We start from the raw sequence: 72089 nt of genomic DNA on the forward strand, positions 1-72089 counted from the left end.
GTAGCCAACAGGAAACCATCTAGGTCCCTGTAGTCATTACTCATCTACTAGCTAGTTACAAAGCATGCAAATTCTAGATTGCTGCTGGAAAGAAGTAATTAAGCAATAGGAGGCATAGACAACAAACACTTTGCCTTTAAAATTGTGAGGCTTGGGGCAACTAGATGGTGCAGTGCATAGAGCACCAGCTCCGGAATCAGAAACACCTAAATTTCAAATCCCACCTCAGACACTAACTAGCTGTGTGACCTTGGGCAAGTCACTTAACCCCAATTACACCCCCCCCAAAAAAATTGTTTTCATCAATTGGGGAATGGCTGAACAAGTTGTGGTATATGAATATAATGGAATACTATGTGCTATAAGAAATGATGAGCAGGCAGACTTCAGAAAAACCTATAAAGGCTCGTATGGACTGATGTTGAATGAAGGGAGCAGAACCAGGAGAACATTATACATAGTAACAGCCACGTTGTATGATGACTAACTTTGATAGACTTAACTCTTCTCAGCAATACAAGTATCTAAGACATCTCCAAAAGTCTCATGATGGAAAATGCTATCCACACCCAGGGAAAGAACTATGGAGTTTGAATGCAGACCGAAGCATATTATTTGCTCTTTTTTTTCCTTCTATTTTGTTTTGTTTCTTCTTTCTTGTGGTTCCTCCTATTGGTTCCAATTTTTCTTTACAACATGACTAATGTGAAAATATATTTAATAGGAATGTATATGTAGAGCCTATATCAGATTGCACGCTGTTTTGGGGAAGGAGGGGGAGAAAATTTAAAACTAAAAAGTTTATGGAAGTGATTGTTGAAAATGAAAAATAAATTAATTAAAAAAATAAAATAAAATAAAGAATTGATAAAATTTGGGGGCTCTTTTGGTCACTTTTGGATGGGAAATTAGACCAGCTGCAGGTCAGTCAATAATAAGAAAACAGCAATCTTTGGTTGCCTAGACTAGAGTACCTTCTTACTGAGCTTCAATTCAACTCAATTTGACATATATTAAGTTTATATGTCAGGCACTGCACACCCCTCTAGTGATGTTTTAGTAGCCTCATGTATATTTCTTTTTCAGGCCTTGTTCCATCAGTTTTTTTGTTTGTTTTCTTTTTAAGTCATGTAAACCTTCAACCCTGCTTTTCCCTCTCTCCCCTAACCAGTCTTCTCCCTATGAGTAAGGGCATGAGCTCTATTGGGTTTTTAAAGTTTTGTATTTGAAAGCCTATTGGATATCATGCTACTTAAGACCTATTTGTTTTAGGACCTAAGCAAGCTAAGTGGCTAATAATAATAATTACTATTATTACTATTAATAATTATTATTGTTACTATTAGTTACTAGTAAGATCACTATTGCTATTAATAATGATTACTATTATGATAATAGTAATTATATGATTGCTATTATTATTCAGAGTAATTACTGTTATTATAATTACTATTATATTATGTGTTTAATAGATTTTGCACATTTTTATTTATTATATATCATATGAATATTATGTGGATTATATTTGTCAAGTATATTTATTATATATTCTCATATTATTTGTTGCTGATGTTACCATAAACATTTACATGGCACCTACTATGTGCTGAGAACTATGCTGAGCATTTTACAAATATTATCTCATTTGATCCTCACAACAACCCTGGCAGTTACGTGCTGTTATCATCCCCATTTTAAAGTTGAAAAAACTGAGACAAATAGAAGTGACTTGCCCAGGGTCACACAACTAGTAAATGTCTGAGGCCATATTTGAATGCAGGTTTTCCTGATTCCAGGCTGGTACTCTGTCCATTGTGCCACCTAGCTGCCATCATCATCATCACCCACTTTACAGAAGCAAAACTCAAGCCCTGAGAAATGTTCACATTAAATTGTTGCTGAGTTTTATAGCAGGGAACATTCCATTCTCATTCTCTGAGGAAAAAAATAATGGGGATCATTTAGTGTCATTTACTGATGCAAGGTGTCCCAAAGCTGTGCAGTTTTAATCCTTAAATCCTCACTAAGAATTTTGGGACACCCTGTGGGACTTAACAAATAGTAACTCCTATGATCCTATGATCCTCCCAAATGTTCCTGTGATGGTAGATGGTACAAATATAATTATCTCCATTTGATAGATGAGTCAACTCCTTCCAGTTGAGGAAAAGGAGATTCAGCGCAATAATGCTCTGCGGGTGCACCAAAAATTAAAAAAAAAAAATTCTAACTCCTTAATTCAATGTCCTTTTGCCTAATCCAGGACACCTTTGTTTTGGAATTTACACTCCATTTTTCTCTATGAATATGTATACTGCCAAAATAATGTGAAGACCTCATTTAGCCATTAGATTTGATCAATGGAGACAGTCCATCTGGACCAAATAGGTCCCTAGACCCTCTTTTTCCTCAGAAGTTAAATTTTCACCTGAATTACCAGGCAATTGCTCCAATTTTCTCCTTCAATGCAGGAGATTTTTGTGGGTATAAAGTGAGGTGGTGGCTATGTGGGAGGCAATGAGGGGATACAGAAAAGAGCCTTGAATTCAGAAGACCTAGGTTCCAGTCCCACATCTAACACAAGATCACAGTTAAAAGTTTGAAGAACACACTACTATTATAACTTTGGGCCAAGTCATCTCAGTCTTCTGAGCATCAGTATATTCTTTGTGTAAAATGGTGATAACAATATTTGTGTAATTTACCAAGAGAGGTGGTCATAAGGTATTATATGAAGTTTAGTTATTATTGTTATACAAAGATCTAATTCAAGTTAATGGACAATTGAAGATATTATTATAGCCATCATCATTGTTATTCTTTTGGTGGTGTTAATGATTTTCCTGCAGCTAGGTTGTGCTGCAGTGGATAGAGGGCAAGGCCTAGGGTCAGGAAAACTCAACTTCCTGAGTTCAGATCTGGCCTCAGACACTTACTGGTAGTATGACCCTGAGCAAGTCACTTAACCCTGTTTGCCTCAGTTTTCTCATCTGTAAAATGAGCTGGAGAAGAAAATGGCAACTCGCTCCAGTATCTTTTCCAAGAAAACCTCAAATACGGTCACAAAGAGTTGGCCACAACTGAGAACAAGTGAATGATAGAATGCATTTATTATGCAGTTGAGTTCAATTGCACATTTATTAAGCACCTACTATATACCAGGCACTAAATAAGATTGAGAATTTTAGGGAAGAAGAGAGATAGAGTGGGTCTGACTTGTGGTTTGTTTGTTGTTGTTTTTAAAAGGGAACTACTATCAATGAAACTCTACAGATGCAGAACTGAAACTGTCCTGCAATTTATCACATTAGAGCATTATCTGGGAGCACTGAGAAGTAAAATGACCTAGTCAAGATAACACAGCTAGACATGTCACAGGTCGGTTTGGAGCCCAGGTCTATTTGATTCTAGTTGATCTCCATTTGATTTGATTTGATTCTATTTGATCTCTAGTTCCTACTTTTAAGGAGTTTACATTCTGCTAGAGGAGGACCGACATATATACAGAAAAATAAATACCAACTACTTACAAAATAAATACAAGATAGCTAGGGGGTGGGGGACTGGTAGTGACCCTAATAAACAGGGACTTCAGAAATGCTTCATGGAGGATGTAAGAACATATAATTTAAGTTTCTTGAGAGCAGGACTGTCTTATTCTTTGTCTTTGTGCCCCCACTGCCTAGTACAGGACTTGCACGCAGTAGTACCTTAATAGATACTTGTCGAACTGGAATTACGTTATCATGTCATATTGCATACTTTACTTAACTGTCTAATCTTTGAAAGTTTCATGAGAGCAGAGATTAGGCCTCATGTAAAATGCTCCATTTCCCCCAGTGCCCAACATAGAGTTCTGTAAGAAGAGACACCTTAAATGTTTGATGAATGTTATTACGTAGACTTGGACAGAGTAGACTGGATGATCGTATTATCATTGACTAAGTAACCTCAGGGGAGATACTTCAGGGGCTCTAGCATTTTAAAATAACGATGTTTAAAGATATTTGGATATACTTTCCTCTTATAGTTATCAGTCCCTTATTTCCCAAATTCCAAGGGTGGTACTGGATTTCTGATATTCCTTCCAGATATGAGTCTGACTAGTGCATATGTCAACAGGAAATGAAGCATTTCCTCAAGCCTTGTGTAGATATGTGCCTACAAACCCAAGGCCTATCGAGGGACCAATTTAGATGGTAAAGAATACAGCAAGGATCTGCTCAGTAAGTAAGTAATTTACAAACCTGCCCAGAGTAAGGAGGACAAGAGGGCCAAAGAAGAATGAAATTTCTCTGAATCTCTCCTCTTGCCTGAGAAGGTCCACAAAGGCTTTTTCCAGTTCTCTGATTAGAAAGTAGGTTTCCCAGGTGTCTTCTTGAGGCACGTTGGTTTCTGGCTTTGTAAGTTTGTTTCCAAGCTCTTCAGCCGTGAGTTTTGAAAAGAGTACGAGTAGTCGAAACAACTATCTCCCATCTTAAGGGTTTATTATTATTATTGAAAACAATGTAGGGAATCTAAATGTCTGTGCCCACAGCCAGGATAAAAAATGCAAAGCCTGGGCCACCTCGCCTTTAATTTTCTAACTGCTGTTTTGTAAGGCTGTGTCATGCTTCTCAGTTCAAACACGCTTTGGCTCTTTATTATTCATGGACCTTTTTCTCAGTCAGTGGTGTTGAATAATAAAACAGCCTGGGATCAAATGGGCCAATTCTCCACGCCTGACACCAACTGCTACTGTTCGCTGGGCTCTGCCAAGCGTTGCCTCTGATAATGAGTGGGATTTGGTTAAACAGTAAATTAATGAATAATGAAATATCCAGGTTGATCAGTTAGAGAGCACGCTTGCTTTGCCCCGGGCTAAATGCTTGGGGCAGAAATTACTCTCAAAAGGCACTTGCCTGTCTGCTGGTCTGGATAACTATTTTACAGCCTATTGCTTGACAGAATGTGAGGGAGGGGGGAAACAGTGGGGGAGGGTCGGGGAAGATGGTCAGAGGTATTAACAAAAATAGGGAGAGCAGGAAGTTCAACCTAGTTATCACTCTGTAGGTTACTGAATAGCATATGGAAGAAAAAAAGTCAAAGGGATGCGGGGGAGGGAGCGTCCTAAAGTTCTACATCTATGTTTAATATTAAGAGAAAGTAAGGAACATAGTACTTACACATGTGTCCACATAGCCAATTGCTATTGAGAATAGTTCAAACAAGTCACCATGAATGTAACATGTATATGTTTTGGCAGGGATAAAACTTTAGATTTGGAAAGGACCTTAGCCTTCATCTAGCTCAAGTGGCTTGTTTTACAGATAAGGAAACTGAGACACAAAGGTCAAGTGACTTGCACAAAGTCACATAGGTAGTCACTGACAGAGCCAAGATTTGAATTCTAGTTCTCTGACTCCAAATTCATTGCTCTTTCCACTTGCTCCAGAGGTAGTCAACCTTTCAAGAAAGTCATTTGATTCACAGAACTGTACCTTTAACCAAGGTTCCTTTCTGGTTGTCATCCAATTCTAGGGCACTAAAAACGAAACAAAACCCAAAAAACAAAGAAAAAATAATTGTTTTCAATGTCTTTAGTTTTTTTTGTACTATAACAGAGCTTTCTATGGGCTGATATAGACATGCGTTTGTACATATAGGCATATATGTTTCAGCTGAAGGCCATCTTTCTGCCTCAAAATAACCCAAGGATATAAAACTATTATATGTATATAAATATATATGTGTGTGAGACAGTCTATCACATGTATTTATATAAACCACTACTTGCATATATATGCATGTGTATATACACATACATATATGTGTATGTGTGTGTATATATATATATATATACACATATATATGGAGGCATACAAAGTGTGTGACCACACCCATCTATGTGGAAGCCAGTATTATTTTCCTGCCAATAAAAAAAAGTTTCCATACCTAAAAGCTCTGCAGTCTAAGTGTAACATGGGTGAAAATGCAACTAGGCTAAGTACTCCTCAGCTATACATCTCCTATTTGTTTTGGACACTTTCTCTAATTGAATATCCCTGGAACAGGATGTTCTTTTCGGGGTTTTAACCTATTCAGCTGAAGAGATGTGAATGTGTTATTGTACCTGCCTTGCATCTTGCCAGGATGGGCCCTACAGTCTTTCAGATTACTGAGCCTGTGATGGGAAAGGGGAGGAGGGGTACTCAGAGTAACTGGAGGGACAGAAGAGGGTTGGTCTTCAAAACACTAGTTAGACATCAGTAGGAATATATCCTCTTGACAGTTGGAAGCGAACATAGTAGAGCTAGGCTGGGGAGAGGCAAGATCTATCTTCTGTCACTGATGAGGAGGTAACAAACAGAGATGGAATTGTTAAGAATTTACTCACAGGTTGATGGGGAATGGTAAGGGAAAGAGCAATATTAATTACCTGGGGCTTCAATGTACAGAAATACCAAAGGAATTTTTTTTTCAAATTCTGAAAGACTGAGGGCCCAAGAAGGAACAGTGGCTATTATTCTCCCCACCTCCAATTTTATTATGAAGAGTATTTTTATAACCAGATAACAAAGCTATACCTCTTCCCTTCCTCCTTGCAAAAAAAAAAAAAATCTCCCCTGATCTTTATCACTCCAATTTTAGCCACCAAGACACATGTTCAGGATTTAGTATCAAAGGAAGGGTACAGATAAAGTACAGATAAAGGAGATTCAATCCTTATTTTGGTTACTTGACCCCCTTGTCTTGGGCCATTATCCCCCAAGAAAGCACAAGGCACTATTTAATTGAACTTTTTTTCAAGGGAAGACTTAAACTTCAGGCTTCCCCGTGCTCCTTTTTCTAGGTTGCTTGGAATGGATTTCTGATTCTCCATGACCTTTTCCCCCCCTTTTTCTTTCCCCACAAAAGGAAAGGAAATATGCATATTCAAAGAACAGTCTTTATTTTCTCTCCACCCCTTTCCAAGATCTCAGAGCTCTTTGAGTTAAGGAATATTTCATCAGATTTTACTGAACTCGTCCAATGAAGAGAATTCAAGTTCTTTCCTTTTCCTGGTTTGAGGGGCCTCACAGATAAAGAGAAGATCTGAATTCACAAGATCAATGATTCTCTGCAGCAATGAGTGGCATAATAATAATAATAATAATAATGATAATAATAATAATGAAGCCCTGGATTTTCAGTCCAAGGACTTGGGTTCAAATTTAGTCTCTAATACCTACTATCTGGGTGACTTTGTACAAGTTACTTAACTTCCCTGGGCCTCAGTTTCTTCATCTGTAAAATGAGTGGGTTGAATTAGACTGCCTCTGCCATCTCTTCTAGTTCTGGATCTAGGTTCCTGTGGTGGTGGGTACGTAATTCTTCAATATGGCTATGGAAATCTGACCCTATTTGTTTTATTTTCCACATAAACCTAGGCTAAACTGGTTAGTCACTCTACTAAAGCAGGTGTCAGGTAAATTGCTCTTGACTCTTATCTGAAAGATTTGTTTTCCTAGAGACTCATCTCAACAGAGATGACAAGATTTAAGGTCCTGGGGATCAGGAGACAACCAAGTTTAATTGATGTATCTTGCTATGGTTGGCAAGTGCACCTCCTAATCTTTGCCAAAGCACAGCCCCTCCATTCATTAACAGATGATTCTTAATAAGCTGATGTGAGGAAACAAACAAACAAACAAACAAACAGAAAATCATCCCCTGATGGTTATCTTCCAGGGACTGAGGAGGTTCTCTCGAACTTGGCTTGGTTCTTGGATGATATTACCTCATCTTTCCAGCTGGCTAAGACCTGACTGAACTGACTGATGCTCCAGCAGAAGTCACCCTGCGATGAAGAATCAGAAAAGTTCTTTGGGAGATCTTGCTCTCTGGTTTATTATTACATTTGAAGTACTCTAGGAAGGAATCCAATAGGGGAATGGGGAAAGAATAGGGTAAATGACTGAGAAGGCCTGTGTATGTATGTTTCTAAAAAGTTTCTTAGATGTGTTACTCCCTCTGTTTCTTAACCTGACTCAAATTGATGTTTTTTTCTGGGTCTGTAACAAGAACTTGACATTGAGATTATTCTGAAAAGTTCTCTGAACTTTACAATTCCCAGAGGACAGACTGCTCTCCCTCCCTCCCTGGTCAGGCAGCACAGTTAAGAGATCCTCACAAGTCATCACCAGCTTCTTTGAAGACCTTCCATGCTGAGTGGCTGCATCAGCTGTAACTGCACTTCAGAGCTCAGTCTGATCTTAGATGAATATGTGTGTGAGCTTCCAGAGGGAGACAGACCCCTATTGGATTTGGGTTAGTTCTTCCAGTGCCACTTAACCCCTGGGATGCACTAAGGAGAAAGCCATCTTTCCCTCCCTTTCCACCTCTTCATACTCTATGGCCCATGTGTCAAACTCCAGCCTGACCGTTCCTGAAACACCCCTAACGCGCGTGACATTTTCCTGTGACATTTAACAGAACAAATTTAGCCTACCTAAGTGCACTTGGCGGTTATCTGCATCTCAGATCCCTACCAGGCTCCCTGGTAAGCAAAAAAGCTTGTTAATGACAACTGACAGCAATGTCCTTAGAACGTTTGCAAGTATCTTCAGGGATGGGCTCAGGACGTGTTAACTACTTGAACCACAGATAATTACCAGGGCTGCATGCCACCAAGGCGCTCCTAATTTTTTCAGTGTAATTATGCTTGGCTTTGCAACCGCCCCTCTTCTCATGTTGAAAAGACCCAGGTCTCTCTCAGCGGCAGGTGTGATTGTTATCTTACCCAGGTCACTTCTACGTTGGGGTCAATCCCCAACTAATTTAGACAAGTACCAATGATTAGGGCCGCAAACTATTTCATGGGGATGCGATGCTTGCCTTGCGCAACTCGGGGCGACTGTGTCAAAGGTGCTGAACTTAACTGGCCAAAATGCAGCTGTTAGGCCCCTGCAAAACCAAGTTTTCCCCCAGCAGGCTCAATCAGCTAGGGGCAGACCTCTGCTCTGGAGAAGAAGCGAGCTCCAGGAGCTAGCGAGACAGATTGCGTGGGAGCCTGGGCGAGAAGCCCGAATGGGTCCCCTCTGCTGGGTTGTGCAGCGTACATGTACGTGGGTACGCACGCGCTCCCACGTTGTTCATGTGGACACCTCCTCAGAGGGAGGTGCTCTTGTGGCGGTGTGCGTTTGCAAAGCTCTCGTGGCCCGAGTCGGACGCACGCGAATGGCACGAGTGTGGGGGAGAAAACAGACCTGAGACCCAACAGGGTCAATACAGATCTATGTCAATATGTACCCTTAGAGAAGTGTGGGGCACGTTAGAGCGAGATGGGGAGACCTCAACCAGGAACAAGAAGCGGAGAACAAATAAATGGGGATCGGGAATGTATTTGACTGACCTAATCAGAGGGCAGCTGGGGCGATTATTTATGAGTCCTAGTACAGAAGCAGCGGCTGCCACACCGGCAAGCGAGGGAGCTCACCCCAAGCTATGAGAAAGCCCGCGGCCAGGAGAAGGCTGTTTATGACGATATAAATCAATGTGAAGTTTGTGATGGAAAAATAGGAAGAGCTGAATTTGGGACAGAAACGTGGAAACAAAGTGAAGAAGAAAAAAATGAGCTGTGGTCCTCGACCCCTCCCCATTCCCACCCCTTCCCCAGATAGCCTCGCACCGAGGTGGGGGAGACAGCAGCGAACGTTCGCGCCTGGACCCAGGCGGCGGGGCCTTAATGAAGTTTACCAGGGGATCGTTAGGAAGTGTGGGGCCTCCATGTAAATAAACAACTGGGAAGATTTATGGGCGGGAGGTGCGTTTTATAGGACCGTATTTATAGAGCCAGCGCGGGATCACTTATAAATAGATTAATGAGAAGCTAAAATTAATGGACTTGGGAACGGCGCGTTTAATTTCACCGGTTGAAACATGACAGGCTATCCGCCCTCGAAGCCTCGGTGCGCGAATGAGGAAGGTGGGCCGGCGTCTAGGAGGGAGAAGAGACCGGTTGCTCCTTGGGCACGAGGCGCGTAGATGCCTCAGGGAACTTGAGGAAGGTCGCCAATCTCCCCAGCTAAAGGCTGTGAATCACTCCCTTTGATTTTCAAGTTCGTAAAAGAATTCCGTTTATCTATTCATTCATTACTTCTTTTCAGCACCGCCCTTCCCTTAACGTTTTCAAGCAAGTGCTTTTTGGCGCAGGAAGCTCAAACTCTCTCAATTGGGGCTTAGTATTTGCACCGGGTATTCTGGTCAAGACCTAACAGGGTTTGGGGAAATGTGGGTGGGTTGGGGGTGAGAGTATTGAAACTTGGACTGAGCGGTTGAGAAAGATTTTTATTGACCGCGAGAGTAGAGAGCAGGCAAGGAGAAAGTCTGGCGGTCAGGCCAAAAGACGCCAGTCACCCTGAGGCTGAAAGCCCATTCATCATCACCCTCAACGTTCTGCACCTAACTGTTTCATTAATCCCTAACTACATTGCAGAACCCCCTCTCCTCTGCCTCCAGGGTATATCAATAGACCCAGGAGAGTAGAAATCAACCCAAAGATTCGGAGCTCCAAGAGAATGGCTATTAGTTCATGAAGCTTCCTCGTTCCGGGTTAGTTTGGAGAGTTATCCGCCAGTTAGTCTTCAGTTATCCATCAAGCTCTCCCTTACACACGTCTTCACATGTTTCTCTTTCTCTTTCTTTTCCCCCTCTGCTCCACCCTCCACCCTCTTTGCCGTATTTTCTTCCAGATGTTGTCCTTCATCTCTTTACTGCCTCCGGATTTCCTAAAAAGACTGATTCTTCAGACCCGGGAAGCGTTGAATAGCTGAGAGTTCCCTTTGTCATCAAGCTCTATAAATCTGGGATATCTGAAGCCTTGTCTACTAGCTAATGGATTGCCCGAGTGGTCCCTTGAAGCTGAGGTCGGTCATCTCCAATTCAATTGTGTGTGTGTGTGTGCGTGTGTACATATCTTATCACCCCTGCTAGACTATAAACTTCTTGAGGGCAGAAACTTGTTTGATTCTTCTTATCCGCAGAGCACCAATCCCAGCCACCTCCTAATAGTAGGTACTTAAAAAATGTTTGTCGGATAGATGAATGAATGAATGGATAGATGGATAGAGGAATGGGTGGGTGGGGGGGGAAGAAGAAAAAATAATGTGGTCATTACTTTGTCTTCCTACTGTGACAAAGTGTTTACCAAGGCAAATGAAAATGAAACTAAATGTGATTCATCCATTCGCCTGAACCTGAGACAAACACTATTTTGCTTTCTGCATACCTTAATTACAACCTTTTCAATCCCATATTCCTAGGTTTTCTTGCCTGCCTGCCCCTCTTCCTCCTCCCTTAATTCCTTATTTCCTTTCTTTCTTCTTCTCTCCTTTCTTCCTCCATTTCTCTCTCTATTTTCCTCATTCCTTTCTTCCTTTACTCCTCTCCTCCTTCCCCGTCACCTTATTCCCTTTCTTGTTTTTTTCTCCTTCCCTTCCTCTAGCCTTTCTTTCCCTTCCTCCCTTTCATTACTTTTTCATTCCTTCTTTTCTCTTCCAATTTATCTCCCTCTTTCCTTCCTTTTCCCTCTTTCTTTCCTGCCTCTTTTCTTCTTCCCTCTTTACATCCTTCTCTCCCTCTTTTCTTTACTTTCTTCCTCTCTCCCTTCCTTGCTTCCTTCCTTTGTTCCATCCATTTTTTCCTTTCTTCCTTCTTTCCTTCTTTCCTCCCTCCCTCTCAGATTTCATTCCTGATTAATATAGTAACATAAGACAGATAATCTTACTGTGTAAATAATTAACAAGAAAACCCAACAATCATTTTGGAAGAAAAAAGAGTGGAGTCTTTTTCATTAACCTTTCCATGATTCTACACAATTCTGTGAGATGAGCTGTCCTCTCTCGCCTCCAACATCAGAAATGAAGCTGTACGACAACTTTGACTCCCGTCTGAAGAAGCTGTTTTCCTAATGCTTCCCTGGCATAGAGGAAGGTACCCAATTTTCCTGGTGATAGATTGATCATAAATACATTTCACATAGAAGTCATTTAATAAAGAGTTATTGAATAAACAGGCTTGCCTGTTAACTGTGAGAAGAAGGGTCGCCAAAGGCACTTGATATGCATCGAAAGCCTTGGGTACATGGTACTTGCCTTCCCAAAATATGGATTCCCTTTCTCTACCCTACCATAATCCTTTTGATCTTCAGTTCAGAGTCTTTATTTAGTTCGTTCGGGACCGTGGGGCTGCTTCCTAAGACCAAGGTCGTGGTTTCGATCCCGAATGGGCCAATTAACTTTGTTCAGTTCCAAGGCCACAAATCACATCTAACTCCCTCACCATCCCCCATCATGCTCCACTTCTCACCCTCCCTCCTCCGCTTCCAACCAACCCTTGAAAGGCTCGAACACAAATCCACCTCCATTCAAGAAAAAGTAACGCAAAGGTCCAGGCTCTTACGGGTGCGGAGCTTTATTTAGAGAAAGGATCCCACTTTTTAAAGGAGACATGGGGAAAGGATTTGACACTTCAAACTTCAAAAGGCAAAAAGAAACCAAAGGATATAGTTAATATGAATTTTATTGTAAATCTGCTTAGAAATAGGAGAGAAGGGTATCAATTTGGAATAAAAAATTATTAACACTTCCTAGTCAGACAAAAAGTGCCAGTATTTCTGAGAAGCAATATTTACTGTATTTCTTTTGTAACGAAAACATGTCCTGTGTTTTCCAATTCCCATACGATAGGAGGGAAAAGAAACAGCAAAAACTTCTTAGCTATACTTTGTCTGCAGAACGAAGCAGGACCCACATTCAAAAAACTGAGGATAAAAACACAACCAAAACACAACAATCTTTTTTTTATTTATATAAATCAGATCAACACTGGACAATAAACCAATTTCTACCCATTACCGTAACAGCTTGTCTATAAAGAACAGAAAAATTCAGATAGGATACTATCTAGAGTCAAGCGGTTTTTTCCACCCATTCACAGAGGTATAGATTCACAGATAAATAATCCCAAACTACTTGCTCGCCATATTTACACATTCCCATTAAATTAAGCATAAATAAATATATACAAACTTAACATCGTTACACTTCCAGGTTTCTTCTCATGAAGAGTCAGTAAACTGATATTTCTCGAGTGTGGTCAGATTCTTAGTGAATAAGACAAATCCAAGAAAGGAGTATATTTTGGCATATAAAGACGGATGGTATTCATTTCATCCTTTTAAAAAAAATTTTATTTTTGTCTGTCTTTTTTGTTTATTTTCAGATAGTTTAGCATACGTTGGCACACGAGGGAAAACGTTATTTAGGCTCTGGAGGAACATCAGATTTTGTTTTAGTATATTTTCTTTTCACATAATATATTAAAATTTACAAAGTATCTGATGTGATGACATTCACCAAAAAAAAAAAAAATGGTTAAGAACGCACTGCCTTTTTCCTTTGAGACTTCGATAAAGGGAGTCAACAGTCCCTAGGTAAATTCAGACTTTCCTTTTTCATTCCACCAAGTCTGTAAGAGAATGTGACCTAACTGGTGGCGACAAATCTGTTTCTTAAGAAAAAATAATAATAAATAAAGCAAGGTGTTCAAAATCCTACATAGGTTCTTTCCGTAAATGCAAGGAAATTGGGGAGCTGCAGACCAGAAAGGGAAAAAAAGGTTCGCTAGGGCAGAGGAGGTGAGCTGGAAGGTAGGGGAGTGGGGTGTCGCCAAATAGGGAGGGAAGGAGACAGTAGAAGGAAAAGATGTAGGAGTCTTAAAAGAAGGATACTTTTTAGAAGTAGCAATCTGGTGTTGAAGTCATTGATCAGGGGCGCGAGCACAGTGCCTGGTACATCCATAGTAGGTCTTCCGTAAAGACTCGTTGCATGAATATCAGATAGAGCCCAAGTATACTAACTTTAGTCCCTTCCAAAGAACTTTCCTAGGCTAGTTTTGTGACTTTGGTGCCCTTAGTCTTTTTCTAACTTCAGTTTTGGATGGGGTGGGGCGAGGGGACGAGAAAATCAAATGAAATAATTGAAGAAGGTGCCCATGTTGAGTGATTGTGTTTAAAAAGAGAAAGGAGAAGAAAGAAAGAAAAGAAAAAAAACCCACCGTGATCCACCTGTTTGGTTTGAAAACAAGGCTAAAAGGGGCTTGCCTGAGTTAAAAGTCAAATTTTCGCGTTAATTCTTCTGTTTATTGATTTATGGGCCCACGGAAACCAAATCTTTTAATAACTCAATTATCAGATAAACGTCAGAGCTGCCTGGCCAGCAAGAAGTGTGTCTAAGTGCAAAGGAATGGGTATGGATGGGGGTTTCCTTGGAGAGAGGTGGCGGAAGAAGCCTCCTGGAATTTGTCAGAAGTTGAAGGAATGATTAGAGGTGGGGGAACACACAAATATTGCAGCAATGGGCAATCTAGTGGGTTTTCATTTATGACACATTTTGGTTTTTAAATATCCAGACAACGATATGTCTGCTTTGACGTAAGAGCTCTCTGATCTGTTGTTGTTGTTGTTATTGAGTTTTGGAGGGGTGGGGTGGGGTAGGAGGCGGAGTGGGGCGACGTGATCTAAGAGGGGGTAAATCCCTTAATATAGCCAAACTAAATCTCAAGGAGGATGCTCCAAATGTGGACATCTTGTCCAAACGGGACTCAAAAGACCCAGGAGCCCTACTCCCCTTGATAACCTGTCGTGCTTTTCGGCCTGTTACCTAGTTGAAAGAGATTTGGGTTTTCAGTCCGGTTTAGCCCTTGGGGTGAGTCTGAGAGTGGGGAGGGCGAGCTCGACCTGATTCTATTTCCTCAACAGAGCCCGGCCAGAATCGGAGACACGCTTTCAAAGGGCAGTACTGGACAGTAAGTGCAATGCGTGTCCATTACGTTTCCCTCACGTCACGCACGTGGGACAGGTTGTCCTGCAAGGAAAGGAGATGATGGTTTTTCAGTGCGGTTTATCCGGGCCAAGAGTAATCAGAACACACCTGCTTTAGCTTGCTGTCGCTACCTGACCAAAGATGCTTCTTAGCTCCTGGAATAATAAGGCTGGAGCTCCATATGCTTTATAACGCCCATCCTAAGGCATTGGCATTCTCCTCAAGATATAAGCGCCATGGGCTTTATGAGTGGAACTCCTCCAGCGCAGCTCTGCCTTTTTTTTTTTTTTTTAAACCCATCAAATTTGGCTCTGAAAGACTAAGAGAAAAGCCAGGAGGAAATGTCCTTGAAGCCAGGCATCCCCGTGAAATGAAAATGCCAATCATTTTGCATCCTATGGAGATGCCAGCTTTGGCTGCTTGAGAGGCACCTAACTGAGGGATTCTGCATGGGAGGTGGAGGAGAGCAGCGGAAAGGGGAGGGGGGAGTGTCTGAGAAAATAACTCAGCATTAATGTGTATGCGGTCTACTGTAAATATTCAGAAGTCAAAAACTCAAGGCCAATAACATCTGGATTTTTATCTTAGAGGAATGTTGGAAGGTAGAGGGGGAAGATGGGGAGGGGGTGCATAATAGAGTAATAAAATTGCACGGGGATGTTCTCCTTGGCCTTGCTTAGGAAAGTGCGTGCGAGTGTGTTTACACTGAATTCTGAGACATACCCCCCACAGGCATTTTCTTCACTCTGCTTTTTGGGTGTGCCTGGATTCTATATCTTATTTCAAGATAATGCTTGAAATAAGACAGAGAAAGTAGCTGTTCTGCCATAAGTGAGGGATCTTAAATGCATAAAACTCTACCCACTGGGAATAGTCAAAATGTATCCAGACGGCAAAAATCAAAGCTGAAACGCATCTCCTTTCACTTTGCATTATTTTACCATCTATATGCCAAAACAAGTGCATGCCTGGGAAAAAAAAAGACCCTCATTCATAAAGCATCCTGTAATATAGCAAGTAACGCAGAGACACTGGGGCCTGCTTCCCCCCCTCCTGCTGCTTTTCGTGGAAAAACAAGAATCCCAGACCATCTCAATAATTTCGTCTAGAGAAGTGGAATCTACTAGAGGGAAGAATATGCCAAGAATACTAGGCTCCCCTCCCCTTCTTGCCTTCCCCCAATTTCCTGTAGACTCTCCTCTTTCTCCCCTTTAATTTGGTCTCTGCATAGAATCCCAGGGCTCAGGTCACTGTTAGCAACAACCATTTTGACAGCTGTTTCCACCTCGATATCGGGTGCTTCCTAAATTATTCCCTTTGAGCTTCTTTAAAGAAGTGCACCTGCAGAATCCTGAAACACCGGCTTTGATTAAAAAAGTATCAGAACTTTGCTTGTCTCTGTACCTTATAGATTGTGTAGAAAGCCCAAGTCCTCTTTGAAGAAGCTCATAAACCATGCAGGCACAGCTTTGGAAAACAGAAGAGAATGAAATGGTACATACCCCTCCGAAGGAAAACATACTAATTAACTTATTCGTATTTTTGTTTTGTTTTCTTTTGCTACAGTTCTGAAAACCGGTACCTCACACAGATATTAGAACAAATGGGAGGTTCCTGTGCAGACGCTGGCATTGCTGGGAAATAGAAACACTTCTTTAAGGAAATGAGGAAGCTGAAGCAGATGACTAATACAGCTTATGCATCCTTATGTTCCAGATTCCCAGGCTCTCTCCCTAGCCTCTGCCAAAGATCGCAGCGACCTCCTCTAGCGCTGTTGGCCTTCCCCTTCCAACCCCATCAACTTCCACCTCCCCTTCACTAATTCTTACCATCAAAGCTATGGGAGGAGAAAATGGTACCAGTAACTTAAAAACGAAGCGTCAAGTGAAAACAAAAGGTTTTAAACACAACGCCTAAGTGCCAGATACAATCATTTCATCCCGGGAGATTTTCGTAATGGAGACAGGGAGGAAGGGAGGGAGAAGAAGAGAGAATGAATTGGGAATGAGGGAGGAGGAAAGTTAGAAGGGAGGAGAAAGGGAAAGAATTGTCTAAAAACAGTTCGTGCGTCTCAGTCAACCAGATTTCAAAGCACTGACACCACCAATGTTTATCCGATTTTCTTCCAATAAGTTACTGTTTCTCATGTTTTGTCTTATGTTTATTTTTCCAAAGAAAAAAAATCAGGGTTGTTTTTTATTATCAGCATTACTAAAATCGAGAGAACCGATGTGGAAAATCCGAGAGGTTGTCTCCAAGTGTATCTTGAATAGACACCGAGAACCGGTATTGTTGCTCCGTTGTGCGCCTCTGATTTTTAAAAAGTTATTTTCTTTTCTTTTTTGTTAACTTTTGTTTGTGTGTGCTCTACCTAATATAATTCTTCCAAAGCCAATCCAATATTTTAAAGCTAAAATTAAAATGTTTCTTTTTTTTCTTTTTTTATTTAAAAGATTTTTCCCTTTTCCTTTAAAAAAATCATTTTCTGTGTTTTTCCTCCTTGTCTCCAGTTTTACTACCTGGTCCTTCCCCAGATGTGTGCCTGTTAGTGGTGCTGTTGTTCAAAAACATCTTGTCCATGCCTTTGAGAGCCTCTGTCAGGTAGTTCTGCAGTGCTGTGAGGGCAGCGCAGATAGCTGGAGCCCCAAAGCCGTGGGTGATGAGGCTGAAGTGGGTCAAGCAGCTCTGAATCCCGGGTTCCAAAATGGGGCTGGGCCTACTGTTTCCAATAGGTGTCCTGTCCTGGGCGAGCAGGTCTGTAAATTCTTTACACAGTTGCCTAGATGGGGAGGAACAAGAACAACAGCAAAAATGATACTTTCCATCAACATCTTTTTTCCCTCTTCCTTATTGTCAAAAAAAAAAAAAAAAGGAAAGACTCAAACAAACCCAGAGACACTTCTAGCCATGATAGAGGTAACTTAGGTGATTGTATTGTTTCTCTTTCCAATTGCTTCTGTTACTAAGCAGCTGGAGGTGAAAAAGAAAGAGCATAGAGGTGGAAATTCCCTAACTGGAAGAGAGAGCATTTCAACACCAAGTTTCACTTGTCTTCTATGAGTTCTTTCTATAGTTTTTGTTTTTCTGTTTGACTCTATGGGCTCCACTTCTGGACAGTTGCATATCACCCTGACACTATTTTCAAGATTTCTTTCCTTTTCTTTTTCTTTTCTTTTCTTTTCTTTGTTAATGTAGCACACAGAAAGACTTACAATGGGAAACAATCTTTAAGGACATCTAATTCAAGTACCTCATTTTACAGATGAAGAAACTGAGGCTGAAAAAGGTTAAGTGACAAATTCAAGGTCATACAGAAACTAAGTGGCAAAACTGAGTTGCAAGTTGATCCCCTTTTTCCAAATCCCAACTTTCTTTCCTGCTGTTCCTCAAAAGTGATAACCCCTTTGAGTTTTGCCTGACTTCTTTCTTTATGAGGCCACTTTCCCCAAGCTTTCTTCTCTTTTTAACCACCTTCCCAGCAAAGGCAAAAGACCCTTAAGCACTTAGTCCTTCATCCACAAGTTTGACTGAGGTATAATATCGCTTACTGCAGCTCTATGAATTGCCAAGATTCTGACTTGCCTCAGGCCAGTCACTGTTTATGCCAGGAGACCAGTAAGGAATGCTGATGCCATTTTAAAAAGTTTATTTGGAGAAAGTGGGAAAGAGGAGGATACTATTTTAAAGATCTTTTATACTGTTTCTAGTTTAGAATTCTAATTGGGTCTTCACTGGAAAATAAGGATTATAGCAGTAATTCAAAACCTGAACAAGGGAAGGTTAGGAGAACAAGTGGGGAATAAGTGGATATAAAAAGAATAACACCCAAAATATTTATGATTAAGAGAAAACATCTAGCTTGGAATTATTGTATGCATAACTATTTATGAATTATTTTGGGTTTAGTTCCTATAACAGGAAAATATAATGAAGCAACAATCCATATCCACTATGTCAGCCTAAAAAAAAGTATATCTTATTCTATGCCCTGAAGAAAAAAAAAACAAAACCCCACACAACTTTACTTTGATTGGTTGGGCAAGGGCACAGAATTCCAGGGATGCCATACCTTCAGGAGAAACAAATGTCTTCTCTTTTTTAAAGTATTTCAATGGGGAATACCCCATCTGACAGTAAAGAATCTTGAGGGTGCAGTGGGATAAGAAGGCCTATCTTCTGTATCAGAATCTCAAATCTTAGCAGACTTTGTAGACTTAAATCAACACTTCATTTACATTGGGCAGGAAAGAGAGACCCAGTGCAGATTTCAAAAAGAAAATGCTAAAATGCAATATGGCTTTTGCCTTTATAACATCTCTACTATACACTTGTTCCTTCAGGGTGGCTGGCCAGGAAAAAGTGCTTGCCTTTGGGGCATTTTCCCGAAGGGGAAAATGCATTAGCACTCTCCCTCTTCCCTTTTCTTTTTCCATTTACCCCAATTTTCAGAGACCCTTTCTACCATAACTGTGAGTGAGAAATAGGCACTGTATTAAATCTAAGATACCCCCCCCCTCCACTACCTCCAAGGGGTGAGGAAGATCATTAGCACAGAAATGCTGCATAAAAAGAGAAATCAAGGCAGCCCCAATCCTTTGCCGGGACAAAGACCAAAAAAAAAATAATAAAATAAAATAGAAGACGTTGGGAGAGCCCAAGGACCCTACTCTGTTTAAAATGATGTCATTAAAAACATCAGTTTTACTACATTAGAAAAACAATGTATTTCATAGTTTCCTGACATCCATTTCCCTTTTCAATGCTGACCCCTTTTCTCATCTCCGAGGACCTTTCTCTTTTCCTACAAAGCACCAAATTCAAGAGGTCCACAGTCTTAGGATTCTAAAAAAAAGAAGTCCCTTCCCCCAGTGAAACAGGGGAAGATCTACTTGGTAAAGAGAATGAGAAAGATGTCTACAATTTCATAGGTGATTGTCCCTTCAGAGGCAAAACTGGCCCAAAGTTGTGGGGAATCCCTGACAAGCTTTGATGGGGGAAATGGTTACAGTCTTTCCTTGAGTTCTGTTACATTACCAAAGTGCCAAAAAGGAAACTTTGAATTTGGAAAAACAAATGGTAGAGTCAAACATTTTAAATCTTCAAAGCCCAAACCAGGGTCTGTAAGCAATTAAAGTTCTGGGACATTAATATCTTTTGACCCTGCGGAAAGGGGCAATCAAATTCAAATCACGTCTAGAAAACATCTGGACAAATTTGAGCAAATGATTTTTCAGCCTTCCATATATTTCTTTAAATTACGCTGTCAACGGAGCAAACCGCGTCCTAGAGCACTAAATAAATGATCGCTGTTTGGGCCGTGCCTGCAAGATAAACGTGCGAGAACATGCAGAGCTGCACCACTGAAGGCCTAAGCCGACCATAAAACACCAAACAATATGACACAGAAGCCAAAGACAGGAGTAAATCAAATAAATAGAAAACCCACTGTAAAAGTTCAAATGAGCTATAGACCTAAATTTAGCAATAGATTTACTATTTTCCCCTCTGGAGTTGTAGTAAATTTTACAAGTCTGTGGAAGATGACAAACAGTAACATTGGAAACATAGTAATTATAGATGGGTGTATGTCTAGATACACATGTATATCATATACATATCATGCATATATCCACATGTATTTATTTGTATGTTATAGTGTAGTGTAGAGAGAACTACAGATAAAAAGGCATGCAGAAATCTACATATAGAAATCTGAGGAAGACCATGGAACCAAGCAAGCACATATTCAGTCTTTCTTAAAACCCCAGTGATGCTTGGGAGATGAATTCAGGGTACTCTAAGTCAGTCTCACATACACCAGAGATATACATTGAAAAGGGAGAGGGATTGGGAAGGAAGGAAGGAGGGAAAGAAAGAAAGAAGGAAGGAAGGAAAGAAGGAAGGAAGGAAGGAAGGAAGGAAGGAAGGAAGGAAGGAAGGAAGGAAGGAAGGAAGGAAGGAAGGAAAAAGGGGTGAGAGAGAAAGGGAAAGAATGTTAATAAAACAACCAATATTTATATATTGCTTAAAAGTTTGCAAAACACTTTCCAGAAATTATCTCATTGTCTCACAACAATCCTTTGAAATAGGTACTATAAATATTTTGTGCAAAAAATCCTAGATATGGGTTTGAATTCTGGCTCTTTTTTTGTACTCTATAACATTGAGCAAGTCACTTATCCGCTCGGAACCTCAGTTTCTACATCTGTCAAATGAGAAGGCTGGGCTGGATGAAGGTTGAGGTCCCTTCCAGCTCTTGATCCATGATCTTATCACCACCACCAGGCTCGGAGAGGATAAGTGTCTTTTCCATATCTACACAGTTAGAGAGGGAAGGAAGGAAGGAAGGAAGGAAGGAAGGAAGGAAGGAAGGAAGGAAGGAAGGGAGGGAGGGAGGGAGGGAGGGAGGGAAGGAGGAAAAAAAGATCCCATGGGGCTGGTACCGTTAGTTATTTTCACCTTGTCCCACCTCCAAACCCAGGGAGACACGAAGATACAAGGCCTACATGCAAAGAGGTGGAACTAGAGAGAGCTTTCCAGGAGAAAATTCCCCCACTGACTGCTCTGAGATTAAGTGAGTCAAAAAGGCAGAACCTCCAGGTCCCCTATGGCTTCAGCTGAAAAAGCCAAAGGGTAGGAGGCTGCGACCAGAGAAGACTGGGGAACAGTGACACTCACTTTGTAGCCAGGAGCATATTCTTTCGGGAGTGCAGATCACTGGGATCGGTGTGCTGCCGGTTTAGATATTCCGAAACAGCTTTGGCGGGAAATTCAGTTTCACAAATGTACCCAAAATCCCGAGCTAAATGAACAGCTTCTCCTGAAAAGACAACCATAGAGGCCATGATCAACACGGGATCCTAAACGTGCCCAAGGGGATAGCAGAGATAAGCCATTTCCCCTCCCTAGGGGACATAGGAGAGGGAAGAGGCTAGCTGCGGTTTTGGGGGGAGAAAGTAGCGAATGAAAGGCTAGCACCTCTTTTCTTAAAGCAAAGGGGAAAGATCAGTGTTTCTGCCCCCACCCACCCTAAGGCCAGCTTCTGAACGTCTTTTCAGCCGGATCTTGAGCCTGGTCTTGTGTAAATAGTCAGTGAGGGTCCCTGGTATCCCAATTTCTGTCTTAAGGAGGTAGTAAGTTATATTCAGAAACTGCCTCTACAAGAGGGCTAAAAAGCCTGACTGCCCAACCAGACTCTCTCTCCCCCTTGTTTCTTCAGTCCCTTTCCCTCCCCGTTTCCAAAGCATCACCAATCCCCCTTTTAAAAATCCAAGTGTCACTACATTCCTCACCCTCTCACCACACTGGAAAAACCCCAAGTGGCCAAAGATAATACATACATACATACATACATACATGCATGCATGCATACATTCATGAAAGAAATAATTATTCCAAATTTGATTCTAATTGTCACTTCCCCTGCTAGTCAGGTTTCAGGTTTCTACACTCCAGAGGTATGTGTCATCAAACTCCTACTGATGTACTCTCTGCCACCAGAAGACTGGGAGCTGGAGAAAACTAAGGCTCTAGGGGGGATTCCAGTAGCTTTTTTTTTTTTTTTTTTTTTGCAGCCCCTTTAGAATAAAGCATTAAAAAATCTCTTTAAACACTGCCCCAGGGGCTCTGGGAGAAGATTCAGAACATGCAAAACAGATATGTCTAATAATTTCACAACCACATTATTTTGAATGAGAGTGACTTACTTTTAAACGTCACTTAAAGGGACTATTAAAGGGAGTTCCAGAAATAGACTAACAGATTAATCAACTTGAAAACTGCTAAACAGGTAGTGGTATTTCAACAGACTTCCGGTTCCTCTCCACTGGGGACCTCACTTCTAAATGATACATTGATGCCACCTTGATCTTTTCTTCCTTCCTTCCTTCCTTCCTTCCTTCCTCCCTCCCTCCCTTCCTCCTTCATTTCTTTCCTTCTTTCCTTCCTTTCTTCCTCCCTCCCTCCCTGTTTTCTTTCCTTCCTTCCTTCCTTCCTTCCTTCCTTCCTTCCTTCCTTCCTTCCAACAGTGGATGTACTAAGTCATGCCTGAACTTGAATGAAATATCTTGCTTATTCAGAATCCATAATATTATTGAGATAGGTTCATAAATACTCTGGCAATTGTCCAAATGCAGCCTTTGGCACAGGTAACACTTTCAATGAGACGTTAAAATGCACCCTGCTTTCAACATCTGTGTGAGCAGTTCTTAATTATTGCAGATATAATGTCATAATAGCTCAAACCCCATTTTTGTTCCATTCATCCAAACCCCCAAATTGGTGTGACTATAAAGTAATGAGACTGAATCTACGGGGAACAGTTTAAGGCCATCAAGCTTATCATTTTGCTATTGCAAAGCCTGTATAACAAAGCGTGTTTCAGACTCAACAACTGCTTTCTGCTAGAACCATTTCCTATGTAACTATTCTTTGTTCACAGATTGAATTTTATATTTACTTCACTCCTTTGGACCGTGAAGACAGTCTTACTTATTGCACAACATAAGCAGGCTACAGCCAAACTAAGGAGTGAATCAGAATGCATATAATTATGGCTAGTGAATAAGCAGCGGATGGCTCCTCATAGAGTATTATTGGCCCCTTCTTCATTTTCCTCTGGATGCAAAAGGAATCGTGAATCAGATTGTTGTATTTTAGGAGTAATATGCTCAAGGTCATCTGCATGTGCAACGACAGCAGGAGTGACATAATAATTCTTAAACTTCCCATTTTATAAGTAAATAATAAGTTTTGTTTTGTTTTCCTCAAATTCTGAAGTGTGTTCCAAAGGCTGCTTGGTTACTACATCAAATAGAGGTTACATATGGCTACATATTGAGATTCCTTCATGGGATAGGACATAGAACTGGATGACCTCCAAGGTCTCTTTCGGATCTAAATTCTCTGATTATTCTACTCGAAAAGTACTATTTCAGTCGCTTCTATGAAAAACTGCCTGCACCCTCTCGGCCATTATTAAAGTGTCTTTGCAGTTTCATCTAATCTGATGCTTGATTTACAGAGGCATAAAAATTGCAATGATTTCCAGTTAATCAAGAAACATGTAAAATGTCAGCCTACAACCTAAATAGTTAAGATCAGCCAGTCTGTAAAACGAACTGCAATTCTCTGCTTACCTTCCACCAGGGAGGTGAGTAAAGTGACATTTGCGGCTTTGCGCCTGCCCGCGGGTAAATTCAAACCGATTTTTTCTAGCCTTTCTCGCAAAGATCTCCCCCCATTTTTCGATTTGGCTCTGAAATTGCAAGAATTAACATTCTGATTAACCTCAGAGTGTTCCTGAAACAAAGTTTAGACTTAGCAATCTAAAGACCACTGGAGCTTGAAGAGGTTTTAACTTGAGGTTAGCACATTTTTTCCCCTTTCCTTTTGGTTGGTTGTTGATAGTTTGCTGAGGTTTGCTTAATTTCTGCAATACAGGACATTTTAAAAATTGAGTAGTTTTCTTTTATCTCCGGAGAACAAATGATACCAGATGGGAATCATTAGTGTGTAGGTACTAATATAAGTCCAGAGAAGGTAAAACTTGCACTCGCACACACAGAGACACACACAGAGATATTTTCTTTTAGATAAGTCGCTGAAGCGGGAAATATACAGATAGTATTTAAGGCAGAGCTTCTGAGCTTTTACCACCTACCTGTCCATTCCCTTTCATTATAAAGTCCCATTCCCCTGTGAAGGAAGAAAGGGAGATATAATGTCTAGATAAAGTAGTGCATTTACTGTAGTAACAAGTGACCAAATCAAGGAAAAGGAGAAGGGGCAAGTTTACTAGGGAATGAAGAGAGTAAATGGCAGGCTTATCATTATATCTATCTATACACACACATGTTATACATGTATATACATGTGTTGGTTGGGTGGATGAAGGATTGAGAAACTAAAACTTTTAAAGGAATTCCTAAACTCAGTTCCTGGGGAGATCTCCATATTCCTATTACACTTGAATCAAAGAGAACTGAGGGTAAAAGGGACAAGAAAGCGTTCACCAATAGGAAGACCATGGTACTGTGCCTAGTCATTGAGAGAGCCCTAAGAAACCAAATCTATCCAATTCTCTCTTCTCTTCATTATGGACAGAAATGGACAGAGCCTCCTTTGCCCCCAAGGTTGTTAGTGGAAGGTTTTTTTCATTAAATCTTTCTTCACAGGGGAACTCTGATGATCTGACTGTGAAATAAGCCACCAGAGAAAAAGTCTCATTTGTCACTGTTGAGGAACAATGGATGTGTAAGCAATCCTCCTTAGGATTCTTTAAAACTTAAGTTAAATGACATCTCTACACCCAATTTTCAGTGAGACTCCTCGAGGTTGTTCCACTTCTTTCTAAGTAAGAAGTGAACCAAAGGACACCAGGAAGTAACTTACAGAGAGGAACAGTTAACTCCTCCTCCGCCCCAGAAAAAAAGCACATTGAGTTTATGCGGGAGAGTCATGGGTGAAAGGGAAGAAACAGGATATTGTCCAGGCACCTGCTAAAGAGGACAGAATAAGAAAGGCAGAGAAAAAAAAACCAGTCATAGAGAAAGCGAAGGGAAAAAAAGAGCACCCTTGCAGTGCTGTGGCCTGGTTGCTTTAATTTGAGCACATTTCATTGTTCTGTGCTCTCTCTCTCTCTCTCTCTCTCTCTCTCTGTGTGTGTGTGTGTTTGGGTGCCCTGAGCACGTGCTTGCTTTGGGTTCACCAGTTACATCCTGGTACCTAGAATTCATTTCCATGTTTACGGAAGACATCACTTAGTCTTTGCCTTCAGTGCCCCCCTCCCCAACCCGAAGCAAAAATAACAGATTGTCAATTTCTTCTGGAAGATAATGGCACAAAGGGAGGTGCGTGTGGGGAGAACACATTGGTTGTTGAGGAGTTTTACCTTCGCAGGACTCCTCCAAGGAGAGAAGCGTTCAGGCATTCAGGAGGGGAGAGTCGTCTTTGAACTTCCCCTACTGTCACTTTGTACTTTGAGGTTGAACTGAGTAGGGACAAACGGCCAGGAACAGAACAAAACACCTCGCCTGTATTAACTGACATCCCTCCCAGGAAGCCATCTTTATTCATCATCAGAGAAGTCACAGATTTGGGAGGAACCGGAACTGGAAAAAAAATAATAAAGCACATAATAAAGGTGGCCAAGAAATTGAAATCTATCTTTGTGATATTGTGTCCAGGTTACAGGATAACATCCCTCCCCTCTAGCAAACTAGGTGAAGGGAGTAGAAAATTGTAGTCTTGTTTGTTGATTTGGCACAGTAGCTCTGAAGAGTAAAAATCAAATGGGCAGACAACAGTCTACATAAAAGTCACCAAAATCCAAATGGGCTAAGGTATTATTTTGCATTGATTCTGCTAATTTCATCTCCACTCTGACCTTATTTATTAAGGAAACAGTTACTGGAGGCAATTTTCCATGAGAATGAAATAAAAAGGATGGACTAATTCTCTTCGAGAGAATTTACATGTAGAGACAATTCGATTATTCTTTACTACAGTCTGAACTAGAATAGAGAGAGAAGGGACTGTGGCTATGGGGTCCATCAACTCAGGATGCAAGCACCCTTGTTACAAAGTTTATTTGGGGATTTGTGTTTGGATAAAAAGAACTTTAAAGATTATTTAAAGTAAGGATAAGAAAAATGGCAGCTCCAGAAACAAATACAAATGATTTAAATTCTAAGTGAAAACAGTTCCCTGGTGACATGAATTATATTTAAAAATTAGTCTAAATGACTAGCTCATAATTGTTTCGAAGAGTTAGGATTTACAACAGGTGTTCCAATCAGCCAATTAATGTCCTTTTATACATTGTTAGGGGGTGGCCTTTCTGAGGTTGCTTCCTTGTGGAAAGAAATTGATAACAAATCATACTCCAGGTATGGTTTTTGTAGAAGTTAATGTGACCTGACAGCTATTTGCCACTGCAGCTGAAGTGTATTCCACCTCTCCGGGCTGATTTTTTAATCGCATTTTTATTTTCTTGCTTTCTAAGCAAGATTGGTGGGAAGTAATAGGGAAGGGAAAGGAAGAGAAAATAAGAAGAACTTTAAGTCGTAACGATCAAGCAAGCAACATAATCAGACTTCCTACTCCCAGAAACTTATATTGACTGATTCCCATTCTTTTTTGCATGCTGTTAAGGTGACTAGGTAGGCATCTTCTCTCAGGTGATGTCTTTAGGTAATGCTCAATTTAGGGTGACCCCAACACTTCCAATCTAGGTGGAGAAGTACTCTTCTCCTCCTGAAATTTAGGAGCTGAGTAATACCCTAACCTCACTCTGTTGTTCCACATTGTCGATCTCTTTATGCCACCTGGATCTAAGAATCTTAATATGTTATGCCATCTTACAATTTCCAAATTTCAGTTTCACAGACTAGGTACAGCAGAACTTTACCATTGTTATAGCTTATTGCTCACTACCACAGAACTTCACAATCAGAGCCTTGTGACAGCCTAGAATCTCCTTAAAAGACATCCCAAATTACAAGTATATTGCTTCCTGCAAATCTATTTAGTCTCTGCTCTAGAGAGTCCAGACCAACTATGAGGATGGGCTTTGAAAGTCAAAAACTAGTTGTAAGAACCACACAGACTTTTCAGGGCTCCAAGTCTTACATATATTTTAAGAGAAGTTTTTCTCCTTTCTCTTCTCCACTCCCACCCCCATCTACACTAAAATTAGTCCAGAGCACAGAATACTCTATCCCAATTGTTTGAAAGAGAGAAAAAAAAAAGAAAGAAAGAAAAAGAAAAAAGAGAGAGCAGATATGATTCACCAATGTTTGACTTTCTAAGTGGATTCTGAAAAACTGTCTTCACTCCAGGGTCCCTCACCTTTCTCTCAGCAGTGAATATTTTCATCTGAGAAAGGCCCAATGAAAACACTCATGGAGTTGAAAATGAAATTTGGAATTTAAAGAGACCCAAGTTAAAGTCACTCTGTTTATCTAAAGACTCTGTTAGGCATGGCCTGTCTTTCTATTCTTCCACCTAACAAACCCAACCAACTTTAATATACTTCTATTTGGACAGCAGCACCTATTTGGATACATCAGAGAGACATTTGGCCTGTGAATTCCCCAAGGTAACACAAACAAGTGCTCTAGAATATTTGAAAGGTGCATTAGATAAGGCTGGAAGAAGTATTCAATCTCATAATTTATCAGCATTGTTTTCTCTGTCCTTTGGTACACTCAATATTTTTGAAATTTCTAAATACAACTTTTGAAATTTACAAACTTAACATGATGTAACAAATAAGTGGAATGACGTCTTATTTGTGGCCCAATGCAATTTTCCATCATCTTCAACTGAAATAAAATTGGAGAAATGTGGGCTTTTAATATTCCACCTCCCCTGTTATGGTACTTCCCCCCCCCCCCCCCCCGCCAAGTTCATGTCTTGCTTTCCACTGGTCATGAACTATAATCCATTGGGATATCTTAAAATCCCCTGAGACATATGATATCATCATATTTGGGAAGTTCCAGAGACACAGTCTCTTGAAACACCATAGCTCTGGAGACATTTATAAGCTTCCCTCTAATTTAGCTATTGTTAGTTACCTGATTTACCTGACAAGAGCTAGTTCCTTTGGGGAATATATTTCACTACCTCCCACGTGTGCACAAGAAGGTATGTGTGCATCTATGCATGTATATTAGCATTTAAATACTACTGATCTAATCAGCCATCAAAAGTGTCTTAAGAATGGAGTGGCTTCATTTACCTGGAAACATACATGTCTGTACTTACGCAGTCCGTACGTATATTTTATTGTGTATTTTTTTGTTCTGCTTCTAGTTTCTAATTTGTTTCAAGTGTCAAAATAATTTCCTCTAACCCTCACACAGATCCCCAAACTTCTTTCTCGATTTTAACCCTTTCTGTTGAATATGACTTCTCTTCCATTTCCCTAGAGCATTCTTTCCTATTCCAAACTGTCTGCTCCATTATCACCTGCTTACACCCCAGCCCACTTTGCTTAAGCCTGGTTAACCTAATATTTTATTCTCTTTGTCTTTCTCCTTCCGTTTCCTCTCAGCTTATCAATAAACCGACAGAGCAACAGTGCCCGGTTGATTTGTTAGTAATTATGAGCATACTGTTCTAGTGCACGAATCTCTAGATGAGTGAGATAGGTTTAAAACGACAGCAGGAAATGGTAAAGAAATGGAGCATAGCAAAACTCAGCGTGAAGCTTTCAATTCTTTACATGTTTACAATTTTCTGTGCATACATTAAAGCTGAGTGGTTTCCCCGCCCCTAGCTCTCTATTGAGTTGAACAGGCAACTTCAAGATTAAGAAAATACAAAAACTCATTTAATCTAACCCTTTCTCTCCAATAAGAAGGGGGTGGGGAGAAACGGTCATTAAACAATCAATATTTCATTACAGTGACCAAAACTTTATTTAAGAGGAAGAGGGGGAAATCAAAGGAAAATATTACTTTAATGAACTACATAAAACATTATTAATATTATAACTGTTACTTTTCATAAGCTTAGCACAGTGCCTGGTACATAGTGGGCGCTTAATAAGTGTTTGCTGATTACTTGGAATTTCCACTTTGGGTTTCTCTGGGTGACAGAGAAGTCTGAACTCATTCTAATTGTTCCTTGTATTCGTTTAATACTGGCGGTGGACGAGTAAGATGTATTAGAATGGAATGTTATAAGGCCCCCTGGCAAGAGAAAAGTCACCTGAAAGAAGTCTTCGCTACTAAAAATAAAATAGACATGGCTCTTTGGAGGTTTCCCAAAGATTCAGCCCCCCTCTCTGAAATGGTTACTCAAATCCTAGGTCCCTCCTTTTCCTACACCCTAACCACTTCCTATTCCACCCTAGGACAAAACTGTATTTTGATTCTATGGAACTTGAAAGGATCTTTGCCCAAGGGGGACAGCTTACTTTCAAGAGAAAATCCCCAGAAGGAAACCTGATGCATAAGTCACATTTCACACTACAGGTATCTGTGATTTTATTACTTGGGTGGCTGTAATACGATCTTTTTTTTGCACTTCGAATGTGGTTATTGCGGTCCATTTTAGCGATGAAAAAAACTATGGGGTTGGGATGTGTGTGGTATCTTTCGAAGTGATTGGACACTTGCAAAAGCATCGACGGACTTCTGGTGCTTTCACCTTTATGTAAAATAAAGTGCTTTCCCATAATTATGCAAAAATACGTTGGGCTTCTTCAGTGTTTTACATTTTGCTAATCGCTTTCACACCATATCTCATTTGCTGTCTACCACACCACCCCATGAAGCAGGCTGGGAAAATGGAACTTGATCCCTTACTCTAGAAGAAATATAACTTCAGAGAATATTAAGTGACTTGCCCAAGGTCACACAACTAGTCAGAGGAAGTGGCAGAATTAGAACGTAGGTCTTCATCGTTATAAACCCAATTCAGTGCGCTTCTACCACACTTTGGGTTTTTCTGCTAAAGAAAAAGACAGAACAGCAATTTTATGGGGGCGGGGGGGGGGAGAAAGTATGGATGCTTTTCAACGGGAAAGAGAAAGGTTGAAAAGAAACCAAGAAAATAAAAACCGAAACGGATAGGTGACTATGAACCATTGTAACAATATATAAACTTTGGACTTAAACCACGTCAGAATTTCCAGGCTGTCATATGACAGGTTTCTGTGGTCCGGGGTGTCAAACAAATTGTCTTTTGGGTTCTGAATACTGACAATATTTTAAAAGGAGAGTTGAGCTTTTTGGGAACGTGTTATGAAAATGGTGATTATTTCCATAAGCAGGGCTCCCCCCACCTTCCTGATCTTAATGGAACTAAGAGTTAAGAATGATTTTTTAATGTCTCGTTGGATTTTTAGACTGTTAATGTACCGCATCCTTCTCATTATTACTTTATTGATTGCTCATTGACCAGCCCCCTTCAAATCGTATTAACCACCCTCTGCCAGTTTAGATTAGGAGAGTTTAAAAAGCACCTTTCATTATTGCCCCCCCCCACCCCCACCCCACAATGGAGTTCAGACTTGGCAGCTTAATGTTAGCTCTAATGGGGCAGCTCAGAGATGAGGGGCCACGGTCCCTGCCTATTGCATTAATAGCTCAAAGGGGGCTAATACAGAAAATTAGCCTTAAACGAGCTCTGGAGATCTTCAAATGAAAGAGCCATTTATCACGCTGGCTACCTTCACTCCACTCGTTTGCTCTCTCTACTGGGAACAACTCATTTCCTCTTAACTAAATTACTTCAGAAATGTCAACTAAGCCCAGATAGCAAACATAACAAGAAAGCAAGCCTAGAATCTATGTTAGGATATCAACAGAAATGATAGATTGGATAGGTTAATTTTCCCCAAAAGGTTTTTTTTTTTTTAAATTACCATTATTCTAGGAAGAAAGAATGTGTGCAAAATACCCAGGTTCAGTAGGGTCCAAACTCCTGTGATTTCCTAAACATAGAATCCTCAAAGATACGCAGTCTTGGATAAGCTCTTTACCTTCTGTTTCATGAGCTAAACTGTAACCTCCATGAATTAGAAAACACATTAAACAACTCTGACCCCTGCCAATTATTGAAATGTAGTCTACCCAATTCAGAAACCCACCTTTCTTACCCCCTGTATTGCGCAATTAACCTGGTGGATACATTCCTGTTAAAGGTTATAGTGTGGGGAGTCAGAGATGTGGGAGAGAAGAAAGGAATGGAGGAAGAATGGAGTGAAGAGTAATAATATCTTAAACTGAGTGTTAAGTGGTTGTTTAATTCTTTTACTGTGAATGTAAGATTAAAAAAAACTTAGCTTTTCTTCATGGAATCTTCTCTGCACTTAGTATGATGCAGGATTTATTAAATAATGTAAACAATAGACTTGACAGAAATTTATGTGCACTTTTTCACAAATAAATTTAAATTTTAACTTTTGGAATGTGATGACATACGATTGTTCTGTTTTCTGTCAGAAAGTTAAACACAAAACTTTTTAGTATAAAAATTGTGCCAGTTTAAAAGAGCCAGCAACTGTAAAGCAATATTTTAAAAGGTATCCTTAATTCTCCCTATTCATTAAGGCATTTATATTTACACACATGCTTTATTAATGTATACATACATACATAGACGAAAACACAATATGTTACGATATATAGCTTCTGCTACATTCAACTGTAAACTTTAATTCTAAATATTTTCAAAGACTGTATATTATTACCATTTCTTATTATTCATGTTTTATATGCCCTTGGTAGATTCCACACGCTATAATTCTGCTAGAGTAATGCCAAACGTGCTTGTAGCCAAAGTACATAGAAAGTGTTCTTTCCTTACACACACACACACACACACACACACACACACACACACACACACACATATCCTAGCCCAAATCAAACAAAAGCAAATCTATGAGAAAGACTGTACCCTTGCTACCATAGATATGAGTTTCAAACGAAGAAAACTCCCTCCACAAATCACTCAGCAATTAACCAAAGGGAAAACCCCAGAGACAACGATGTAGATTCGCTATCAAAGAAGAGGGCATGCTTTACAAAAACTGCAACATCCCAAGTCCGAGCAACCAGGCTGAAAAACATGCAGACTTAAAAGCAAGCCAGCCAAAAGAAAACCCAAGTAACTAAATAGGGGCAAGAAGCAAAATTTAACCAGCACTTCACGTATACAGTTTTCTACCCAATTCTGATATTCCACATCAAGATTCTAAAACCAAATGCCAACATGTCCTCATTTCAACATTTCCTCATTTCATTCTAGAGCAGTTGTTTTTCCCCAAAGCTAGGAGATATGTTATCTCTGCCATCCTAAAAGAGAAAGAAAATTTGGAATACATCACTCCATCTTGAATCTGTATTCCACAACCCTTTGAATGTTCTGGTCTTTTGGAACATTTTATAGCTTCCCAGAGAATCCTTTCTTGTAAAGACTGTGAATTTCATTTGGATCAAATGAATATTAAACTACTGAGACAAGGCGTTGTTGACATTAAGCATAAGTATAGATATTCTTCAGGCACTGCTAAAGAACATCCTACAGTATTTAACACTGTATCTTGGAATAGCAGTCCTTTTGATAATTAAAGATCTCACTGTTTACACATTTGGGTTTCTAAATTTGTGGTGAGTGGCATTAGAATATTTCTGCAGCATGCTAATCACCATGCATTCTCCCAGTGACTGTCAGAGAGGGGAGAGATAGATAGATAGATAGATAGATAGATAGATAGATAGATAGATAGAGAGAGAGAGAGAGAGAGAGAGAAAGAGAGAGAGAAAGAGAGAGAGAGAGAAAAGCAGCTGCAATACGCCCGAAATGAGTTATTGTAATTACATTTAATTAGTTTAATTAGTTAATTATTTTGCTTACAGCTGTATGAGAGACTGCAAACATTTGTTAATATCACATGCCCTTTAACAGTATGGGGTGATTCTGCAGTCACATTAAATCAAGTATGCATATGTATGTATAAAGATTTTAAAATATGCATTGACTGCTTCTTGGGATATGTGTGTTTAGCAAAAAAAAAAAAATGGCACAATAGAAAAATAACAACCCATAATGGAATCTTCACCTCCCTAAAATTCTAAGTTGAAATAAAAAATTACAAAGGAGTAAAAAGAGAAAATATAAACTATTTCAGTGCTGCTTCTGCAAACTCCAATTATTGCATATTTTTTAAATAAGGATTTCCTAGCTAGTCACAAATCCTAATCGTGAGCTCAGTTGCAAGAACAAATTTAAGGTCCTTTTCATTCTCTTTAGATGAATATATGACCAGGAAAATGACAACAGTATCTCTTCCTTTCCCCTCCCTTTTTCTTCCTTCCCTCCCTTCTAACTTCTCCCCCTTCCAACCCAATTCCCACTTCCACACAGTCAGTCGAGTCAATCACTAGGGCCATATCACTTTTGACTTAGGTTTATATCTCATAGGATAAAGAATTTTCTCAAAGTGAAAACATATTATAAAGTCATTAATACACAATATAAGTTGGTCTGCTTTGGGGAGATAATCCATACCTTTTTTAATGACAGACTGGTCCAATAGATTCATGCCGCTGTTATTGGCATCTTCAACTGACTGTGAATATAAAAATATCACTATTCAAATTGACTGGATATTAAAGAATCACACACATAAATCATGTCATTCCAAACTGGAGTTTCTGTTATTTCCATTTATATTAATTCACAAAGGGAGGTGGTTTATTATTATTATTATTATTACCCCCAAATTGACATGGAAATGAAATTCACCCAAATGATACAATCTTGCAGTGGAAGAAGAAAAAAGGTGAGAGCCATCTGGGGTGCAATATTGAGTTTTGTTATCATATAACACATAGATAATCCATAGATGTTTTTTTCATCCAATAAACCTTTCTATCATTTGCTTTTAAGGATTACAGCAATTTGACAACAGCTGTAAGATCTATATGATTTTAAGAAGATTATAAAGGACGATTTTTCTTTTTGCTTTTATCCCCCTGTGTCGTAATAACTCAAGGACAATTTCTTTTTTATACATAGTAGTTTACATTATGGGATTTTAATTAAAGTCTGAGCAATTTGGAATGGAATGCAAACAGCAACACATAGGAACACGTTTGTAAGCAAACAGGACCTCACAACTATTGTAGTTAGTACATGTTCTCTGTGCGTGTGTGAGCGTCTCATTGCGCAATGAGAAAAATATGAGCCTGAATAATTTACTTGCTTTATTCCCAACAAGGGTGTTCTTTCCCCAGCAAGGCACACCTGTTAGGAAGGTGTTCATTCTAAATTACATAAACCAACAGCTCTCTTCCTCCCCATCCCCAAATAAAACCCTAACCAAGCTAAACTCAAGTAATTGCAAATAAGAGTATTCTATCTTACCTATTAAAATGTCTCAGAAAATCAAGGTTAGATACAACTACTTGTAGCAATTTCTATGGAAAATAACTTATTGAGGAGTCCATTTGTCAATTTTGATTCCAGTACAAATACGGTTACAGAAATACTACCCTTAAATGTAGTATATACTTAAAATGTGTTTCTTATATTAACTGAAAGGAATATGAATGTGGTCATTTATATGATTACCTGAATACAGACATGACCTTTGAATTTTATTTTCTATAGGGGGAACCCCTAAATATATTTCTTTAACTTACAGATACTTTGTCTGGTCCCTGAATTCTCCTGTTTTGACTCTTTTCCCCTTAGAGTGATTTAAGTAGAAAGCAAACTACTTTAGAGTAAGATTATATATATATTTTTAAGTGTCTCTGTGTCACCATAAAACAATATATAACTGGGGTTCCATCCCTTTCTCCTGCAATTCCCTGTGTGTGTGTGTGTGTGTATTTAATACAGATAAACAAGTGTATGTGTGTGTAGTCAGGAACCCACTTAAAAAATAAAAGAAATATCTAAGCAAATGGTGTGGTGTTGTGTAAGGTGGCTTTTAAAAAAGTCACTTTTCATCATAGGAAAAATGAGCAAAGTTGATATTCCTTAGAAAACAAATTCCAGTGTTGCAATTACTTTATCATTATCTCCCTTTTCTTATGAAATATAAATTGATTTTAATACTTGTAGTGACACACACATACATGACATATCTATATATGTCTGTGAGAAGATTTATAAATGGGAAGAAACACATTTCTGGGTGTAAATATGCACACATACATACTTGTAGATCTACACACATGTGTGCATATTTATATGCATATATATGTCTTATATATACATATATATTACGCTTCATCAGCAACGTGGGTTAGTTGTTGTAGTTAATGAGAAGACTCTTGTCTGATTTTCTATCTAATTACGGCCGCCTGCTGGGTTTTTGTACAGGATATTCACGCAGCATGCTGGCACTTAATAGTCACAGAGAGGATCGTAAAGATTTAATTAGGACTGCATGCGGAAACATGGAAAAACAACTCAGACTTTTAATTACTAGACTTCTTTAGTTAAAAGTGATACCAGGGGTTGCTTTAAGAGACTAGGATCCTTTCTATCCAGCCCTACCCCCACTCCACCTCCAAGTTAACTTCCTCTTATGCTTAGGTAGTAGTGGTGAGGAGAGAGGGACAGGAAAATAAGAGTTGCCTACAAAGTCAACAAATTTTTTAAAAATACTGTTATCCTCTCTCTCTCTCTCTCTCTCTCTCTCTCTCTCACACACACACACACACAATGAGTGAAATGTAGCACACACAGAACTCAAACAACGATTTGCTGGTTTAATAGCCCCTGAGAGTAAATTGAAATAGATATTGACAGGGTTTTATAGTTGCATTTAAAAAAAAATATTAGAAGCATTTGGTTAATTAGTTCCCCTCTCCCAGTCTGGGCGGTTGCCCTTCGTGTGAGTCAATGTGTCTTTTCACTGAAACAGTCCCATGCTTCCATCAGGTATGAAAGCTGGGAGAGGCGGGAATGGGAAGTCCGTGTCTTCATTTTTTGTGTCTACCGCAGAAGACAGATCTGTGCACAATGAATGATCCGATTTTCTGTTGCGTTTTTCCCCCGCTAAGGCAGATGCTCAGCCTCCGGGCTAAGGCCCTGACCTTACAGACCCCGTAATTAACCCTTTTTCAAAGAGAACAAACGCCTACACCCTAATTCTCGGTGGTAGTTGGTTGTTAGAAGGACACACATACACATAAGAATACTTAACCCTAGTTGCTATCTTTGAGTTTCTCTTTGCTTCAAACTCCATTCACAACTACTTAATAGGACCTTGAACCATTCGCTAGAGAAGCATTAGGTTTGTTCACCTACAGCAACTATGTTTTGCCTTCTCTTAGCTTTGCTTCCCTTTCTTTTGGTCTCTGTCAAGTGAACGGCCTCTTCCTTCCCATCCACTTATAGCACACCTTAGGAAACCTAACTCATCACAGCTGAGTAAGTGAAACCATTTTCCCCTGCCATTCTCTCACTTCTAAAAGGGGGTGGGAGTGGCAGAGGGTGGGAATTTGGGGCGGAGGGAGGCAACAGAGAGTGGGAAGAAGGAGGGGGTGACTCCTTTATGGAGCAAATCGTTTTACAGTACTGGTATGTCTCGGGCTAGCCGTGGAAAAGAGTTCCCACGAGCTGTTTTGCAATATGAAAACTCTTCATTTAAAATCCTCGAGGAGCTGGGGAGGGAGTCAATATAGGGATGGAAATCATTTCCAAATTCGATAATCGTCCAGACAGCTCGATGGAAGGAGCTCTCCTTTTGCGAAAGTGTTTGTCTATTGACTGCTTTCCACCAAGTGGAACCCTCAGCTTTGCTTCGATTTGAGAATGTTGATACCATTTTCCCAAGCAATTTTACTAACCCTGACTCTATCACCCCACAAATTCGTTCAAAGAGTCAAATTTATATACTACTCTGACCAAGGCAAAAGGAAAAACAAAACAAACAACAAAATTAATCTCTCAACCCCCACCCCAACCCCCAGACAAAAAAAAAGGTGGAATGAAAGTGACTGCAAGATCTTAAAGTATTCCATAGAAATATTAATAATACAACTTAAGTACAACATTCCTTTCCGTGGCCCAGATTGTGATAGTAACTATTATCATTATCAATAATAAGTTGGTATATATTTATTATTCAACACTTTGAACTTTATTCTCTCAAAAAGATTCATTTTAAAAATATTTTGTTTTACATGACATGTTGACAGATTCACTATAAAATTAAATATATCCTTTATTCTAACACACTTAATTTAACTGGAAACATATAGTCAAACTAGGTTAAATCAGTAAAACTGTATGATTCTTTTCTACCCACAAAATCCTTTAGGCATCACAATCTGAGAGTCTGTACCTTCTTCAGGAATAATAAACAAATGACTGTGAAATTCCTTGAAAAAAAAAAAAACCCCAACACCCAATAAACTCAATAGTATGGACCACACATATAGCCTGCGATGTCTTCCCAATATGTTAAGTGTTTAAATATACACAGATTAAACAAGATATGGGAAAATCATCTCACTCTCCTTTTAATTTCATTTGCCTTTAGGAGTTTTAATAAAAGTATGTATTCTATGTAAAACTAAGCTTAAGTGTCTAGGTTCTAATGTGACAATTAAATATAGGGCAAATTCATATTATCCTGAGACATTTTAAATGAAGGAAAAGCGAGTCCTGGGTAGAATCCCCCAGATTGTTTATAATGCATCACTTCTTGCCTCTTTCTTTGTTTGGTTTCACAAATTAATCTCCACAAACCCAGACCCTATTGTGTAGGTTTGCAGATGGGAGAGAAATTGTTCTGAGGCTTTTGTTTTAAACACTAAAACACGTGATGCCTTTTCACATGGGGGTAATGGGATGTGGGGGGGGGGGCGCGGTGTATTGGTCCTAGAGGTTGGAAATAGTGCTCCGAAAATTGTTGGTATATTAAAAAAAGAGAGAGAGAGAATAAAAGACAACCCACGTGCTACCCAGGACTCCCCCAAATGAACTGACACTTTCTGGCCCTCCCATAATGCCTTAAACGTTTGCTTGCCCACCCAGTTCTCCTCCCCAGAAATTGGTCTTTAATTTGTCATCTCAAATTACCTGAAAGAGTCACTCTATACCCTACAAGACAGGAGAATCCCGGCTTGGACATAGGTGGACTTTTCACAAGACTCCCTAAAGGGAATGTGTTTGGCATCAAAGCATCGTTAACCGCGTTCTAAAGACAGGTATCAACTAGAGGAAAGTCTCTCATCTTCTTCCACTCTGGAAGTCTGGTTTTTTACTTACTAATTTTAGTGGGAAAGTTATTTGTTTCTGGGTGTGTTTGGAAGAAAGACTGCCATTCTCTGCTCAAAGCACTATAGAAATACTCAGAAAGGGGGTGTTGAGGGAGAAAAAAAATTTTTCCCCTAGTTCTGGACATTATATCCTAAAAAGAGAATCTTCCCTATGTCAAATTTCTGAAGACTTTTGGTGCCCATAACTGAACCCTCAGAGTTTACCACCTATATATTACAGGCCTCCGTGTATAACTTCTTTCTGTAAAGATTCCAAACTCAGCACCTTGGCAAAAGTGATGGAGATGGAGCAAACTCGCGTCTCTCCCTCCTTCAGCCCTGCCCCTCTTTCCTTCCTATGCACCCTCCCACCTCCCCCTCCCATAAGACTCTTCTTACCTGAACGTCTTCCATTCCTGGGTGTCCGATGCCATGCAAGGAGAGACTGTCGCCCATGCCAGAGTCCAGTCCGTGGTGGGCCGAGTGTAACAGCACATCAGGCCGCCTGACTGAGTGGTAGTCCCTCCTAGGGTCCAGTCCCGAGAGCTGAGGCAAGGCGGCCCGAGGCTGTGGCAGGAGAGAGCCGGCTTCTGACCCCACTTCTTGCCTCTGCCTCTGCCCCCAAGGATGCTGCTGGGGTTGGTGCAAGGGATTCAGGGAGTAGGGATCATTAACGTGGGAGTAAGGATCCTGGCTCTGGTGATAGGGAAGCGGCTGGTAAGGGGGTGGGAAATAGGGCGGCTGGAAATCCGAGGACGGAGTGTGAGACAACGGAGGGGCGCTTGAGTAGGGTCCCTGGGACACTGAACCCAACTGGGACAGCCTAGAACTGTGGCTGGGGACTCCATCATGCCGGTCCTGAAAGTAAAACAAACAAACAAAAATACAGACAACAAACGAGAAAACCTGATTAAATACACTAATCACGAAAGAGAAAGGCTGAAAGAAAACAAATCAAAACCAGAAACTTAGACCCAAAGTTCACTCAAATTGCACAAACATGTTGAAAATTTCCTAAAGGCAGAGCACTGAGGGGGAGAAAAGAAAAATGAGAAGGAAAAGGGGGTGGGGTGGGGGGACGTGGAGATGGTGGTGGAAAAGGGACCAAAACAAAACCCAACATGTGAGCCTCCGAGTAGCAAACCAAGGATGGAGGGTGAGAAGGAGTGGTGATAGGGGTGGAGAAGGGGAAGCTACTAAATGCCATAATTAAAAATGTAGGAGTGCTATATATGGTATGTGCTCTCTACGAGGTTTTGAATCATTTCTCCTAACTATTCAAGGAGCCCAAAGCGTGACAAAATAGAATGTGAGATGTACATACATTCCGGCTCACCTTCTGTTTAAAATCTCCAACTTAGTCCCTCATTGGAAGTTCAGTTCGAATGACGATAGAACACAATAATTCTATATTCGCATATTAAAAAGGATCTGATCGGATTCTCCACTCTCCCCTCTCCCGATGGAATTAAACAACTTAAATAGTGTCTGATTTAAATTGATTCCCTTTGAAATAATATCCCCAACTAGTGTTAAATTAAGTTGAACTGTGGTTTCTAGGAGTTATTCCTAAGACCGCTTTTCCATTTCAAACAAAATACTCGAGGGTGTGAAAATGGAGGACTTGGAGTTGGGAAGGGATGGGGGTTGGGGAGGGGGGGGCAGTCCAACACAGCTTAGTGTGGGTCATAAACTAAACAGAAAGACCAGGGAAAAGAGGGAATTAGTAAATCTAACTTTCTTCTGTAAATATGCCATGCTAAAGTAAACCAGTTTTCCTTTGTAGAAACAGTAGTTCAAATCTCTGACAGCAATGGCAAAAAAGTTTTTTCTCCCCTGCCCCCCCACCCCAGCTGACTTGTCCAGCTCAAACCGAGAACACACAATGCGAAAGAGAGAAGCAGCTGCAGCCTCCTCCAATTATTGTGCTAAATTACCAAGCCAAAGGCGAGAGAGAGAGAGAGAGAGAGAGAGAGAGAGAGAGAGAGAGAGAGAGAGAGAGAGAGAGAGAGAGAGAGAGAGAGAGAATGAGAGAGAGAGAGAATGAGAGAGAGCATGCAATTCTTGTACAACGTGGATCCGAACTCACCATGGCTGAATAGGTGTGGACTAACATCTGGAAAAAAAAGTCTGGTTACTGCTAAAAATAAAACAATGATAAAAAAAAAAATCAAGGAGAACGGCAGAGAAACGTTCTGGACACAGGAGCAGAGCTTGAGGTATTTCCAGGACTATCCATCAAAAAATCACCCCGAAATCAGACTGGCAGTGTACAGCACACACAGAGAGATCTGCTAATCTATCTCTCTTTCTATTTTTCTCTTTTTTTTCCTCCTTCTTTGGGTTTCCAGATACAATCCTCTTCCACCCAAAGCTAGGCTCAGACTGCTTTGGTGCCCTTTCCTCCCTCCGCTTGCCTACACCGCCTCATAATAATTGATATTCATGACTATTAATATTACACGACTACTTTAAAGGGAGAATGGAGGACAAATGGAGCGTGAAGCTGCAGCTAGCTCGAGAGCTCCCCTACTATTGTAAATGACGTTCATTCAGTGGAGAATTACTAGATGTAATCAGACGAGGGGGGCTGGCAAAAGCAGAGTTGGGGAAAAAGTTTAGCAGGGAAGAAGCATAACTTCAATTAACTGAGCCGAAGAGATGTGTAAACCAGACACTGCTTATTTGGAACAAGGAAGTCCGAGAGAGCAGCGCTAGAGGCGAAAAACGAAAACAAAAACAAAAACATATTTCCTTCTTTTACATCTAATTATACATTCCTAATACCAGAAATTGATTGCCCTTGATGCTTTGTAATGATTTAAAAAATAAAACGCCCTTCTCAATCTTTTCTAAGAAAAAAAAATAACCGCTTTGTCTGTTTACACTGGATAGTAAGGATTTTTGCTAACCGTTGGACATTACATTTATGTACTAAATTAAAGAGGAGAGGAGAAAAGTGCGTAGTTGTCTTTCATTTCATTCCCATGTTCTAGAAGGCTGAGAAAGCCCCACATTTTCACCCAGATTTAAAATTTATGCAATGATTTTGAAAGGATACTAAATTTATCCTTTCGAGGCAAAGCCAGGGGCAACATAAAACCTTTTTGGATGTTTCAGGAACCCGTTCAACTGGCCTGACTGCCATTTCTGTTAAAGTTCAACCTTCCTACCTTCTTAAATAGGCTCATTCCAGAACTGAGGTTGTTCTCTTGTTTTCTGAACAGAGAATTTAGACAGACAGAGGAATACCTGTATCTCTCTCTCTCTCTCTCTCTCACAGACACACAGAAACACACACACACACAACACACACAATTCAAGCATAGTAGTTATCCATTCCTGCCTTATATTCGAAGGATAGATATTTTGATCTCTATTTTTAAAATTCAAAGACACAAAGGTATTTACACTAATCCAACCCCTCCTATAACATATATAAACATATATGCACATATACATATATGTTTATATGTGTGTGTATATGTATAAAATCGTTTTGACTATTCGGCTCTCAGCTCTCTCCTGCTAAAGACAGAAAAAGGAGGTACAGTTGACAGAAACACAACTCTTGAAGAGCCATTGGTCTTAGTCATGGTATGTGCATGACCAGAAAAAAAAAAGGAAAAAAAAAACTGGGAACAACATTCTAGAAAAGACCTAGGCAATAGTTCTCTGTCCTTCGCTTTTTACCTCTTTCTTTTCCCCGTTACCCAGCCCCTTCACTCTTAAAAACTTAGGAGCTGGCTGCTCGTAAGCTAGAGCAAGACTAGGTATTTTTCAACTTCTGCACCAGGGAGAGACTAGGGTTCAGCCTATGGGACATGGGCAAGGGAAAATGTTGCTTGTCAGGACCTACCCTTCCACTCTTAGGAACGGAACAGAGAAATGGTCAAAGGCGGGGAAAGCTCAGTTAGCTCCATCAATACTAATTCTGCCTCTGTCGGATTTTGCCCGTGTTCAGTTGATAATTAGCCTGACGGGAGCTTTTGTGAGTTGAATCATTCCTAGTATCTGGAAGGCGGCTTCCCGCCGGGCTTACAGAAGTCGTCCCAGGGCTGGCGGAATCGTATTTTCTTTCCGTCCCCCACCCCCACCCCTCGCTGCTTATGGGAAGCTTTGATGGCCTTTGTACTTTAGATCACGATCACTTAATTTTATTAAATGCTTCCTGAGGATCTCGAGGACTTGCCAAAAAGATCCCTTCTCTCCCCTTTGCCTTCTAACTTTCCCGCTTTGCTTCTATTTTCCCCTTTTATGCCTTGCGCCCCTCTTATCAATCTCTTCAGTGTTTCCTTTTCTCTTTCTTCTACCCCAACCTTTCTTTCTTTTTTTCCCTCCTATATACTTGATTCTTCTCCCTTTCTCTAAGGGCTTTCCAAACGCGACAATTCTTAGCGGATCACTAGAATCAACTTCTGACATTACCTTTGTGCCAGTTCAGAGAGCAGCAGTCTCCCTCCGTTCACCGCACTGATTCGATCTTTCCTCTTCCCTTCAAAGTTCCTTAATCGCCTATCCCGGGTTTCTCACTAGCTCCACAACCGATAATAAATATATTCTGTGTTGGGTCAGGAACTAAGCGCTCTCAGCTATCTCAGCGGAACTGCACCGCTCCTATCCTAGACGGTTGGTTGTATAGCGTTTCTCCGCAAAAAGCTCTTTACGTGAAAACTAAGTACTCTGGTGGGGGACATAAAGGCATCATTTTTTATTTTTCCTTTTTTTGGTTGTTATTTTGTTTCATATTTTGTTTCTCAACTTTTTCATTCCGATGAGAGGTTGTTGGCTTCAGTTACGGGGAAAAAAGCATTGCGTGTGGGAAGAAAATAAAATTCCCTCAAAGGGAAAATAAAGGAGTAAGTTTTTATTATTAGTGATACAAAATGTAAAGCCCGGGGAAAACACCAAATAAGAAATTGACTTCTATTGAAACTTGCCTCGCTGCCTGATCTATTTCTTTCTTTATCTATTTCTATCTATCTACCTATCTATCCATCCATCTACATACCTACCTATCTTCTTCGGTCTCTATCTCCTTATAATGTGTCTTTCCTCTACATCCATGTCTTTCAGAAATAATTTTCAAAATAAAATTTAAAAATCTTAGTGCCATTCGAATGAGGCTCAAAATTCAAGTAATTTCCATCATTCTCTGGCACAAAGCATAGCAAGCCTTCCTTTCCAAGCGTTCTCTGACATTCTGTCTATATTCAGTCACACTAGATTCCATCCTAGAGCCCCAAAATATTGGGGTTTTTTTTAAACAAGAAGAAAATAAAAAGAAGTCTTCTACGCTTAATCTTCCCCATTCCAACATTACAAGTCTCTCCTCCGACGGTTGAAGTCTTCCCAAGCAAGCTTTGCCAAAAGTTCAGGGACTTCGAGGAAACCAAACAGATATCTGCAAGTAAATCTCTGTTTAAATTTATCTATTTGGCTTCCAAGAATTTCTAATTCTATATCTACAGATATAATGTGTATATGAGGATGTCTGCTTACCTCATAGATGTCTTCGTACTTGACATTTTCAACCAGTTTCCAGAGCATGATGGCAGCCTGTTCTCTAGGAGGTGAGTGCATTCATGTGAAGAGCAGATGTCTGGATTCTCAGTACTTCTCTGTCTGAAATGATCCATCTATAATTGGAAATGGGGGATAGACACCAAATCCGGCGCTCCTCTCCCATCGCAACTTATATCTGTTGTCTGAAACAATAGGCTGGAGAAGTAAACCTCAGTCGGATAGTAAAACATTATCTGTTACACACAGAGGACTTATATGCAACATATATATTTTAAATATGATATACATGTATTTACACCCATGCACACACACTCTTAGTTATATTTGCACTTCTGGGTCATACATAGAATAGAGGCTCTAAATATTCATTTAATGAATAGATATCTACTCCAGGTGATAAATATTTTTAAAAACCTCCATATTCAAAATGATGAATCATCCAAGTCTGTGCCTGGTTTCCTCATCTATCAGGAAGAAAGAGGGGGCCATTAGTCCCCTATTTCTATGTAGATTTTTGGGGAAAGGGACCCTCACCAGGGTATTTAAACACAAAAGCTTCTATTCATAGGGAGGGGAAAACTGGTTTTTGTAAGATGGATCTTGGGGTTTTTAAAGACGGTCTCTCTATATTTATGGCTCCCACTTATGTAACTTGGCTCCCCTTTCATTGCAAAACACACACACACACACACATACAAAAGCTCACCAAGGAAGCCAGTTTTAATGCTTCCTGGCCATCTTTCTAAAGACATTTGGAAACTTAAACATTGTATTGAGCTCTTGAATCTGTATTACTTGTATCTTTTTTGATATGTGTGATTTCAGCAGACGATGTCTCATTCATGCCTTTGGATTCTCCATTTTATGAAACTTTATTATAGAATTGGGCCATTAAAATATATTTTATCTTGCAGCCTTCAGAATGCTTGCAAAGACACAGAAGACAATATGCTGACATATGCTCATAGTAGATACTTAATACATGTTTGTTGAACTAAATTGTTTATAATCTGAAAGCTTCATAACTCCAGATCAGGGTTCTAAAATACTTACATTTCTGGAAGCTTTTAGTAGAGGGACTATATAAAAAGAACTATAAATATTCTCTCCCTTCTCACCCACCTATTTTATCCCACAATGAAGCAAGTAGTTGCCTTTCAAATTTAACAAAACCACAGAAATGGGAACCTTTAAGAAACAGAATCTCTCACTTTGGCACCCCAAAATTGATGAGAGTGAAATTTCACCCCCTTTGCTCCCCTCAGCCTGCCCAAATTCCCCCCTGACTGCATCAGAGCATGCAAATGTCACAGCAGCCAGTGGGTGAGCCCACAGGGGGCTCTTCACCCTTGGGGAAGAAAATAAATGACAGGCAGGAATCATAAGGGAAACAGGGCAATTTGGGGTGGAAGTTATTAAAACTGATAAGAGGGAATCGCTGTAAAGGCGGATTGCCTTTAAATCCACTGCTGCTGTGTTGTGTTGTCAGTGAGGAAGGTTATAAAGATCTTTAGCTGGCGGAAAGAGCTTCTTGTAACTAGGGGTGTGGTGTGATGGGGGTGTGGTGGTGGTTATCGATTCAACTGAAAAAGGCTACGCAGGAGGGGAGGACTTTAGTGGTGGAATAAAAGAAGTGGTAGAACAGATTTCTTTCTTTTTGTTTTGTTCTTAGTAGATCAGTCATATGAAAAAGAACACACGGGTAACATTATTAAAGGAAATCTAGAAATAAATACTTCCTTCACAAGCATGCCTCTTGATTTTTATGACTTCCTTAACTTTTCCCTTGAAACACAACGGCCTTATAACAGGTTTACAAGCCTGTGTTCTCTGCGGATTTTCCCTTCCTTACGGGAAGGCTTTTTTTTTTTCTTTTTGCTCCCAGAAGATAACCTAAGAAAGGATGAGGGCTTAGTATTTCTCTTTCCTAATCTTATTGTAATGTAAGCACAGGATATCAATTCCCCCAGGAAAAGTAAAATCAGTCCCTCATCAGTTTTTTGCTAGATAAATATTTTAGGGTCATAAATTCAGATTCACCAGCTCCATATTTATTAATGGGATTTTGGTCCTCTTGCCCCATTCAAATCAATACTTCTATCTCCTTTGTTTGCAGATAATTCCAAACAAATGTAGAAGACGTCGGAATTTTTTAAAATGTTTTTTTACAGCTTTCAAATGTATAGCTTTATGATATCATTTGATTGAATAATTTAACATATCTCCAAAGCAAATAAAATATAAAGGCTGTTGAAGGCAAAGATATGAGATGGAATGGTTTCTAGACTACACATTTCTCTCTAGAACCACTAACAAAAACCCCAATGTATCTATTTTTTAAAACTCATACATACATAATATTTAAAACCTTGTAGGAGATCCACAGTTAATTTTAGTTCATTTTAATATTCATTTTTTTTCAAAATTCCAAACTTCTTGGGATTCCTTGCAATTGATTTCAATCTAAATACTTAAGTCAGGTTTTGTTAAAAACAGAGGAGATAAAAAAATTAAAATATGCATAGCTACTCAGAAATATAAGGAAACATATTGTGATAATTAAAATCTAAGTACTTATCCTTCATTGCCTCTCTTTTAAAGATTTTAGAAACCTTTAAGGTAAAAAAAGAATTTTGAAATTAGCCTTGGAATGTCATTGAACAGGACAATAGCGCCCTCTGTTGGGCTTTTGTATAAGCTATTTTGTACCACTTGGATTTCACTTACACTCTTAAGACCTTTTTGGGTTTCAATCAGTTAGGCCTAATGGAAGCTTCTAAGTTTGAAGTGTGATATTCCTACTGATCTTAGCACAGGAGTTTCTATACATATACACTTCAAAACCAAACAAATCAAAGTCTAAAATGTGTTGAATAATCTCCACAACTTCATTTGCTCTTTTAAAAAATTTTTTAAGCTGTTATTGTTTTCAATTTATATTTTCCCTATTATTCTGCATAAAAAGGTGCTCCTGAAAGAACCCAATACATGAAACTCAATACAAAGCAAAATAATAGATTTTGACTTCACCAAGAAAGTAGGAAACAATTTCAAATGTCTATTTAACCCATTATTTAGCAATTCTTTCTGGTTTCATGGAAAAACTTTGTATCAAGCTATAGCTTCTCACATGTATATTTATATTAACAGGCTATATCCTTATGGGGGTTATTTTTTGTTTTTTGGGGTTTTTTTGGCATCCAGGCGTCTTTAGGTTTATAAACCCATCTAGAGAGGAGCCCTCTGCTGGTAGTTGTTAGCTTAGTAGAAATCAGTGAGTTTGTGTTGTTTTGCTTTGTTTTGTTTTTACAAATTTCCTTAAAATTAAAAAGAAAAGAAAAGAAGAGAAAAGAAAAAAACTTAATTAGCCCTAGTAACTTGCCTGCCCATTTCTCTTTTGTCCTTAAACTGAGCTAAGAATCATCCACTTTGGACTTTCCTTCAGTCTTCCCTTGTTACTTACTGAGGTTAAAAAAAAACAACAAAAAACAACAAAAAACAACAAAAAACAAAACTCTTAAATTTTTGCTTCTCTCATCTCACCCATAGGCCCCAAGCTTTAAGGGTCCTTCAAGTCGAGACGATCTGAGGAGTGGTCTCCATGTTTTCCTGATTTTTTTTTCTTTTCTAGTCACAAACTACTCATTCTTTTAGTTTTTCGTTCCTTTCTGGAGAAGAGCAAATTTTCTTTCATCAAAAAGAAAACTAGAATTCTGAAATGTTGTCCAATCTCTTTGAATACATTATAGAATCATTTTTGCTCTAAAAGCTCTTACAGATACGATTTTTTTAACTTATCACCTAACCGTGACTTCCCTTCCTTTTTCCTACTTCCTTGAGCTTAGTATTTGTACCCAGGATACTAATAGTGGCACAATAGATGAGCTTCTTACTATGGTTATAAGTCTTTTCATTGATCTTTAATTTAAACACATTACAGGAGTGTCCTGGAACTAGCTTCCTACCAGTTCCTGTGAGCCAGTTCTTAAATTTTCAGCATGAGCCTTTACACTTTGGAAATTGGCAAGTGCTAGAAACCAGGGCTTGATTTATTGTTTTATTGATTTCTAGACTTGAGAAAGTGATGGAGAAAATGTTAATGATTCAGATTAAACTTAAAAGTGTGTCATATGTATATTCTTGGGGGGTAGGGTAAGAGCTGATTATTATACATTTGCCAGTATACTCCTGAATAAATATTTCTGATTCATCTGAATGCATTCACTATTTTGATACTAATTAGATATTCAGGAAGACTGTAGCCCACCGGAGTTTCTGTGACAGAATCACAGACTACATCCAAAATATGTAAGAAAGAGACATTAGTCAATGTTGAAAGTTTACTACACCAACTACACACAACTTTTACCTGTGTTTACAAATGACATTATCTTGAATTAACCTGAAAAAACTGCAATTAACTCGAATTGAAGAAAAATCCTCCCGATGTCCTCATTTTTCAATAAAAAGAATTATCCCACTGTCCTATTTTGCTAGAATGAAGTCAATCAATCAATCAACACACATTCATTAAGAGCTGTCAGGTACTGAGAAAAATGAAACAGGCCTTTTCCTCAGGAAGTTGATTCAAGTTCTTTATGCATTTTTGCCTTATTTTGGTGTGTAAGAAGATCAGGTAAAATCTGAAGCTGTGATGAAATACTTGTACTATGCTATGGCAGAATAAGGGAAGGGAATAAGCATTTATACAGTATCCACTGTTTACCAGGCACTGTGCTAAGTTTTTTAGAAATATTATCTCACCACAACTCTGGGAGGTAGATACTGTTCTTATCCCCATTTTAAAGCTGAGGAAACAGAATAAAAGTTTAAATGACTTGTCCAGGGTCTCACATAGCTAGTAAGCATCAAAGGCTAGATTTGAACTCTAGTGTTTCTGACCCTAGGCCCTTCACTCCATCCACTGTACCACTATCCTCTGTCTCTAGTGTTGATAGTAGTGTCTATGTATAGAAATTATTTATGGCACATTTCCAATATATGTGAATGTTCTCTTTGTCATAAAAACAAAAGTGGAATTTCTTCAAATATGATAGGACATATCTTTATGAATAGTATTCTATAGAAGAGAATATGTATCTTTTAGTAGAATTATGACTAGATTATATATTGCTTTTCTTTTGGGGATGATATGGGGAAAGAATGAAGGAAGCAAAAAAATGGATAGAGACAGAAATAGGCAGAGGAAGAAGAGAAAGAAAAAGAAAAAGGAAAGAAAAAGGAAGAGGAGAAAGTATAGGTCATAGAATATAAGAGTTAGATCTCAAGGTCCAACCTATAGCTGAACAAGAAACTTCCATACAACATACCCATTAAGTTAGAGCTGGATGGGACCTTCAAGCTGCTTCCTTTTCTAGGTGAGAAAACTGAGGCCCAAAGAAATTAAGAGATCTATTCAAGGTCAAACAAGTAGTAAATTGTAAAGACAAAAACTGAACCTAAGTTCTTTGCTTCTAAATCCATTGCTAGGGCAACAGTCTTTTTTCCAAGACCTCTAGTAGAGGAGTATCCAGTACCTCCAAAGACAGACCCCTTCCACTTTTAGATAGCTTTAGCTACTAGTAAGTTTTCCTTGACATCAAGCTTAACTACTTCTTTGCCACTTCCACCAAGTGCTCCTAGCTCTGCTCTTTGGGGCTAAGCTGAGCATTTCTTTTTTTCTCTTTTCTTTTTTGCTAGGCAGTGGGGTTAAGTGACTTGCCCAGGGTCACACAGCTACCATATGTGTCAAATGTCTGAGACTGGATTTGAACTCAGGTCTTCCTGACTCCAAGGCTGGAGCTCTATCCACTTCGCCACCTAGCTGGCTCTAAGCTGAGCATTTCTAAACCCTCTTCTACAAAGAAGGCCTTCATATACTTGAATATGGCTATCAGAGGCTACCTAGGTCTTCTCCAGGATAATAATCTTCAGTTCCTTCAACTGATCCTTGTGTCATGAAACCCTTTACTATCTTGGTAACTCTCCCTTGGACATACTCCAATTTATCAATATGTTTCCTAAAATGTGTCACAAGATCAGTGGACCCAGGATTAAAGGTAAATAAACCTCATAAGCACAATTGCCAGGAAACTCCAAGGAAGAACATATTGTATATAACTTTTTAATAAATGTGCATGTTTTAAGACCAGAAAAATTATTTTCTTGTTGACAGGTAGATACTTTTTTCTCATATAGTGGGAAAATGTTGCATTTGTAGCACCTGGGCTCAATCCCTGGTTCAGTCAATTACTACCTGTGTGACCTTGAGTAAATCATTTAATCTTTTTGGGCCTCAATTTATTCATCTGTTAAATGAAAGGGTTAGATTAGATGATGTCTAAGGTGACTCTTAACCTATGATCCTAAGTTCCACGTACTTGTAGTAGATAGTAATCCACAGTGAACAACATTTTCAAACCTAGCCTAAAATCTGCAAATGTTCTGCTTTAGCTTTGGATTTGATAGGTTCATTGTCCAAAGCAAACTCATCTTGTGAAATTCTCCTAGCCATTGTTTTCAGGGGGCAAAATCTGAAAATGGCGAGACATTATCCAAAATATGGCATAAGAAATATAGTATAATAAAATAGGACAATAGTTCTGGAGTCAGAGGATCTCAATTCATTTCTTGTCTCTGATACCTCCTATCTGAGTAAAGTTAGTCAATTCACTTACTAGGCTTCAGTTTTCTCCTCTCTCAAATGAGAAGATTGGGGATTAGAAGGCTTTTGAGGTCTCTGACAGGACTTGATCTATGATTCTATGAATAGACCAACAACAATCTTCAAAAAACAATAGCAACAAAAGGGAAATGAACTCTTAGAAGAATGTAGGGCTGAAATATAACCTTTAAAGCGTGATTAAACACACATGATACATGTATATATATACATAATCAAAATAGAATTTCTTCTTAAGTGATTCTTTGTGAGTTTACATGGAGTGTATAGTATATAGAAAATTATCTAAGATAATAGGTAATTCACTAACATTCTCTGCATGTGCATTCTCACATTAATAACTCTAATACTTTGATGGATCTGTGTTGTAACTTAAATGGGTACTGCCTCTGGCAATAAAAATTGAAGCCCATCCATCCCTCCTCATTCTAGGCAACTTTTGTCTACATCCTTTTTTGATTCCTTCACAGGGTGTCACCCAATATGTTGGAGGCCTTCCTCTATATCTCTCAACATTGTATGGATTTCAATGGAGTATTAATTCCTTGCTTTTACTACATGATCAAGCCACTCTTCCTTTGTGTATTCTTGGTCATTTTCAGCTGCTCTTCCCATCTTTATTTTTTTTCCTTGTATGTGTGCCCCTTCTTACTCATGTAGCAGGCTGGGAGAAATGATGTAAGGGAGTAAAATATGATGGCCACACCATTGGTGGAGGCTAGTTTGTTAGAAAAACCTCAACTTTTTTTTTTTACATTTTTTTGTCATCCTGCATTTACTTTCAACTTTAAAATGTTCACAGGATGATTTAGTTTAATTGGATCTCTTTCCAAACTTCCTATAAATTTATTTTTCAATCTACCATTTCTCATCAACTTATGAGATAATACAGTTAATAATCTTCATATTTTAGGAATAAATTAATTCTACAAATTAATATTCTTAGTTGCCATATTTCTTTGGTCAGAAAGGAGGCCAAGTGTTTACTGGTTAAGGGGGACCCTGGACTCTTTTGATTCCTTCATCACAGTGATTAATTTATATCAGTTACATTATATCAGTGGTCAATTTATATCAGTCATTGATCCTCTCTGAAAAACAAAACAAAACAAAAACCAAACACTGATCTCCCTCTTCCCTTCACCTATCCCTGCTTCAATGATTTTTTTTTTTTTGCTTCAAGTTTTATTCAAGATTATATAGAAAACGTTTCCAGACTCAAGAGGGTTTAACCCTCCTCCTCTCCCTCCTCTTCGCCCTGGTGATGCCTAACTCTCCTTGCTGCTGGCCAGCACCCGCAGCCAATCCGCGGATCGCTCTTGCTTAAGTATTTCTTTGTCAGGTACGGTTAGAAAGTGGCACCTCTGACGTCACGGCTATCTTACTCTTGCAGAATTCTCTCAATGGTTAAGACGCAGCCGCCGAGGTTGCCAGCCTTTCCGTTCACTTTGATTCGCTCTTGTAAAAACTGCTAGAAATCAGCTGCATCCATAATCCCATCTTCCACAGGGTGGGTACAATCCAGGGCAAACTTGAGGACTTGCTTCTTTTTCCTGCCGCCCTCCATCACAGATTTCTTCACTGGCGCCATGGTGATCGCGAAGGCAGAAAGGGACTTCCAGCACAACGCAGGTGCAAAACCTCCGCTTCCATGATTTTTCTTAAAGTAGATCTCTCTCCACTGTAGATCTATCTTCTTTTTACTTTTATTCTTTCTTGTAATTTAGAGTTGATTCTTGCTCTAGCATCTGAGGCTTTACTACCCATGTAAGACCTTCAGCAAGTCACTTATTCTCCCTAGGTCTTAACTCCCTCCTTTGAAAAATGAGGGTTGGATTAAATGGTCTCTGAGGTTAATTCAGATCAAAATCTATTATCCTATGTTGATGATATGACTGGTAACTGATTTGGAAATGACTCCCACATTGGTCGCCAGTTATTTTCTTTCAGTACATAACAAATTTCTTTTTGTGTGTGGTGATATTGGGCACTCACCATGTCCAGTACCTGTTAATTCTCTTCTTAAAGAAAGTACTTATGATCTATAGTCATGAGTCTTATAGTCTATAGGCCTCTTTTGGCCTCTCTAATTTTTTTTAGTTCTGAACAATGTTTTGCAAGATATTTTTCACTTTTTAAATGATATCCACCTTTCTATTGAAGTCACTGAATAGAAAAGTATATACTGATTTGGTGGGGGGAGGAGGCATGGTCATCTTAAGGCACTCTTCATCAAATGTCCCTACCTTCTCATCACTGGAGACAGATGTTGTAGCATGAGCTATAATTATCTTCAAAGTGGTCTTCTTACAAATGCTTATCATCAACACTGTAAAACAAGATGAAGTGTCCCATGAAATTGTGCTTCTCATTGTATTTCATAACAAAGCCAACACTGCCAACTCATTTATTTGCTTCTCCAGGGAAAAACTTTGAGCCATCCTTCCATTCAGCTGCAATTTCTTTTTTTTTTCCTTTTGGCTTTATTGATAGGGAGAACATCAAGATCATGATGATTTATTTCTCTATTAGTATGGCCACTCAACTACTTGCCGAAGATTTCACATTTAGAGTAACAACAGTTGAGTTAATGCTTAGAGATGATATAAAACTGTGCTATTTTCAGCAGCCTCTGCTTTTGTACCACTCTGTCACTACAGAAGTAGAAAAAGACTATAGAGGACTGAGAGACATTTTGTCTTTGTTGGTGTTTGTTTCATTGATTTTCATATCCAAAGCATTAATCACCAAGGGGATACCCTAGAAGTGATGAACCTTTCCATACTTACTTAGGCTGGTCTCCAGAAATCGGACATAGGTATGAATACATTTGTTGACCTGTACTCAAACTTTTTCAACATGGTGGTACCTTCCAGAACTTGTCTTCCACTGACATAGCCTTCAAGAGCTCAGGATCCCTTTTATACCATAATGAAGAATCAGAATAAGACATTTTGGAAACATTTTAATAAAAATAGAAAAAATATTTTATGTTGAAAATATTCTTAATAATACAATATGCTCATTAGTAACTAGTTCATGGAAGATTGAAAATAAATTATTTCAGTTTTCCCACAGTGGTTCATGCTAACTTAAATACAGTTGTGAATATATCTTACAAGAAAAATCTTAGTTAATGAGGACTCCCTTGTCAATAAATCATTCTGACTGAGTTTAGACATTTGTTAAAAATTGCTTAAGACATCAAAAAGGGTCTTTTTGTCAATATTTGTGTCTAAGATGTCTAAGGACAGAATGGTACTACAATTGATGAAAGATAACGAAATACTAACAAATACCAAGGAAATACCTAGACATTTTAAATTCCCCATGCCCAAATATTTTGTACCTAGCCATATAGGATGATTCACTGTTTCCAGAAACACTCCCTTTATTTTCTTCTACACTTTTACTCCTTCTGTTCTTTCACCTTGGAATACCCTCTTCTGTATAGACAGCTATTGAAATTCCACTCATCCTTCAATGTTGAAGTCAAATGCCACTTCCTTCTAAAGTCTTTTAAGCCTGACCAGATAAGTTCTGTTCATCCTGTGAATTTCCACACTTTGCATACTCTTATGACACTTATTTTATCCTTCCTTACATTGAGATTGTCGACATATTATAGTTGACAGTATTTTTGTCTTATTCCCACTCCACAATAGAAATAAGCTTTCTGTAAGCACTGACACAGGTTCCAGGGTTTTTCTAACTTTTTCTTTCCTGTAGCTCTAAAGACAATGACCTTTACAAAATAGCCAATCAGTAGTTGTTGAACTGGATCAGATCCCAGGTTTCCTAAAGAACTTGTTAACGTGGTTATGGAAACACTATTACCAATAGTGTTTGGGAGAATCTGTAATAGTAATCTGAGAGAAATAGTGGAGAATGGGAGGAGTGCCAAAATATGGGAACCAGACAAATGTTGCACTTCTTTTTAAAAAAGAAGTTAAAGGTGGATTTTGGGATTTACAGATGGGCATTTCCCCACTAATTTTAATTTTGAATTTAATGAACACCAGATAGGATGCCAAAATGCATCTACATAGTAGGACACAACAAAAGGACTGTATATGAATTTGCATCTCTATTATACAGAGCTTCTTTTTCTTTTTAAGTATAGAAATCCAGTCTTAGAAGTCTCCCTCTCTTCTCTCGTACCCTTGAGTAGGACATAACCTGTGTCATTTTCACCATTTTCTTTTTTAACTTAGCTTTCATTTAATTATTTTTTGCATTAAAAGTTCAGTTCAATAAACACTGTGAGTCAAAGGATGTGAAATGGATGCCGACTTTGAATCTCAAGAGGCATATAAATTCGTCCATTGAAATTGGTAATTGCATCTTGACTTGAGAGAATTGGCAATATGAGTTTTGCCAGGAACAAATTATGTTCATAAGGTGGGAGAAATGGAACTCTTATGGAGGTACCTGAAGGCATGGAGAAATCTGGCTACTTGCTCAGTCTCACAGAGCCAGCATATATCAGGACCAGGAATTGAACCCATGTCTTCCTGAGGTCAGCTCTTTACTCATTTTACTATGCTGACCCTTGAACAATTGCCTAGAATGGACACCACAAAAAGTAGGGAGCTCCCTATTAATTGAAGCAGTTAGGGAAGAAGATGAAGAACCATTTCTCAGGAAAACTGAAAAGGGGATTCATGCTTTGTGATGAGAAGATAATTGCTAGGATTCCTTCAAACTTCTCAATCTTAAGATTCTGTTGTCATTACTCTTCTTGTTTTTAATTATTTGGATTAAGTCCACATTACTAGTTTAATAGTTCAATCATTAAACATTGTCATTTACATAGCCACATGAAAATACAACTTTTTAGCTCTATAGATACTAACACTATTTTATATTAGAAATTTTAATATAGCTACTGTGCTCACAGTTTCATGTAATGTATAATTTATTTAATTTCTACCTATAGAAAACAACTTACAAATGCATTATGTTCAATAGTTTAATGGGTTAGTCTCCCATTTTGTCTCTGTTCTCTTTTTGCCATTGTCAATTTATTTTTGCTACTGAATTGTTTAATAGAAATAACAGGATAAAATAATAAACATTGATAAAATAAATAAAATAATAGTAATAGTAATGATAATGATAACAGGGCAACTAAGTGGTGTAGTGGATAAAGAACTGGGTCTAGAGTCAGAAAGATCTAAGTTCAAATCCAGTCTCAAACATTTACTATGTGACCCTGGACAAGTCACTTCACTCATTATCTACCTCAGTTTCCTCAACTGTAAAATGGGGATAACAAATAGCACCTACCTCCCAGGGTTATTGTGAGGATCAAATGAGATAATATTTGTAATAGTGCTTAGCATAGTGCCTGGAACATAATAGACACTAAATAAATGTTGGTTATTACTATTATTATAAATAGGACTTTAATTTATTTAAATAGTTGTATTTAATTACTTTTAATAGTATTACTATTTTCATGGTAAAGAATGACTTTATTCATTGATTGCTTGCCAAGAGGGTCTTATAAGCCTTTTAACCAGTTGAGAGAGTCATTTCTTCAAATCACGAAAGAAATACAGAAAATTTGTATAATAATTGAACTCAAAGCAAGGCTATTCTTTGGGAACTTGTCAGAATCCTAAACAATTGAAAGGACACCCAAATCATGCATCTCAAATCCATCTTTAATAGCCAAGGGATGTTCTTATTCTTTGTGAAACTTTCACGAATATTGATAAAGTAATTATAAAACATGTTTTTGCACAGCATTTTACATTAATGGCATTAATTTAAGCTTAACTTTGTGGCCTAACCATTATAGCAAATCAGCATTTCAATGACGAAATAATTGTTGGCAGTCAATTTTAACTATCATTTCTCATCCATTTGGTTAGGAATTTCTTTGTCAACATGTTTCAAATTTAGAGATTTTAGTCTCAGAAATTTCTACCATTCGAAATCATCTTTAACTTCTATGTTTCCTAAGGTGAAACAATATTTTATATTATTTTAGCTTTTATTAATGGAACCACTTCCATTTAATTATAAATAATCCAATACATTCAACCCAGTTGTCAGAAATAATGTTATTACATTTAGCCACAAGGCCAATTTCTCTTCAATGTTTTCTTTTTCTTTTTAACCAGAGAGTAAAGAGGGTAAGGGTAGATTAAAAAAAAAAGGATTGTATGGTGGTTCCCAGATTCTATCATTCCAGATTCTGTTTCTGTCATTTACACCCAAAATCTCTGTTCTTGAACTTCCCAAGGTAGTGACTCTTTGACTCTTGTCTCAGAGCTCTCTCTTGGATTTTTTTTCACATACAGCAAGAAGCCAAAAAGGTCCCCACAGTTTTGAGGTGGAGAGAAAACAGAGTTTTTGGGACATCAGAATGGCCAGGTTGGGGGACGACAGGTGAATTTTATCCCTGAAGATCATCTGGTAGCGGGATAATTTATAGACTACCAACAACATTGTAAAAACAAATAGCTTTTAAAGAATTAAGAACTCATTGGTGCAATGACCAACCATGATTCCAGATTCACTGATAAAGAAGCATGAGGGCCAGCTAGGTGGTGCAGTGGATAGAGCATCGACCTTGGAGTCAGGAGGACCTGAGTTCAAATCTGGCCTCAAGATGCTTGCCACTTACTAGCTGTGTGACCCTGGGCAAGTCACTTAACCCCAATGCCTAGGCCCGCCCCCCCCCAAAAAAGAAGAAGCATACTACTCATGCATTGACATAGAGGTAATGAATTCAAAAGGCAGAATAAGATAAACATTTTTGGATATGGCCAATGCGGGAATTTATCTTTGCTTGGTTGTACATAATTGTTACAAGGGTTTTTTCCCCTCTTTTTTTATTTGAGGGGAAGACATAGAAAGGAGATGTTGGCTAGAGATGATGTGAAGAGAACAGAAAGAAAGCCAGAAGGAATAAGAAACAGATAGGACATTTGAGAAATTCCTAGGCAACTCTGTAAGACTATTTTCCAAATAGCTTTGGTCTCCTTCGATAGAGGAAATTTCTTCACCAAGAGTTCCCTACACCAATGAAATCATAGGTCCAAGTCCAGTCCCACCTCAGTATGGCTCTCTCCAAATACATAGAATTTTGAGAAGGGAGGAAACAATAAAGAGTAGGGGAATCAGAAAAGACTTTCCTTTGAGGATGCACATAAACTGAGATTTAAATGAACCTAGGAATTGTAAGAAATGAAGGTGAGTACATTTCAGGCATGAGGTACTGCTGTGCAAAGTCATTGAGGTAGAAGATGCAGTTCTGAGTTAATAAATCGCTAATAGACAAGTTTGTCTGGAGCATAGAGTGTGTGAAGGGATTAATATAAAATAATCCTGGAAAGGGAGGTTAGAACCATATTGGGAGAGAATTTAGATATCTATCTAAAGAACTTGTATTTTATCCACTAAAGATTCTTGAGAAGGGGAGAGACATGGCCATATTTGTGCTTTAGGAAGAATATTTTGGAAGCTGTGTGGATGGCGGATTTAAGAGGAGAGGGACTAGAATCTGGAATTTTGTGCAATAATCTATGTAAGAGATAATAAAGGCCTGAATTATACTGGTGGTCATAAGAATAGAAAGAAGGGTATGGAGGTTAAAATTCTGTGTCTGTAGAATCCATAAGACTTATCCCTTGACTAGATAGGAGGGTGAGATTAAGTGAGAGGAAAGAGTCAAAATTGTGAACCAGTTTAATTCTAAGGATAACTGACTCCTCAATAGAAATAAGGAAGTTTGTAGGAGGGGTGTGTTTATAAAGGAAAGGCAGTGGGTCTTGTTTTGGACATGTTGAGGTTGAAATGCCTGTAGAACATGCAAGGAAGCTCAGGAGAAATTAGTACTAGAGATTAGATAGATAGATAGATAGATAGATATCTGGGAGTTATGTAGACAAAAATGATAATTGAATCTGTGAGATTTGAGGAGATGAGAGAAAGAGAGAGAGAAGAGACAAGAAAAGAAGAGAAAGGAAGGGAAGGGAGAAGACAAAAAAGGAGGGGGGAGAGGACAGAAAAGGAGAAAAGAGAAAAGAAAAGAAGAGAAGAGAAGGGAAGAGAAGAGAGCCCAGAACATAATCTTGAGGGATACCTTTTGATTATGGAGCAAGGTATAGGTAATGATCCAGCAAGGGAAACTGAGAAATGTTCAGCTGGGTAAAAAGAGAAGCAAGAGAGAACAATTCCACAAAAACCCAAGGAAAGAATGTTCATGAGGAGGAGAGGAGCTAATCAGCAGTGTCCAAAGCTTCAGAGAAGTCAAGAAAGATGAAGACTGAGAAAAGATCTTTGGATTTTGCAATTAAGATATTCTTGATCACCTTATGGTAAGGAGTTTAAATTGCATGGTGATATCTGAAGACAGATTACAAGGGACTGAGAAGTGAGTAGGAGAAGAGGAAGTAGAGACAAAGAATGCATATAACTATTTTTTTTCTCCCAGGAGTTAACCTTTGACAAGAAAATGATATTAGTCTGATAGCTTACTATTTTAAATATTCTTGTTAGTTAGGCCAAGAATTACTAGACTCTAATGGTATTCTGGATGGTGGACATTTAAAGGAGCGAGTCTGATATTTTCTACTCACCCACCATTTCTTTTTATTACCACTAACCCTATTTGAATCTGGGCACACACTTTAGCTACCATTACTCTTTCTTTGTGCTGAAGGTGGTCAAGGTCTGGGTCCAGACAGAAAAAAAAAAACAAAACCAAAACCAAAACTAAAGAGCCTAGAGACACTAAATTGCTGAAGGTTCTTGAACAAGAGAGAAATATGACCAGATTTGTGTTTATGACCTGGATTTTGTGTCTCTTGGTTCTCTTTCTGTTTAGCTACTACTTCTCAGTCTCATTTGTATCATTATGTCATGTACCATAACTTCGGATATACTCTAAGACTCAGCCCTGAGCCTTTTTCTTCTTTCTTATTAACCTCTTTCTTGGTAGTATCATCAACTCTCATCCAATCAATTGTTGTCTACCCAGATTGCTTCTGGATGGCTATACCCATTAGTAAAGACATCCTGGTTCTCCAGTCCTAACTTAACAATAGCTTGTTGGACATCTATCCTTGGAAGTCTTGTAGAGAAACTCAATCTCAATATAGTAAAAACAGAACTCATCGTTTTGTTGTCCTAATTATACCCTTTATCTGAATTTCTCTTATTTCTGTTGAGTACATGATAGGTATTCTAATCAACCCTATTCACAGGCTTGGTACCATCCTTGACTTCTCCCTCTCCCTCACTTTACATCTAGCTAATTGTCAAGTGTTATGAATTCTAACTCCACAAGATCTCTTGTTTCTGTCCTTTTCTCTACTCTCACATAGCCACCACATTCATTCCTAGGCTCCCATTACCTTTCATCTGAACTATTACAACTGCTTTGCTACCAGATTCAGAGGTTATAATCTCTCAAATTCACCTTTAACATACCTCCAAATATAACCTTTCTTTCTGTTTTTACATTTACTTTAATTTTTTCAGTAAATAAGTATTTTCTCTTCCTCCTATCAACCCCAGAATTAAAAAGAAAGAGCAAAACTGATGTAATAAATATCCATAGTGAAACAAAATTCCATGTCCAAAACATGTCCAAAAATATGTTTGTCTTTCTAAAACACAAGTCTGGCCATGCCACTCTTCTTTTCAAGTACCTGCAATGGCTCCCATTTCATCTAGAATAAAATACAACTCCTCTGTTTCGCATTTAAAGCTCTTCACAATATGACTACAGCTTACCATTCCAGGCATATTTCACATTGCTTACCATTACATTATTTTCCAGATAAACTTTTTTACTTGCTATTCCCTAAACTCAATATTCCATTTTCTATCTCTTATTTCCATGCCTTTGCACAGATAATGTCCATCCCTAGAATGCCCTCTTATGCCATCTCCCACAACAAGTTTCTCTCTATCCTCCTACTTGATATTTGGTCCCTACTCAAATAGTGGTGTATAGATTGCTTAGTTGCCATCTTGGAAGGAGGCCACCAAGCTTGGAATATGGGGGTACCAGTACTGTAGTTATAGTGGATTATGCTAGGAATATGCCATTGGGATTTTACAATGTAAAATAGTACAACTCCCTGAGGTGCTAGGGTGACATATAGGATATGTAATTAATAGTCAAATGATAAGTTTTAGCATATATAAAGTCACCATGGGTTAGTGGGAAGAGCACTGAAATGAGTGCCAAAAGCCCTGAGTTCTAGTTTTGATAGTCTTTCTGGGTATAACACACTTACTAGTTGTGTAATCCCTGGCCATGTCACTTAATCTCTCAGAGGTTGTTTCCTGACCTGTAAAATGGTTATGATAACACTAGTAATAACTACCTAGAAGGCTTTGGTAATGAAAATACTCACAAATCACCATTACTATGTGTGCATTAGAGGAATAAAATGTGTTCAAGCCAAGTGTAATGGCACACACCTGTAACTGTAGCTGCCAGAAAGCCTGAGGTTGGGAGACCTTTAGAGTCAGGGAATTCTGAGCTTCAGTGAGCTACGCAATCAGATGTGTGCACTAACTTGGGCATTAGTATGGTGAGCCACTGAAGTGGAGTTCACTAGGTTGCCTAAAGGGTGAACTGGCTCAGGTCAGAAAAAGAGTTCGAAGATCCCATGCTGATCAGTGGTGGATGATGCGTACTAGTGACCAGGGGTATGTTGGAGTCAGCGCCCCATTGTTGGAGAGCACTGCTCATTACATTTTCAGTGTGAGCATTTATTTACACCTCAGAAATTGGCAAACACTACAGATCATGGATTGATTTATTGTGATATTGATTATCTATACTTAAGAAATTATGGAGATGTTAATAATAGAGATTAAACTTAAAAGCATATCAAGAATATATTTTTGTTTTTCAGAGTACCAGTTATTAAACATTACCAACTCACTACTACATGAGGCTAAGTATCCCCTGTACTTCCAGCCAGTTTAAACAAATTAACAAATGAATGAATAAAATACATTCAAGTTGTATAGGAACTTATATAGTGGGGAAAAGAATAATAACAGTACCTTTATTTTTTATCACTTTTTTGCTGAGACAATCAGGCTTAAGTGACTTGCCCAGGGTCACACAGCTAGTAAGTGTCAAGTGTCTGAGGCAGGATTTGAACTCAGGTTCAAAGAGTCCTCCTGACTCCAAGGCTGGAGCTTTATCCTCTATGCTACCTAGCTGCCCCAATACCTTTATTTTTAATAACATTTTTTATAGTAACACTTCAAATTGATAATGAAGATACAACAAAAACTTTACAAGCATCTGCAAAGCAATAATTCTCATTTTAGTTTTAAAGTCTATAGAAACTCTGATCACTACAATGAGAAATCATCATTCTAAAGGATTTATAGTGAAAGATGCTGCCTTTCCTGACAAAGAAATGATAGGCTCAAAGTCCATATTAAGATGTATGTATGTATGTATTTTGGATATGGCCAATGTGAGAATTTGTTTGGCTTGTCTGTAAATGTAACAGGAGTTTTGTTTTGTTTTTTCCTTCTCAATATGGGAAGAGAGGAAAGGAGGTAGATGGGAGAGAAGATGCTTTTTCATTTAGTAAAAACAAAAATTAAAAATTTATTTTAAAGTCTAAGTGAAATATGTGATGCTGTCCATTATACATATAAACAATTGCATTTTAAAAACAAGTTCATATTTTTACTTATTTTCACTACATCTATGTGAAACAATTAAAAGAACTATTATTAAACTCATTTTCCCTCATAGGGACAAGGTGAGACACAATGAATTAAAATGACTGATCCAAGGTCACATGTTAAGTCAATAGCAAAACCAGATAACCTTAATGTTTAATCTATTCCGTTAGATGATAGACACTGCTGTCTTGAAAGTGTTCCATTTATATGATTGTGTTCCTCTGTGAACTTACTGATCCACCAATTGCTTGTTCTACTTTCTTTAACTTTTCCCTGTTTCACTTGCTTTATTTACTCATTCATTTTTCATGTAATCATGAGGCTATAGATTTAGAGTTAGACCATCTAATCCAAGCCTCTCATCTAAATGTGAGGAAACTGAGGCTCAGGAGGTTAAATGTCACGTAACTGTTGGAGGATTTGAACCCATCTGACTCCAAGAACGATTTAATCACCGTGCCACACTGTCTCTTAATCATCAAGAGGGAATTATTGGACTCTGTTAACATTTCTTGTCCATAGACTGGAGATCTGTGCTAATTTGAAGAATAACTCATAATATAATGTCCCTAATATGGCACAGATGAAATCCATAATTTAAAAGCACATATTCCAGATTAAACCATGATATAATATAAATAAAATGTAATACATAAATGTGGTAAGGGAAGAAATTTTATATACACACACACACAGTAGCAGTAGTGTGGGTTTCACCAGGAATGATACCTTTCATGGTTCATATAATTTAAATTTTAGCCTATATTACTATCAGACAATTAAAAAAATGAAAAAAAAAACAAAGGATACAAAGAATAAATCTCTAAATCTAGGATTATAATAGTAATATAGAAAATATCACAGGGGAAACAGTATCAATACCATATTTTGGATATTCAGAGGGAACAAAACATATAATGTATCTTTTTAAATATTGATCACCAATAACTTTTTTTCCTTTTTGGTTTGATTGAACCATAAACTTATATTAGTAATCACAAACAGTGATGTTAGCTCTCTTTTTTGAGACTAAGACACAAACTTACATACCCTCCAGGAGTGGAGAGAAGCCAAATCCTCTCTTAGAGAAGAATTTCTTCCTTTCAGAAGTTGTTCTGGAGGATTTAATAAAATACTTGTCACATGTATTCCAAGGAGGCATAAGGACTTATGAGGCCTATGAAACTGATGGATTAAGATGTATAGACTTTCATGTACTCTCTGTTTCCAGTAGAATATATAGATATTTAAGACAACAGAAGAAATTTAGGTTGTTGAATTCAATATTTATAGTAACTTCCTAGGTAGTTTATTATTATTTAGTAAAAACAAATGGATGCAGAAAGAGTGGGGTAAAGACCATACTGCTTGAATCATTTTAACATGTTATAACAGAAAGCAAACCTAATTTGTGCAAGCTTCAGAAATGAGGTTTCAAAACTGAAGGTCGTATTTCAGTACTTGGTTCTTTCTTTGATTTCTTGGGTAAAGTTAGATAAATGATTTAATATAATTTACTTTTCTCCACTGTATATTCCAAGCAATGCATGACTGATCATTTATACTCTTTCCAATCACAAACATTCTATATTCTCAATGTCTAGAATGATTATTTGAGAAGCTCTGATCTTTTATTGGTTATCTAGGTGACCTAGTGGTTAGAACAGTGGATTTGGAGTCAGTCAGAACTCGGTTTAAATCCTTTTTGAGCTACTCTCTAGCTGTGCGATCTTGGGCAAGGCCCTTACTGGATTGGACTAGCTGGTCTTCAAGGTTCCTTCCACCTCCAAACCTAAGATCCTATAAATTGCAGTGGGCATGTATAAAAGGCACATTAGGTAGCAACTACTTAAGAACAAGTGTAGTTTTAAGTAAATTAATTGGGTTACTCAATGAGTTGATAAACTGAGAATATAATAATTGCATTTTTCCCTTCATTTAAATTTTATATGACTTTGGATTCTCTATAAAAGAGAGGTGTACTGATAACACTAGATTTGTATCTGAATAGTTGGTAAATATACCATTTTCAAGCATAGCTCCCATATAAACACACCCCCCTTTTTCAATGAAAAGCAATTATCTTTTTTATTTTTATTTTTCAACATTCACTTTTAAATTTTGAGTTCTCATTTTTATTCCTTCCTCCAGCTCCTCCCCCACTCGTTGAGAAGGCAATATGATACATATTATATATGTGAAGTCATGTAAAATATTTTTCTACATTAGTCATGTTACCAAAAAAAATAAAGAAGGTGAAGAAATATATTTCAATCTGCAGTCAGAGTTAATCAGTTCTCTCTCTGGCCATGGATAACATTTTTCATCATGAGTCTTTTGGAATTGTAGTGGATCGTTGTATTATCAGAGTAGCTAAGTGTTTCGTAGTTGATCATCACTACAAGGTTGCTGTTACTATGTACTGTGTTCTCCTAGTTCTTCCGATTTCACTTAGCATTTGTATTTAGAAATCTTCCCAAGTTTTTTGAAACCATCCCCCTCATCATTTCTTCTAGCACAATAATATTCATCATAGTCATATACCACAACTTTTTGACCATTCCCCAATTATGGGCTTCCCCTCAATTTCCAATTCTTTGCCACCTCAAAAAGAGCTGAAAAATCAGGAATCTTTTACAAGAACTGAGATCTTTAAAATAATTATACTTGAAATTCAAAATATTGAATGTGATTGGAGAGAATGTAAAAACTCAAAAAAAACCATACACTGCTAGGAATACCATATGATGAAAACAAGGCAGATGAAGTAATTTATCAATGTAAATAAGAACAAAACTAACATAGCAAATCCATTCTGACACTGAAAGCAGGACAGTCATCATTTAATAAGGTATATGTATATGACCTTGGGTTTATGTTTGGATCATTTGTATAAGACCTTCGTCATTGGGGGAGAGAATGAAGACTTTACATTCTGTGCTTATGTGAATGGTGGGATTAGTGCCAGAACTTGGGAGAAGTAAAACCTTCTTGTTTTGTGCTTTGAAAAAGACATATGATTCCAGACTCTCTTTGGGGAGAAACCTGAAGAGAGATTAAAAAAAAAGTTGTGGGGAAGCTACAGAAATGTAGAGGAGTCAATAACACAACATATTCCTGATTTCCAGTTTGTCTCAAGAACTGTAATTAGTTCATTTTTGCATCAAATCTAAACTTCCCTGTCTTTTCCTTTAAGTTTCTAGAGTCAGCTCTTTCTCCATCAAGCTATTCAACTTTTTATTTTGATTTAATTTTGATTTTATTTTTCTCAATTATACCTAAATAAAAACTTTTTACATTTGTTTTTTAAAATTTTGAATTCCAAATTCTCTCCCTCCTTCCTTTACCTCCTTGAGAAGATGAGCAATTTGATGTAGATTATATATGTGTAGTTATGCAAAACATTTTTATATTAGTCATGTTGCAGAAGGACACACAGACCAGGAAATAAGAATAATATAGAAAGTAAAAAAAATATTCTTCAGTCTGCATTCATATACTATCAGTGTTTTCTCTGTATAGCATTTTTCATCATGTCCTTCAGAACTATCTTGGATCATTATGTTGAAGAGAAAAGCTAAGTCATTCACAGTTGATTGTGGTACAATATTGCTGTTACTATGTACAATGTTCTGCTGCTCATTTCACTTTGGATCAGGTCATATATGTCTTACCACATTTTTCTGAAAGCATCCTGCTTAGCCTTTTTTTATAGCACAATGGTATTCCATCACAATTATATGCCACAACTTGTTTAGCTATTCCCCGATTGATAGGCATCCCCTCAATTTCCATTTTTTGCCACCACAAAAATAGCTGCTATAAATATTTTTGTGCATATAAGTCTTTTTCCTTTTTTTATCTCTTTGATATATAGACCTAGTAGTGATATTGCTGGGTCAAAGCGCTTATAGCCCTTTGGGCATAGTTCCAAATTGTTCTCCAGAATGGTCGAGTCAGTTCACAACTCCACTAACAGTGCATTAGTGTCCCAATTTTCCCACATCCCCCTCTAACATTTTTCATTTTTCTTTTCTGTCATAATGGCCATTCTGAGGGGTTTAAAGTGATACCTCAGAGTTGTTTTATCTTTCATTTCTTTAATCAATAATGATTTAGAACATTTTTATATAACTATAGATAGCTTTGATTTCTTCTGAGAACTGCCTATTCTTTGACCATTTCTCAATTGGGGAGCAACCTATTCAGCCTTAATTCCCATTATTTCCCCAAAAGCTCCCTCTACTCCAACCTCCAACTGAGGAGGTTGAATTTTGTCTTCTCTGTGGTTCTTTCCAGCCCTGATCTTCTATAAATCTATACATGTTCTTTATTGTTATCCTTATGTCAACACCATTCCTAACCCCCTGAATACTAGTTCCTACTTCCAGGCCTTTGCTCCACCTGGAATGTTCTTCTTGCTGTTTATCCAAATCCCATACATCATTCAAGGCCTAACTCAAATTCTACTTTCTCCTCGAATCTTTGCTTGACTAATCTGGCCTATACTGCTTTTCCCCTTCACTATGCTCCTATTGCATTTATAGCAGGTACTCCAGGTTTAGTGTTTAATTGTTCTCTAATTGTTTCCTGTAGTCTCTATGTGATATTTATCTCCCCAACAAGGTTGTTAACTCTTTGAGGATTAGAACATCCTATATTCTTTTCTGTATTGTCCTACAGTGCTTAGTGCAGGACTTGGCACATAGTAAGTAGCCACTTAATAGTATTTATTGGCTGATCTTCCCATCATTACTCTGAAACAGGTACTCTCTATCTCAAAATACAAAATGAAGGATAGCAGCTCTTTCTGTGGTAAAAGAATTGGAAATTGAGAGGATGCCCATCAATCGGAGAATGGCTGAGCAAGTTGTGGTATATGAATGTGATGGAATACTATTGTGGTATAAGAAATGATGAACAGGCTGACTTCAGAAAAACCTGGAAAGACTTCTGTGGTCTGATGCTCAGTGAAGTGAGCAGAACCAAGAGAGCATTGTACACAATAACAGCCATGTTGTGTGATGACTAAAATTGATAAACTTAACCCTTCCTGGCGATACAAGGATCTAAGACATCTCCAAAAGCCTCGTGATGGAAAATGCTATCCACATCCAAAGAAAGAACTATGGAAGTTGAATTGCTATTTTTTTTTCTCTTCTGTTGAGTTTTGTTTCCTCTTTCTGATGGTTCCTCCTATTGGTTTTAATTTTTACTTATAACATCACTAATGTGAAAATATGTTCAATATGAATGTAAATTATATCAGATTGTGCGCCATTTTGGGGAGGGTGGTGGGGAGGAAGGGGGAGAAAAATTTTAAACTCAAAAGCATATGATTATTGATAAATCAAAATAAATTAATATAAAAAAATAAAATGAAGGAGTTGGACTAACTGGCCTGTAACATTTCTTTCATCTCTAAATCTGAGATCTTATGATCTTAGGTGTTCTCTGAGGTCCTTTCTAGTAGTAACAATTTATGAATCTTTGATTACCACCTGTATAACTTGCATATTAGAGAAACAGTCTAATTAACTTTTGGGTTATGTCACACCTTTATTCTAAGGACAAGACAGCTTTCATGTATTGCTGATATGTCATCAAAATTTAAAACTTATAACAAATGTGGATCAGGACAAGATTTAAGAATACTCATTTTAATGAAAATTGAGGAGCACAGACTAATTACTTGACTTGAGTCTGTGAAATCAGGCAATGAATACTTGTTAGGAATAGAGTTTAAGTTTTCTGGTTCCTTTATCAATCTCCTTTTTCATTTCAATTCAGTAAACACTTATTGGGCACCTACTATGTTCTGGCTACTGAGAATACAAAGACAAAATGAAACAGAGCTGCCCCCAATGCGTTCACATTGCACTAATTTAGAGTGACGTGGGGGAGTGACAACACGTACACAGAGAAGTAAATAGAAAAGATATATGTGTGTGTGTGTGTGTGTGTGTGTGTGTACATATATATAGATACATAGAGAGAGAAGTATATATAGAGAGGTGTACATAAACATGTGTACACACACACACACACACACACACACACACACACACACATCTATCTCATACCTGTCTCTTATCTCTCTTTCTCTGTATCAGTATATTTGGAAGTATGATTTTTTTCAGTGTAAAACATAGGATCTTAAGTTATTTTTGTGTCATAGACCTCTATGACATTTGGTGAAACCTCAGTATCCTGTCTCAGAATAATGGTTTTTATTGTATAAAATAAAATATATAGACTTACAAAGGAAACCAATTACATTGCAATTCAGTTTATCTATCTATCTATCTATCTATCTATCTATCTATCTATCTATCTATTTTTTAAATTATTCCAGGGTCTTTAGGTCAATAACTCTTGATATAGAGGTCATTCGTTCTAATAATGGAGATTGGCAACTGGTAGTCTTACAGATCTGCCTAGTGCACTAAATTAAGTGACTTGTGTCTTCCTATAGCCAGTATATATTAGATGTAGAACTTGAACCCTGGCATTTATGGTGGTCTTTATTCATTACAAAATTCTTTCACACATGGGCACTCTCATATCCATACACATGTACTCACATACTTACACAATGGCATTTCAGGATGAAAAGGGCAGAAAAACAGCAGATTAATTTTTGATGTAATTACAGAGGAAGGAGGCAGAGAGAGAGAGAGACAGAAAGAGACAAAGACAAAGAAAGCACTTACTAAGCATGTACTATGTGTCAGGCACTGTACTAAGTGCTAGGGATTTGTTGTTGTTCAGTATTGTTGTATCCAACTCTTTGTAACCCAATTCTTTGTAACTCTATGTCATTTCCTTCTCCAGCTCATTTTACAGATGAAGAAACTGAGGCAAACAGGGTTAAGTGACTTGCATAGGGTCGCGTAGTTAGTAATTGTCTGAGGCTGGATTTGAATGCAGAAAGATGAATCTTCCTGACTCTAGACCCAACACTTTATCCACTGAACCACCTAGCTGCCCCAAGTACTAGGGATACAGATTCAAAGAAAGAAGGCAGTCCTTTCCCTACAAGGGGCATACGTTCCAATGAAAGAAGACAACAGATAAAAGGGAACTGAAAAGTGGGGAGAGTATGCATATAGCATTAATATGCATATAGTGTTAATATGCATATAGTGTTAATATGCATATAGCATTATGGTTTGGGGCTGGTGGCTAAGAATTGAGATGGCAGCCTGGTTCTGGGCAAAATAAGAATGTCACCTATGGGGAAGGAGGAGGAACCCAGGAGTAGAATCCAAGGTTGTGGTGGGCCATGGTTGAAGGGAGATGAAGATGATGGCTGGAGAGCAGGCATTGTAATTAGGAAATGATTGTAAAGTGACTAGGAAAGCAGCTGGATTGAACCAAATGTTAAAAGAGGACATAAATAATTATGAGTGGCAACATAATTGTAAAGGTTTTAAGAAACGGGGACATCTGAAGGAGTAGAAGATGCCAAAGATGGGGAAAACATCTCACTCCATATTAATACTAAAAAAAAATATCAATAGAAATAACACCTACAACTACATGTCAACTTTCTGATCTATATGCAATATTTATGTGCATTGGAGACATGCTTAATGTAAGATAAGGAACAGGCAGATTTTTGCGAATAATATTTTACAACGGAGAGCATATTTACCATTATGCAATTTGCTAAAAGATGTAAAGAAGACAAAATTACAATGTGCTTGTTCTTTGTTGATTATGAAAAAAAGTATTTGATTCAGCACAGTAACACTCCACCTTAAAGGATCTCTTCCAAAAAGGTGTCTCCCACCCATACATCAAAGTGTGCAAGATTCCTTGAAATACATAATAATAGAAATAACTTTGTTCAATGACCCTATGGTCATAACTATCAGGTAAGGCATAAAATAGTCTCATTAAAGGTATTAGCATTGTGATGGAGATCTAGCTCAAAGACAAAGTAAAAGAGGTATTCTCTGTGGACTGTGAGGTCCTTCAGATAATTCTATTAGTAGATGACATATTATAGTTGAATCAAACCCTAAATCACTGGAGAATCTCATGGGAAATATCTGTAACCATCTCCCAACTGATAAATGGTACAATAATATGAACAGATAGTTCTCAAGGGAAAAAACCCAGGTTATCTATAGGCATATGAAAGAATACCACAATTAACTATGAATATGAGAAATACAAATTAAAACAATTCTGAGATTCTACTTCACAACTACAAGAGAGGCAATGATGACAAAAAAGGAAACTGACAAACATTGTGGGGCTGTGAGAAAGCAGAGTCATTGATGCATTATTGGTGGACTTATAAATGGGTACAATCATTCTTGAAAGTTATTTGGAATTGTACATTAAAAGTTTTTAAATAGTGCATGCCCTTTGACCCAGTCATACCACTACTACGCTTATACTCAAAAGAGATCAAAGAAAGAGAAAAGTCTTTTATGAACTTAAAAAAGAACAAAAAACACATAACATCTCTTTTTCTGGTTGCAAATCTCATCCCCTTCCTGGAAACTAAAATGATTCACACCAGTTGAGGAATGGCTGAATAAGTTGTGTTATATTAAAGTGATAGAATTCTATTGCAGTGTTAGAAATGAGGAAATAGATGATTTAAAAAAGACATAAAAAGACTTACATGAACTGATGTAGAAAGAAAAAGAACCAGAGCAATTTATACTACAACATCAATATTAGCGATGAACAAGTTAGAAAAAGCTAGTTTTATAAACTGATGAAGAATGAAATGATCTGAATCAGGAGAACCATTTATGTAATAACAACAATGATATGTTATATATTGTTGTATATAGTATTTTTGCGAGATTGAGGGAATTTGTTTTGCTTAGTTATGCATATTTATTAAAATATTTTTTCTATTTTTTTAAACTGAGGTGAGAATTGAGAGGGAGAGCAAATATGTGTCTATGTATGTATGTATGTGTGTGCATATATGTATACATATACATATATATGTATATACAGAGAGAGAGATTTGGAAGGTACTACAGATTTGAACTGTTGCTTGTACTTTCAGATGAGATCACTGTCATATTAGTCTTGCTTAACTGCTTCATTTTGTTCCCAGATTCCTCTTTCAAAGTGAAAATAATCTGTAAATGTTTTATAATGTGAAAATAAAACACACCAACAATATTTTAGCCATTAAAATTTATTTAAAAAATAATTTGGCTTAAAATTCACACAGAAAAAGCCATGTAGATGCAAAATGTCTTTGCCTTAGATCACGACATGCATTTGGATGGACAACCAATAGTTTATCTATCAGTATGTATATATGGGACAGAAATGTGTGCAAGGACCCAGAATTAAACAGAAAGATAGTAGGCTGGATTGCTTCCAAAATCTCCCTTTAATAATCCCAAGGTTTTTTTTTTTTTGTAGGATCCTTTTGTCTCTCTCTTTTAATACTACGATTCATTAAGTATTGTTGCATGGCTTTGAGACATTGAACAAATAATATTCAAAAAATTTAAAAGTAATATCACACAAAAGGCAATAAAATTCATATGGTGAATGTAAGTAGGCTGTAGAATGTAAAGGAACTTTGAGGAACTTCAAAGAACAAGAGTAAAAGTCATTATC

The 72089-nt window shown here is 38.3% G+C and overlaps 1 protein-coding gene and 1 pseudogene across 3 annotated transcripts; both read right to left on the minus strand.

The window, feature by feature from the left end:
* Positions 1 to 15115: 15115 nt before the first annotated feature.
* Positions 15116 to 44371, minus strand: TFAP2B (transcription factor AP-2 beta). Of its 3 annotated transcripts, none has more exons than XM_027838449.1 (8): positions 44090 to 44371; positions 40677 to 40703; positions 38987 to 39445; positions 33873 to 33933; positions 25735 to 25954; positions 23981 to 24099; positions 21522 to 21663; positions 15116 to 17622 (listed from the first exon to the last, which is right to left on the minus strand). In XM_027838449.1, exons 1-8 carry the CDS (start codon positions 44168 to 44170, stop codon positions 17322 to 17324), a joined length of 1410 nt encoding a protein of 469 aa, XP_027694250.1. In that variant the 5' UTR covers positions 44171 to 44371; the 3' UTR covers positions 15116 to 17321. The 3 variants fall into 3 exon arrangements, with proteins under 3 accessions (XP_027694250.1, XP_027694252.1, XP_027694251.1); XM_027838451.1 differs by lacking the exon at positions 44090 to 44371 and adding an exon at positions 43016 to 43146 and having other exon boundaries at positions 40677 to 40724; XM_027838450.1 differs by lacking the exon at positions 40677 to 40703.
* A 7692-nt stretch (positions 44372 to 52063) lies between these two features.
* LOC114025111 lies at positions 52064 to 52386 on the minus strand (annotated as a pseudogene).
* Positions 52387 to 72089: the final 19703 nt, after the last annotated feature.

This window comes from Vombatus ursinus, unplaced genomic scaffold (assembly GCF_900497805.2).
Source record: "Vombatus ursinus unplaced genomic scaffold, bare-nosed wombat genome assembly UNPS02014826.1, whole genome shotgun sequence".
NCBI lineage: Eukaryota > Metazoa > Chordata > Mammalia > Diprotodontia > Vombatidae > Vombatus > Vombatus ursinus.

What these genes read in the sequence shown, in the direction of transcription:
- TFAP2B (XM_027838449.1), bottom strand. Translation starts at nt 44,170, where the DNA reads ATGCACTCACCTCCTAGAGAACAGGCTGCCATCATGCTCTGGAAACTG. An exon ending in CAGGAATGGAAGACGTTCAG is followed by an intron (nt 33,934 to 38,986) that starts GTAAGAAGAGTC and finishes TTATATTCACAG; the next exon opens with TCAGTTGAAGATGCCAATAA. An exon ending in ACTCACCTCCCTGGTGGAAG is followed by an intron (nt 21,664 to 23,980) that starts GTAAGCAGAGAA and finishes TTGTCTTTTCAG; the next exon opens with GAGAAGCTGTTCATTTAGCT.